General features: G+C 39.2%; 1 protein-coding gene and 2 long non-coding RNA genes across 3 annotated transcripts; all 3 read right to left on the bottom strand.

Moving 5' to 3' along the window:
- Positions 1–30,077: 30,077 nt before the first annotated feature.
- Positions 30,078–33,268, bottom strand: LOC107778782 (outer envelope pore protein 16-2, chloroplastic-like). Its single transcript, XM_075244913.1, has 7 exons — positions 33,047–33,268; positions 32,921–32,972; positions 32,720–32,794; positions 31,465–31,496; positions 31,150–31,183; positions 30,896–30,963; positions 30,078–30,330 (listed from the first exon to the last, which is right to left on the bottom strand). The coding sequence occupies exons 1-7, from the start codon at positions 33,161–33,163 to the stop codon at positions 30,187–30,189; spliced, it is 522 nt and encodes a 173-aa protein (XP_075101014.1). The 5' UTR covers positions 33,164–33,268; the 3' UTR covers positions 30,078–30,186.
- A 1,414-nt stretch (positions 33,269–34,682) lies between these two features.
- LOC107778780 (uncharacterized) lies at positions 34,683–40,856 on the bottom strand. Its single transcript, XR_001646481.2, has 2 exons — positions 36,948–40,856; positions 34,683–35,007 (listed from the first exon to the last, which is right to left on the bottom strand). It is a non-coding gene; the product is annotated as an uncharacterized LOC107778780 (long non-coding RNA).
- Positions 40,857–45,679: 4,823 nt separating this feature from the next.
- Positions 45,680–46,475, bottom strand: LOC142176585 (uncharacterized). The gene is made up of 2 exons (XR_012705268.1): positions 46,099–46,475; positions 45,680–45,888 (listed from the first exon to the last, which is right to left on the bottom strand). It is a non-coding gene; the product is annotated as an uncharacterized LOC142176585 (long non-coding RNA).
- Between the last annotated feature and the right edge of the window lie 25,614 nt (positions 46,476–72,089).

The raw sequence follows: 72,089 nt of genomic DNA, 5'->3' as shown, positions 1-72,089 counted from the left end.
CTTCGGAGCAAGGTAAGTCTCTTTTCCAATCTTGTAAGAGGGAATTAACCCCATAGGTGAATTGAATTCATGTGTGCTCTTATTTATGGGGGCTACTATGCAGAGGTGACGAGAGTCCGTACGTAGCTACTAATTATGCATATGTCTGGGTAGTTTTAGGTTTACACCATGCCTTGTTTATACCGTTATTTGATTATGTTTATTATTTGCCTTGAAAAGAGTTGAGATTGAGTATGCTTATTAATTGCCTTGAAAAGAGTTGAAATTTAGGATTTCGAGATTTAAAAGTTTTCGTTTGAATTTTGTATTTTTGAAAAGAATTGAGGAATATTATAATAACTTGAGAAATATAAGTTCAACCGCGTCGCAAATATATTCCATGAGCAGGATAAATTTCCACTTCTCTCATGGGAGTGGACCGTTTGCCTCGGCAGGTTAATAGATGCATCTATGGTTCGTGCTGTTTGACCCTCGGCAATGCACAATTTATATTTATATGTTGAATCGGGTCGTACGACCTCGGCATGATTTGCGGCTTGATAAATCTCTACAATTAATAATAATTCATATGGCTTCATTGGCTTGAAATATAAATTGTTAAATGATGAAAATAAAGTTGAAAATTTTTATGAGCAAAAGGATTGTTTATTTATTATCTTCTTTACGAGCTTTCAGCTGTTTCTACATAACTCATGCTTAATTATAATATAAATACTTTTTGGTTAGCCCATAGTAAGTGTCGGAGTTGACTCCTCGTCACTACTTCTTCGAGGTTAGACTAGATACTTACTGGGTACGCATTGATTTACGTACTCATACTACACTTGCTGCACATTTTTTTGCAGGTACATATATGTCTAGTGGCCTCGTGGGCGCAGAGGTGCGGTTATTGCGGGGACTTAGGTGAGCTTCATCCCATATTACTAGTCCGCACAACACAAAGTCTCCATCAGAGTTATTGCACTCTCTTGTCTAATTTGTATTCTAGACAGATATTGTATTTTACCATATTTCCTATTTGATGCTCATGCACTTGTGACACCGGATTTTGGGGGTATTTACGGGCTGTTCAGTATTGTAATCGTAAAAAAAATATTATCATTTACTCTGTAAACTTTATCTCTTATTATCTAACTGAAGGAAATTATGATTTCAAAAATACTAAAATGAGTAATTAAGTTAATTAATTATTGTTGGCTTGCCTGACAGCGGTGTTAGGCGCCATCACGATCTGTAATGGATTTTGGGTCGTGACGGTTATTGTTGTGTTCTTGTTGTTATTGGTATACGGTATTGGACGAGGGCCTTGTTACAGGGAGATGTTGCCCAAATTTACGTAAACGATCTACTAGTTTAAGTTGCGGACTTAGCCTTTACTCAGCACTGATTTTGAATCTCATTATGTTGTGGTAGATAGAGTTGAGTTGTTTGAAGAATTGCTTGGAATGCTTTTAAGGACTCAACGAAGTTAACGTATGTCAAGGCTAAACTGTTCCTTATTTTGGCATGATCTCGTAACTACATGCATTTGATACCGAGGCATAAAGAGAAGTTCTTATTCCTGACTTCATATTCAGTATAGTTTTGTCTTCTTTCATCCAAGAGAGTAGAGAGTCTATATATATATAGTATTATAGTATTTTCACCACATCGAGCTAAATTGATGGGCAGGACCCTATTGGGAAACCTCTGATTAGATGGTAAGTTATATACCCAGCCTATTGTGGCCGAGCACCTACGAGCGAGCCCAAAATAGCCGAGATACAAAGCCTAGTATGGCCGAGCGTCGATGAGCGAGCCTACCACGGCAGAAAAATTACACATGCCAAACCTTATAGGGTCGGACAGCTATTTTACTTACTATATTGAGAGAGATCAGTTAGTATCAGCAGGTAAGCATATTTACAAATTGTATTTGACTTCCAGGTACTTTCAGTTATTATGTTATCAGTTCAGTTTCAGCTTTTAGTTATTCTACAGCCTTACATACTCGGTACATTATTTTGTACTGACATCTCTTTTGCCTGGGGACGTTGGATATCATGCCTGCAGGTCTTGATAGACAGTTGGATAGACCTTCCCAGCAAATAGAGTCAACCATCAGCTTGGTTAGTAAGCTCCACTTTTCCGGAGTTACCAGGTCTAGACCTTGGAGTCCATTTTATATATACAGATTTGATGGGTAGGTCGACACCTTATCCCGATCATGGTACAATTTAGTTATTGTTAGAGGCTTGTAGACAAGTCCTGTATATTTTGTATATTAGTAGATCTTCATGGCGGCTTCGTCGGCCTGCACAGTTATAAATATCAACTTTTGGGTATGTTTACCCTACAGATGAGAGAGATGTTATTTTCAGACAATTCAAAATATGGTCTCATCGGGAAAAGTTGAGGGTTACCCCTCCAGAGTTTACAGTTACAGAGTGGTATGCTCGGGCTGAGTATGGCATCGGGTGCCGGCCACGCCTCTTTAGGTTTGGGGTGTGACAAAAGTGGTATCAGAGCAGTTCTATCCTAGGGAGTCTACAAGCCATGTCTAGTAGAGTCTTGTTTATGGGTGTGTTGTGCACCACACTTATAAGCAGAAGGCTACAGGGCATTTAGGACTGTTACTCTTTCTTCTTACTCTAGATTGTGTGGTAGAGCTCAGTTGTAAGATTCAAACTCCTAACTTTTATTTTATTTGTAATACAACGATACCTACATTCAGAAAGATAGTTGGTAAGAGATTAAATGTGTTTGTAGAAGATTTGAGTCAGAAGAACTCAATTTTGTATCATGCGGCTTATGATGAGTAAATCTGAGGTCTTCAACAGATCATGTGTGTACTAAAATGTGTAAACTTCTTGGTAAGGATCCCTAAGGCATGAATGTTTATCCACCCATATGGTAAAAAGAAACGAGATAATCAGAAGGTAGATACAAGTTTCAATAAGTAAAAGAAGCATGGTGAAGAAGGGTAGGAGGTACCTAGTTAGTGAAGATTATCAATATTTAAAATTCGGGCAAAGAAATATTAGTATTTGAGTAACCGTCAACAGTAACAGAAGTATGTACAATTGGCTACACCCATTTTAGTTATGCCGTGTGGGAGCCAACAGATATTGTTTAAGAGAAGGATGGAATATAATGATCCAGTTGGGCTTAGAGTAACCCAAAATGGTGGATGGATTGTTAGCATTAGCTGATATTTCTGAAGGATATTGCAAAAATAGAAATAGTTCTCCGTGTGAGATACCTCGATGGTGCACTCTAGAATAGTACATTTAGATATGAATACTAGAATGTCCAGAAAAATTTTAGAAGACGGGAAATGGAATCCTATAAGGGATAAATATTTACCTTTGTATGATTCCCATCCCTAGTAAATAGAGAATGAGGCAACCCAAAGAGCCAGTGGATAGAGCAAGGGGAGCTAAAAGCAAAAGTATGTTTTGTTGATGTTTTCAGAATAAGGTAATAGACGAAAATATTAGCAGGATAATAAGAAGAGAGTAAATAAAGTATTATGAGTAAAATGTGATAAATGGGTGATAACAGTAAATAAAAATATGATATGATGATAGGGTTTATAGTCAAGTGAAGGAAAAGACAAGAGGTGATAGGCCTTGAGACAATAAAAGAGTATAGGCCAAAAGTCATATCCTCATTTCGAGAAATGAGTTGGGGAATCCAACGCGATTACCAGTACAAATATTTAGACCCCCGAAGTAAGAGAAATCAGCATGGGCTAGTGAACAAGATTGTAACGACCCGGTCGGTCGTTTCATGAGTTACCGCTCAGTTTTCCGTATTTCTGCTTCTTATTGCTCTGTTTATCGGTTTTATGTGTGATCAGATTTATTGGCTCGGTTTCGGAAAGGTTTTGGTAAGGTTTGAGACACTTAGTCTCTTTTGAGGAAGCTTAAGCTGGAAAAGTTAACCGGATGTTGACTTATCTGTTAAAGGGCTTGGATGCAAGTTCTGATGGTTCGAATAGCTTTGGGAGGTAATTTGGGACTTAGGAGCGTGATCGGAATGTGTTTTGGAGGTCCAGAGTAGATTTAGGCTTGAATTAGCGAAATTGGAATTTTGGCATTTTTTGGTTGATACGTGAGATTTTAATATAGGGGTCGGAATAAAATTTTGGGAGTTGCAATAGTTCTGTTGTGTCATTTGGGGATGTGTGTGCAAAATTTCAGGTCATTCGGACGTGGTTTGGTAGACTTTTTTATCATAAGCGTAATTTAGAAGATTTTGGAATTCTTAGGCTTGTGATGCGAATTTGGTGTTTTGAAGTTGTTTTAAGCGTTCCGAAGGTTGGAACAAGTTTGAATCATGTTATGGGATATGTTGGCATGTTTGGTTGAGGTCCCGAGGGACTCGGGTGAGTTTCGGGTGGTCAATCGGACCATTTCAAGTTGTTGGAGATTGCAGAAAATTGTTGTTCAGTGTTGCAGACATTTGGCCTTCGCATTCGCGAGTGGGGCCTCGCGTTCACGAAGGGTTAGCAGGTAAGGCTGAGGATTTAGCCTTCGCATTCGTGAGAGAGGCTCCACATTCTTGAAGGGCGGGGATCTTGTGCTTCGCGTTCGCGAGGTATCAGATGCATTCGCGTAGAGGAAGTTGAGCAGCTGGGTTCAGGATTGATTTCTTCTTCGCGTTCGCGGAAGGGGAGTCGCGTTCGCGGTGAGTAAGGGAGCTAGGTCTTCGCGTTCGCGAGCTGGTAGTCGCAATCGCGATGAAGGAAATTTGGTCAAAGTTAGTTTGTGCTTCACGAATGCAAGGCTTTGATAGCATTCGCGGAGAAGGATTGGATGCCTGGGCAGAATGTTTAAATAGCCATTTGGTCCGCGATTTTGGGGTTAACTTCTACCATTTTTGAGCAATTTTGGAGCTTTTTGAAGAAGATTGAAGAGGGATTCAAGGGGAATCACTTGGAGGTAAGATTTATGGACTTAATACTCGATTCTTATGTGAATTCTACCTAATTAATCATGGAATTTAAGCCTGATATTGAAGAACTAGGGCTTGTAATTGGAGACCTAGAATTTGGGATTTGAGGGGTCGTTTGTTTTTGGATTTTGATGCTTTTGGTATGAATGAACTCGGGGATTGATAAGGAGTCTATTGATGTGATTTTTATCGAATTTTGAGACATGGGCCCGGGGGTCGGGTTTGGCCAATTTTGGAATTTGTGTTGTAATTTGATTTCTTTCGAGTGGGCTTTGTTTCCTTAGCATATTTTGATGGTTTTGCACTGATTTTGGTTAGACCAGAGGCCGATTCAAGGGGAAAAGGCATCGCAAGCTAGAGATTTGGACCGGGTAGAGGTGAGTAATGATTGTAAATGTTGTCCTAGGGTATGAAACCCCGGATTGCACGTCGTTGTGCTATATTGAGGTGACGCACACGCTAGATGACGAGCGTGGGGTCGTGCACCGTTGGGGATTATGACTTAGTCCATTCCGAATAACTATTTTACCGCGTATTTGATTGAAAACTGTTTATTATCATCATGTTTTGGGCTGAAAGCCATATTTGGGCCTCGTGCTAACTATTTGGACCCTTAGGGGATTTTTACTAATATTTTCTTACTATTTTGACTTTATACTTATACTCAGTCATGCTATATTCTACTATTTTCATAACTCAGACATGTTTACGTTGTTTCAACACTTAAACTGATATTTTAATAATATTTTGGGCTGAGCATCATGTTTTATTATGCCCGAGTGGCTTATGAGATTTTGATTGAGTAAGGCCGAGGGCCTGTGTTGTGAGGTATTTGAGCTGATTCATGATTATGAGGTCGAGGGCCTGAGATTGTATGCCATGAGGTGGCTTGTTGATATGAGGCCGAGAGCCTATTGATTATGCCACAAGATGGCTTGATATTGCATTTGGGCCGTAAGGGCGCCTCCCGGAGTCTGCACACCCCCAGTGAGCGCGGGTACCCATTGTCATATGAGATATAGCCCGAGAGGCTGGTGTTGTTCCATGTGTTTGCCCGAGGGGCTGATTCTGATGGTATTGTGCCCGAGGGGCGGTTCTTTATGTGTTTATCTTTTCTAGCTGCCTGTCAATTACTTGCTTAACTATTAAAAGGCATTTTTAAAGAAATTTAAACTGAACTAAGGTGACTTTACATGTTTTCACTGTTTCATTGTTTTCACTGGTTTTATACTGCTTCTTTATAGTTTGTTGATGTGCCTTTACGTGATTTCTTATCTCTCAGTCTTCATTTAATATTATTACTCACTGAGTTGGAGTAATCACTTTACTCCCTGCACCTCGTGTGCAGATTCAAGCCTTCAGGTCCTGTTTGTGAAGGTTGAGAGAGCTTCCAGCAGATTCCAAAGATCCACTAGGTAGCTACTCGGCGTTCGCAGCCCATTGCTTCTCCCTCTATCTTATTTTCTCCTGTTTTAGTTATGTAATAGTTGTGTAGACTCTTTCAGACTTGTAGTTTTATGATAGATGCTCATGACTGGTGACACCCCGATGTCAGGCTATGTCTATTCCGCAACTGTATTAATTACCTTATTTTGGGATTCTTATTATTATGTTAAAGACTTAGTTTATTACTTAATTGCTTAAAAATGAATCGGGAGTGTGTCGGCTGGCCTTGTCTTCACGAGAGGCGCCATCACGACTGGGTCCGAGTTTAGGGTTGTGACAAAGATAAACCGAACATCAATTGGGATCGAATGATATGATAATTGTCGACATCAAGAGAATTTCAAAGATCGCATTCCATCAATAATAAAATGGACAACAGAAGAATAACCTTTAAAGGTCATTCAGGAAGACGCTCCGCCAAAGCAAAAACTTTGAGCAAAGTTAATCTTAAGGGACTAAGTGTGCCAGTTACACTAGGTGTCACTCTTGTGTGCAAGGAATTCAGTTATCCCTGGTAGAGAAGGGTTACCGCAAGGCGAGTAAGAGTCATTGAAGACGTGAAACGACGCCAAAGATGAAGAGGTAAACCATATATAGGTAAATCTTCATAGCATTAAATTCTAGTACTCCCCTAAAGGGGGGAAGACGGTGTGATATGGTAGTAAGTCAAAGTTATGCAGTTCAAGTAACTATGGAACAGTAAAGAAAGAATGCGGTAAAAAGGCGAAAGGAATGAGATTGAATTTATTCAGATCCTATAGATATGCTACGACTCTAGAACATTATCCAAGCACGACATCGGGGAGAGGTAGTAAGGGTTCCCACACTAGATGTTATTGATAAATAAGTGCGAACGAACATTTGATACATTAGGAGCCAGTGCAAAAGGTAAGTTAAGACAAAAGACATAACCCAAGAGAGATTACACTGAATATAGAGGTGAGAATGAACCAATGAGTAGTTAGTAATTGATTCAGGGATAATCTAATTATGGCTAGACAAGAGGATACAGATAAATCAACAGATCGTTCAAGATAAACATAGTGAAACCCAGCATAGGGAATTCAATCTCGCAGATACGAGATCGTAATTGTTGAGAAATATTCACATAGAATTGGGTTAGTTAAAGGTATTGTATAAGTGTTATAGAAATAAAAGAGAGTGCCACTAACGAAACAATCAAAATTTCAGTTCAGAAGTAACCCTACGAGCATAAGGGCGTAGAGATAATTAACTAAGGATAATTATTAGCGAGTAAGTACATCAAAAATTTTGTTGGGTATACGACGTAAAAAACTCCCATCTTTACAAGAGTCAGAGGGTCTTCCCTAAGTGCTACAACGAATGACTAGCTGAGAAAATAAGGAAGAAGGTTTCAACATAAGCATAGTGACCTAAAGAAGAAATGATCTTGTAATAACAGTCTCACTACGACATTGAATGCACTCCATAACAAAGTGGCCCCTATCTTGACTAAGGAATGAGAAGTAAAATCAAAAGTAATATTCGAGATCATATGAGTTGGACGAAATTCCAATAGGTGTAGGCACTAAGATAAGCCAAATATTCATACAACAAGTGGGAGAATGACCAGGAGAAGTAATTGCTTACTTTTAAAGATAGCTGAGAAGACACAAACGAAATTATTCAATCAATGACCCAGAGTTAGTTACAATATAAACGCACTTAAGATTTTTGGGTATTATCCATGCAGCATATATGTTGACATTGCTACAACTAGAGGAGACTCTGGTATAAGTTAAAAGAAATAATTGAGTCCACCTCACAAACAAAGGCTTAAATTGTTAGAAGATTATATTATGTATGTTCCATAGCATCCACCAAAGGCGAAAGTAATAACTAATATGTTACACCCTATGTTTTCGTATGTTAGAGTATACGTAAGTCAATTGATGTAAGCTCAGAAATGAGATCAACTTTGAAAGTACGTAAAGTAAGTTAATCCTTTTATAATAGATGTTACAAATCTTTATGATCATGAATAAAGAGTACCAAAAGGGTTGGAAAGCTTAGGCGCTAAATGAATTAAAGAATATAAGTTTCGTCGAATGTCGACAAGTTTGGAATGTTATAACCTATACTTTTGGGGTGAGACAAGGGTGATTAACATGATGATGAGGTTATGTTATGAGTTAGTTTAGTCGTATGATAGTCGTGTGTTATGTTTTTAAGTCAAGCAAGTTGTGGAACAAAAGTTGGAAAAGGTCATCACAAGTTACATTCAAAAATGAGTTGAAACTTAGGTTAAATGTAGCTGAGCTTTTCTCACAACATGCCTTGAATCAAGGGATGATCTACATATGAAATTGAATATCTATGAGTCTAGTTTTAAACTCATTAAACCGTTTATCAATACGATCTCTGAGTATAGAGATATTCGTATTTTCGCTGGACCGCGCAGCTAGTAGGTGACAAGTAGGTGCATCACCTACTTGCCAAAAAGAGAGGCCTCAACTAAGTCGGTCAAGAGGGGACTTTTAAGGAATTATAAACTAAGTTATTTCACCTATCTTTCAGACCAAGAAAACCTAATTGAAACCCTACAATGCCTCCCCAAAAATCCCACACAAACCCTAGGGTATTCCGGGTGTTACGACGCGATTCTAGTGCTAAAAAGTCCGGACAGCTTGCTAGTTTCTCTTTCTCCTTCTTGTAGCCGTGTTGAGGAACTTATTTTTGATGAAAAAAGACCAGGTTTTGTGGGTTATACTCAGTACAAGGTAAGTTTATGCTTCTCCTTCCATTATCTATGCGTTTGCGAGTTGTAACTCGATCGTAAAGAATAGACCTAGCTAGTTTCGAAAGAATGGTATGTTGTTTGTTCATGTGTAATGGTTGGCTGGTTGTAAACTTATTTTTAAGTTGAATTCATGGTTGATTTATTGGATAAGAGGTATAATGATGTACTTTTGGTTGTATTTCCCAATTTGAAAGAAAAGACAAGTCGAAACGTGTTTAAGTAAACTGAAAAATTAATTTTGAGTTGATGAACTTGTGGGAATATTTTTGGGCTGTTTCGTGTTGGTATTGGGTTGTCTCTTTTACTACTATTTTTATGGAGTTGAGAGGAGGAAGGTTGTGGAGAAACACCACATAATGGCAAGGTTGTTTGTTGGTCGTTCATCGTAACATTTTCGGGTTGGTTGACACTATTATGGTTGTCGTGTTGTGTATGAAGTGATCGGGGTATGTTGGGCTGTTTGTGATTGTTTTGACTAGTGTGAAGTCATATATATAGGGGAGGTTCTGTCCGTTTCATTGTAAAATAGGTTGTGGTCGATACATAATAGTTACGACGCTTAAACGATAACGAGAGTGTCATTTCTCTTATTGTAGACTAAGGAGCCGTGAAATTGCATAGCTTGAGGTTGGGAAGAACATACAAGGTATGTTAAGGAACTTACTTCTTTCTTTTGGCATGATCTAAAGTGACATGAACATAAACGGTACGCTAATTCATAACGGATCTACTCCTAGAAACTAAGGTTGTCCATGTTGTTCTTTCCTTATAAAGTTATTCTAAACAAGTGTGTATAATCCTTAAATCCCACTAAGGTTCAAATTGATGGTAGGGATGTCCATAATGTTAATCGAAGGTGCAATGACCTTACATCACTCCGAAAGGGTTAGAACGTGATTCCATGAGTCGAGCATGCATTATATATATGTATCTATTTTACTCTACCGAGCCGCGCTATAGTCGGTGGGGTATGGCACCTATTGTGCAACCACTTATCAGTTGGGTTTACCGAGCTCCACGTGGTCGGGTACGATTCTACCGAGCCTTATTATGGCCGGGTACGTTTTTACCGAGTCTTCTTTGAGGCCGGGTACCATATGATGATGATGATGCCCACAGAGGCGAATGTTTTTAAAAAAAGTTCATGTATATATATGTATTATGCATTTCATGTCAGTAGCCCCCAGAGGCACTCAGATGTTATAGGTTGTATCTCCTCTATCTCTCTTTACATTACTGTTCTTGTTTATGCTTTCCTACCTTACATACTCGGTACTTTATTCGTACTGACATCCCTTTTGCCTGGGGATGCTGCGCGTCATGCCCGCAGGTCCCGATTGATAGGTTGACAGTCCTCCTAATAGGCTATCCGCTCAGCGAAGGTGTTGGTGCACTCCACTTGCTCCGGAGTTGCCTAGTTGGTCAGTATGCTTTGGATATGTATTGATTGGTATGGCGGGGCCCTGTCCCGATCTTTATGATTTTATGTACTCTTAGAGGCTTGTAGACAGATGTCAGGTGTAGGGACACTTGTATGGCCTTGTAGGCCTATGTTTTGAGTTTACAAATGGTCATGTCGGCCTTATAGGCCCGTATGTCACATATATAAGTTTGTATATCATTTTGGGTCTTCATATGTTGAGTATTCCCTTATGTTTTATTCTTGTTATCTCATGACCGGTTTTCAGGCTCATTTACTCATGATAGTATGATAAGAAAGATATATTACGTTGGTACTCGGTTGAGTAAAGCACCGGGTGCCCGTCGCGGTCCTCTGATTCGGGCCGTGACAAAAGTGGTATCAGAGTAGTTTTGTCCTAGGGATTCTACAAGCCGTGTCTAGTAGAATCTTGTTTATGGGTGTGTAGTGCACCACACTTATAAGCAGGAGGCTACAAGGCATTTAGGACTGTCACTCTTTCTTCTTATTCTAGATCGTGTGGTAGAGCTCTGTTGTAAGAATTCAAACTCCTAAATTCGACTTTAGTCGTAATACAACGATACCTACATTTAAAAAGATGGTTGGTAAAAGATTGTATGTGGCTGTGAAAGAGTTGAGTTAGAGGAGCTCGATTTTGCATGATGCATATGATGGGTAAATATAAGGTCTTCAGTAGATCATGTGTGTACTAAGAAGTGTAAGCTTCTCGATAAGGAGCCTTAAGGCAAAGAATATCTATCCACCCCTAAAGGCAATGAAAGATTCAAAAGATAGATACAAGCTTCAACAAGTAAAAGGAGCAAGATGGGAAGGGTACAAGGCACCTAGTTAATAAAGATTATCGGTATTTTCATCTCCGGCAGAAAAATATAAGCATTGTAAGTTACCCTCAACAGTAACAGAGGTATGTATAATTGACCATACCCATCTCAGTTATACCCTATTGGGGGCTAACATGTGTAGATTAAGAAAAGGACGAGATATCAGGATCCGGTTGGGGTTAGGATAACCCATAATGGTGAATTGATTGTTTGTGTTAGTTGACAATTTCTGAAGCATAATGCAAATGTGCTAATAAATCTCCTTGTGAGATACCCAGATGGCGCACTCTAAAATAATACAGCTAGATATGAGTACTATAAAGATAGCCACTGGAAGCCTTGAAGGGATAAATATTACCTTAGTATGGCTCATGTCCCTAGGAGAGAGAATTTTAGGCATCCCGAAGAGCCAGTGAGATGAAGCAAAGGGAGCTAAAAGCAAAAGAATGTCTTGTTGATGTTTTCAGAATAAAGTGATAGACATAAATGTTAGTAGGAAAATAAGAATAGAGTTAATGAAGAATTATGAGTAAGATGTCCACATGGATGACAACGGTGGAAAAAAAATGATGATGAAAATGACAGAATTATAGAGTCTATAGTTAAGTGAAGGAAAAAGATGAGAGGTGACAGGCCTTGAAACAACAAAGGAGTATAAGCCATAAAGTCATATCTTCTTTTTGAGAAATAAGTTCGCAAATCTAACGCGATTACCAGCAAGAAAAGATATACCCCCAGAGTAGTAGAAATCAGTATGGGCTGGTAAACAAGATAAACTAAACGTGAACTAGGGACTAAATGATATGATAATAGTCGGCATCATGAGAATTTCAGAGGTTGCGTTCCGGCAATAATAGAATGGATGACCAAAGAATGCCCTTTAATGGTCATTTAGGAAGTCGCTTCCCTAAAGCAAGCAATATGAGCAAAGTTAAGCTTAAGGGACTATGTGCGCCAGTTACACTAAGTGTCATCCTCGCGAGCAAGGAATTTTATTATCCTTGGTACAAAAAGCATTACCACAAGGCGAGTAAGGGTAATCGATGATGTGAAAAGACGTCAAATATATAGAGGTAAAATATCTATAGGTAGATCGTCGTAGCTCCAGCTCTTAGTACTCGTCTAAAGGGGGAATATGGAGTGATGTGGCATGAAGTCAGAATTTAGTGGTTCTACTAATCATGGAGTGGTAGAAGAATAATACGGTAATGTGAAAAAGGGATGATATTGTACTTATTCAAAGCCTACAGATATGCTACGATATCAGTGCATTATACAAACACGACGTCAAGGAAAGGAAGTAAGGGTTCCTGCCCGAAATGTCATTGATAGATCAGAGGCTACTGCATGAGGTAAGTTAAAACAAAGGAAATAACCCAAGAAAGATTATGCGGAAAATTGATGTGAGGATAGGCCAACGAGTATTTGGGATTTGATTAAGGAAGAGCCCAGTTATGGCTAAACAGGAGGTTATAGACGAGTCAACAGATCATGCAAGATAAACGTAGTGAATCCTAATATAGTGAATTCAGTCTCGCAAATATGACGTCATAAACCTTGAGAAATGCTCAGATAGGAGTTGGGGTATTTAAAGGTATTGTATAAGTATTACGGGAATAATGGAGGGTGCCACTAAGGAGATAATCAAAATCTGATTTTACAAGTAATCCTATGAGCACAACGGCACAGAGGTATGTAAGTAAGGATGTTTGTAGGCGAGTAAGAATATCAAAAATTCTTTCGAGTATACAGTATAACAAGATCACAACTTTACAAGATCCAAAAGGTCTCCTAAGTACTACCACGAAAGACTAGCTGAGGAAATAAGGAAGAAGGTTTCCACCTAAGCATAGTGACCTAAAAAGGAAATGATCTTTGATCTTGTAACAACAGTCTCGCTATAATATTGCATGCACTCCATAAGAAAGTGGCACCTATCATGGCTAATGAACAGAAAAAAAGGAAAAAAAACATCAAAGGTGATACTTGAGAGCATACGAGTTACAGGGAATTCCAGTGTTCGTGGGCACTATGATAAGCCAAGTATCCATGTAGCAAGTGGCAGAACGACCAGAAAAAGTAATTATTTACATTTAAAGAAAGCTGAGAATGCGCAAAAGGGAATCTAAGGTGCTAGCAAGTTAAAGGAAGGTTCTGAGTAGAATAAATAAATATGTGTAGGTCGCAAGCGAAAGTATAGTAGAGTGAAAAGATTTTGGGTAGATGTGAGTAAGGGTGAGAAAAGGTGAGTTAGAAGCTGATAAGAATAGGTAAGACCTCGGTATTAAGCCCATCAAACAAGAGAGCTGATGGTTTATATATGTTATAAAAGGCTCAGTATAGCTTGAATTAACACAGAGGATCTAAGACTAGGAGCATTTAGAAGAGATGGAATGCTCCTCTGGTCGTAATGTAAGGGTGTAATAGTGGTAAATTATAAAAGGATGATATATAGGCCTTCATTTGAGTAATGATTCAAAGAGAAGAGATTTCATGGATGGCACGAGACTAGGATACCCCCATAAGACGAATCACATTGGGATGCTATGAAATACGGTTATTGAAGTATAGTATTGTCCCTAGGTGGATTAGGAAAACCACTTCAAGTGTTCCCCGATGAGACGTGAGACTTGTGGCAATGTATTACGTAAGAGGTTTCAAGTTATCAGTGGTGGATTATAGATTAACATTAAGGTAAATCAATAATAGATGGATAAAGATTCCAAAGTATGAGAGGAGATTATGATGTCATTCTTTAGATGAACAGTAATAAGGATTATACATATAGGATAAGCGGTGAGAGAGTAACCTGGAGTTGGGTGGCAGACCTCGGTAATAGTAAACCGAAGTAAGAGTTATTGTATAATATGACCTACCTAGTTGTATTAAAGCCATAAGCATAGATAACTGAGGCTATGAAACAAGATATAGCAAAAGTCATAAGTTTAACAAAGTACCGAGTGAAGAACTTCAGTATACCCATAGATGCCCAGACGGACAACATATCCAGCTTTGTATATGTTTACAACGTGCTACCTAGAGATTGGATAAAAGCTGGAGAAAAAAAAGAGTCGCATAGGCGCACATACAAGGAAAAAGTCGTACAGGCTGCATGACAAAACGGAGCAACAGTTACGAGATTGGAAGGGGTCCGACCACAAGTCGTGGTATGAGAAGGAGGACTAAAGGGGGAATACCCTAGACTTTGGATTTATTCAAAGAATAGTTGCCTACATGGCTAGAAGAGTATTAAAGTGTTCACAAGGGCTATGGGTTATGAAAATGATAAGTGGATCAGTCAACATTCGAGGACGAATGTTCCAAAGGGGGAAATGATGTTACACCCTATGTTTTCGTATGTTAGAGTATCCGTAAGTCAATTGATGTAAGCTCAGAAATGAGATCAACTTTGAAAGTACGTAAAGTAATTTAATCCTTTTATAATGGATGTTACAAATCTTTATGATCATGAATAACGAGTACCAAAAGGGTTGGAAAGCTTAGGCGCTAAATGAATTAAAGAAAATAAGTTTCGTCGAATGTCGACAAGTTTGGAATGTTATAACCTATACTTTTAGGGTGAGACAAGGGTGATTAACATGATGATGAGGTTATGTTATGATGAGGTGCATCACCTACTTGCCAAAAAGAGAGGCCTCAACTAAGTCGGTCAAGAGGGGACTTTTAAGGGATTATAAACTCAGTTATTTCACCTATCTTTCAGACCAAGAAAACCTAATTGAAACCCATGCAACGCCTCCCCAAAAATCTCACACAAACCCTAGGGTATTCCGGGTGTTACGACGCGATTCTAGTGCTGAAAAGTCCGGACAGCTTGCTAGTTTCTCTTTCTCCTTCTTGTAGCCGTGTTGAGGAACTTATTTTTGATGAAAAAAGACCAGTTTTCGTGGGTTATATTCAGTACAAGGTAAGTTTATGCTTCTCCTTCCATTATCTATGCGTTTGCGAGTTGTAACTCGATCGTAAAGAATAGACCTAGCTAGTTTCGAAAGAATGGAATGTTGTTTGTTCTTGTGAAATGGTTGGCTGGTTGTAAACTTATTTTTAAGTTGAATTCATGGTTGGTTTATTGGATAAGAGTTATAATGACGTACTTTTGGTTGTATTTCCCAATTTGAAAGAAAAGACAAGTCGAAACGTGTTTAAGTAAACTAAAAATTTATTTTTAGTTGATGGGAATATTTTTGGGTTGTTTCATGTTGGTATTGGGTTGTCTCTTTTACTACTATTTTTATGGAGTTGAGAGGAGGAAGGTTGTGGAGAAACACCACATAATGGCAAGGTTGTTTGTTGGTCGTTCGTCGTAACATTTTCGGGTTGGTTGACACTATTATGGTTGTCGTGTTGTGTATGAAGTGATCGGGGTATGTTGGGCTGTTTGTGATTGTTTTGACTAGTGTGAAGTCATATATATAGGGGAGGTTCTGTCCGTTTCATTGTAAAATAGGTTGTGGTCGATACATAATAGTTACGACGCTTAAACGATAACGAGAGTGTCATTTCTCTTATTGTAGACTAAGGAGCCGTGAAAATGCATAGCTTGAGGTTGGGAAGAATATACAAGGTATGTTAAGGAACTTACTTCTTTCTTTTGGCATTATCTAAAGTGACATGAACATAAACGGTACGCTAATTCATAATGGATCTACTCCTAGAAACTAAAGTTGCCCATGTTGTTCTTTCCTTATAAAGTTATTCTAAACAAGTGTGTATGATACTTAAACTCCACTAAGGTTCAAATTGATGGTAGGGATGTCCATAATGTTAATCGAAGGTGCAATGACCTTACATCACTCCAAAAGGGTTAGAACGTGATTCCATGAGTCGAGCATGCATTATATATATGTATCTATATTACTCTACCGAGTCGCGCTATAGTCGGTCGGGTATGGCACCTATTGTGCAACCACTGATCAGTTGGGTTTACCGAGCTCCACGTGGCCGGGTACGATTCTACCGAGCCTTATGATGGTCGGGTATGTTTTTACCGAGTCCTCTTTGAGGCTGGGTACGATATGATGATGATGATGCCCACAGAGGCGAATGTTTTTAAAAAAGTTCATGTATATATATGTATTATGCATTTCATGTCAGTAGCCCCCAGAGGCACTCAGATGTTACAGGTTGTATCTCCTCTATCTCTCTTTACATTACTGTTCTTGTTTATGCTTTCCTACCTTACATACTTAGTACTTTATTCGTACTAACATCCCTTTTGCCTGGGGATGCTGTGCGTCATGCCCGCAAGTCCCGATTGATAGGTTGGCAGCCCTCCTAGTAAGCTATCCGCTCAGCGATGGTGTTGGTGCACTCCACTTGCTCCGGAGTTTCCTAGTTGGTCAGTATGCTTTGGATATGTATTGATTGGTATGGCGGGGCCCTGTCCCGATCTTTATGATTTTATGTACTCTTAGAGGCTTGTAGACAGATGTCAGGTGTAGGGACACTTGTATGGCCTTGTAGGCCTATGTTTTGAGTTTACAAATGGTCATGTCGGCCTTATAGGCCCGTATGTCACATATATAAGTTTGTATATCATTTTGGGTCTTCATATGTTGAGTATTCCCTTATGTTTTATTCTTGTTATCTCATGACCGGTTTTCTGGCTCATTTACTCATGATAGTATGATAAGAAAGATATGTTATGTTGGTACTCGGTTGAGTAAAGCACCGGGTGCCCGTCGCGGCCCTCTAATTGAGATTGTGACATAATACCCTGAGCCACAGGTCAGAAGATAGCTTAAGCTTACTTAAAGGCTGAGAGAGAAGAGGAAACTAAAGAGTTACATCAGCTAAGTGAATCAAGAATCTTATTATTAGACACAGATAAATATATAAATCGTGATTCAAAGCACTGTAAGATCACTCTTAATATCATAGGTACAAGAGAGATAGTACAACAGCCATATTCTATAATGTCTCTACAACAAAGCCAGTTAGAAAAGTGCCAGCCTCATAAGGAGTAAGTGTGAAGCTCCCACTGGATTGTATATGTACCAGAGGTGCAAGTATTATAGTAGAGCTTTAAGGTGTGGATGTTAATTCCACTAATGTGGAAGGGAGGTTATGAAAGCCACAAAAGATACGATGCGAGATTTAAAGGTAAGAAAGGTAAAGGTAAAGGAGGTACAAGATACTCAAGTACAAAAGGTTGTGAATAGTCAAGACTTCAGATAGCGGTCTAGAAGCACCGTGATTCAGTATCCAGAAATGATAGTGGTGTGGTCAGTATCATATCGTCCACCCAATGGTTTACAGGTACCAAGAGGTCTAGTTAAGAGAGTAAAGAAGAGTTAGAGACGACGTGATATCTCGCTTGAGGTTCCAGAATAACATAAGGAAATCTGTGGTGCTATCAAGTTAAAGGATGGTTGCGAGTTGTATAAATAGATATGTGTAGGTTGCATGCTAAAGTATGGTAGAGTGACAAGGTTTTAGGTAGACGGAAGTAAGGATAAGAAAAGGTAAGTGAGAAGATGAAGAGAATAGGTAAACCCTCGGGATTAAACACATCAAAACAACAGAGTTGATGGCTTCTATAAGTTATAAAAAAAAACACAGTACACCTTGAATAAACTCGGGGGAGTTTAAGACTGGGAGCATTTAGAAAAGAGGGAATGCTGCCCTAGCAGTAAAATAAGGGTGTAATTGTGATAAATGTTAAGAGGGTGACATTTAGGCTTTCGATTAAGTAATTATTCAAAGAGAAGGGATTTCATGAATTGTATGAGATTAGAATACCCGCTTAAGATGAATTAGGTTGGGATGCAATTAAATATAGTTATTGAAGTATAGTTTCGTCCATAGGTGGATTAGGCAAATAACTTCAGATTTTCCCCTATGAGACGTGAGCCCTAGTGATAATGTATTACGTAGGAGGTTTCAAGTTATCAATGGTAGATTATAGATCAACATTAAGGAGAATCAACAAAAGGAAAAAAATAGTTCCAAAGTATGAGATGAGATTAGGCTGTTATTCTTAAGATGAACAGTAACGAGGAAGAGCTAAAGGACTTAGATTTATACATATACGATAAGCAACGTGTAATGACCCGACCGGTCATTTTGATAAATTAAGCTCTGTTCGATGGTGTAACATCCAGAACATCTTCATAATATGAGTATCGACTTGCGTGCATGGTTGAATTCAATTAACGGATGATTCAGAGTCAAATTGGAAAAAATAATCTAGTTTTGGAAGTTTAAGCGATGAGAATTTGATCAGAATTGTCTTTTGTGTAAATAGTCCTGGAATGGGTTTTGGATGATCTCAACAGCTTCGTATGGTGATTTTGGACTTAGGCGCAGTTCCGAATTTCAGGTTCGAAGGTCCATAGAGTAATTTGAGGTATTTCGGCAAAAGTTTGGAAAATAGAGAAGTTTGACCCATAGTTGACTTTTGTGATACCGGGGTCGGAATGGAATTTTGAGAGTTGGAACAGCTCCGTTATGTCATTTTGTACATGTCTGCAAAATTTGGCGTCATTCCGGATTGGTTTCGGCACGAGTTTCTAAAGTTGGAAGATTTCGAAGTTCATAGTTCGATTCATGGTGCGATTTTCATTTCCGGCATTGTTTGATGTGATTTGAGACCTCGAGTGAGTCTGTGTTAGGTTATAGAACTTGTTGGTATGCTTGGATGGGGTATCGAGGGCCCCGGGTGTGTTTCGGACGAGTTGCAGTATGTTGGTCGCAGGTGCGAAGGAGGAAGCGCAGGTGCGAGAGGAGTTGGTCTGGGCAATCTCCGCATATGCAGAGAATTGGAACGCACGTGAAGTGCCGCAGGAGTGGATCCCTAGGTGCATAAGCGGAATGGAGCGCAGGTGCGGTTGGTCAGGCGCACTAGCAATTGTGCAGATGCAGTTAAGTTGGTCGCAAGTGCAGATGTTTTGGCAGAATCATATAAGTCGAGGGTTTGGCCATTTCTTCATATTTTGAGTTTTAAACTTCGGATTTGAGAGCTTCTTATGGGGTTTTTCAAGCAAATCGATTGGGTAAGTGTTCTTCACTTAGAATCTAACATATTCCATGATTTTATCTTCATTTTTATCATTTAAATTGTATTTTTAGTTGAGGGAAATGTTGGTTTTGAAATAAAATTTCTAAAAAGAAAAATAGTGATTTGAGGGACCAAATGGTATCGGAATTTGATAATTTTTGTATGGTTGAACTCGTATTAGAATGGGTATTTGGATTTTGTAAAATTTGTCGGGTTTCGAGGTACGGACTCGGGGGTCGACTTTTGGACGGATTTGTAGATTTTACTAAAGACTAAGACTCTATGATCCGGAATAGGTTCTTATGTATTTTATTTGTGCTTTGAAGTTAATCTGGTTAGATTTGAGCCGTTCGGAGGACTTTTCACCTGAGAAGTGCATTGTAGAGTATCGGTTTGTCGTCTTTGAGGTAAGTATCTTGCCTAACTTTGTGTGGGGGACTTCCCCTTAGGACTTGAGTCTTCTATATTGATTATAGTTCGTGTACGCGAGGTGACGAATGCATACTCGGACTTATTTGTGAGAATTGGCCTTTAGGATTATTAGGTCCTTATATTCACTATGTATGAAGTTATTCTTAATATGACTGAGTTTCTTATTTACTAGTTTCACCTCTACATGCTTAATTAGAATATATTGCTTCATGATTCATTCTTATTACCTAATTGACTCCTATTTGATTTAACTGGAGAATTTTGCCTCTCCTATTGTCATGCTATCCTTTCATGGTTGCTTGTCTTATTGAGAATATATCATTACCCCTCCTGAAATTGTTTAGTCTTAAGTGAAGCTAAGATCATCTTTCCTTAATTGAATTGTCGAATATCCTCGTAATTGTCCAACCTTAAAAGGAGTTAGATAACCTATATCTTTGTTGACTTGCCTTTATTTGGGACTACTTGACTCGTGTTGATTTTCCTTGTTATTGACTTGTATATTGTGGGATCATTGCTACATGTTAGTTTTTCCTTTGTTGAAATGCTCCCTTTATGTCAGCATTCTTTTCTGTGGTTATTCCTTGTGAGCTGGTTCTACCATTTCTTTGTGATTTACAGTTCTTGAATTGATTTACTCATCGTACCTTGTATTATTGTCATTTTTGTTGTTGTACGTGTTGTGGTGATGTACGAGTTTTCTTCTGTTCTGTAATTGTTATCTCTTTGGTTGCGTTGTTCTGCATATTTACTTTGGGACTACGGAAGGGTATTCCGAGAGATCCCCCTGCACATTTATGTTTGGGACTACAGGACGGTATTCCGGGAGATCCCCCTGCACATTTACGTTTGGGACTATGGGAAGGTATTCCGGGAGATCCCCATGTTCTGCATATTTACTTTGGGACTACATACCGGTATTCTGGGAGATCCCCCTGCACATTTACGTTAGGGACTACGGGATGGTATTCCAGGAGATCCCCTTGCACATTTATGTTTGGGACTATGGGATGCTATCCTGGGAGATCCCCTATTATTATCACTATGTTCTGAGATGGTGTTTTTGTTGATCTTATCCCTGTGTAAACATTATATGTGTTGTCCGTTCTCGTCCTTATGCTTACTAGTTAGTATGAACTATGTTAGGACACTTGCAGAAGCATACACGTGGCTAAGCACCCTTATCAGATAGGAAGCTCCTTGATATTGCTGAGTATAGACGCACACCCTGGTTTATTTGCCTTCCATGTGAGAATGACTCTTTTGGGCACGTGAGTTGTCAGTATGATTATGAGGTATGATGAGGGCATAGGATGCCAAGTGTTAGGGTTCATGTATTGAGACTTGTATTGTATGATTACGAGATGAGGTGTAACCGGGTGACTTATATTCGAAGGACATTTATTTGAAAGGGTTATATTCAGAAGGTATTCATTCTTAGAGAACTATTTTGGAAAAATATTTACTTAAAGGAAGTATATTTTCGAAATGTTTTTATCAACTGAAGGATTCGACTAATTGATTGAAGTTTGTTGGCTATGACCTAATATGAAAACTACCGTAGTTGTTGAGTTATGATTTGTCCTTACTGTATTTGTGATTTCGGATTTGGGTTATATTTCCGTTCACTTTTATGTGCTTTATTATGGTGTTCTGTTGTTACTTGTTGTTTTCTTTCCTTATGATAGTTACTATATTGTTAGCAATATCGCTTAGTCTTTATATAGATATCATGTTCGGTCGTTCTATACTTTTACTTGTTCTGCGTATTTGACTAGTAGGTGTCTTGATTGTTCCTCGTCACTACTCCACCGAGGTTATTCTTGATACTTACTGGGCATCGTTGTGGTGTTCTCATACTATACTTTTGCACATTTTTGTTGTGCAGATCCAGGTATTGTTTGATAGTAGCTGTGAGGATTCTTGCTGAGGAGACTCAAGGTAGCCCTGCTGCGGCATTCGCAGGCTTCAGAGTCACCTTCCTATTTTATATTCACACTGTTGTACTTATTTCCATATGGTTGTGTTTAGAAGTTGTAGCGAAACTTTGTAGAGCTTATGACTTGTACTACCGGGTTTTGGGAATTATAAATGTTATAGGGATTTCTACTTTGATTATTATTGTTGTATTTCAGTATGAGTTAGGCTTACCTAGTCCTTAAGACTAGGTGCCATCACGATACCCTAACGGAGGGAAAGTTGGGTCATGACACAGCGAGAGAGTAACCTGGAGTTGGGTAGCAAACCTCGGTAATAATAAACTGAAACAAGTGTTATGGTATAGTATAACCGACCTAAATGTAGTAAAGCCATAAGGATAGATATACAAGGCTATGAAATAAGATATACCGGGAGGAACAATTTGTCATAGTTTTATGTATGTTCACAAAATGAGGCTTAGAGATTGGATAATAGCTGGAGGAAAAAGGAGAGAAGAGTCGCATAGGCGCACATACATGGATAGAGTCATACAGGCTGCATAACAGAGGTAGAAACAGTAATGAGATTGGAAGAATTCAGACCAGAGGCCGCGGTGTGAGAAAGAGGCCTAAAGGGAGGAATGCCCTGGGTGTTGGACTTATTCATAGAATATTTGCCTAGATGTAAAGGACAATACTAAATTATTTGTAAGAGCTATAGGTTATGAGACTGATAAGCGCATCAGCCAACATTCAAGGACGAATGTACTAAAGGGGGAAATAATGTTACACCCCATGTTTTCGAACGTAAGAGTAGGTCTTAAGTCAATTGATGTAAGCTCAAAAATGAGTTCATCTTTGAAAGTACATAAAGTAAGTTAATCATGTTACCATGGAGATTACAAATATTTAAGATCATGAGTACCAACTATCAAGAGGGTTGGAAGGATTAGAAGCTAAACGAATTGAAGAAAATAAGTTTCGTCGAAAGTCGATAAGTTGGGAATGTTATAGCATGTACTTTTGGGGTGAGAGTAGGGTGATTAAAATAATAAGGAGATTATTTTATGAAATATTTTAGTCGTATGATAGACGTGTGTTATGTTTTTAAGTCAGACGAGTTGTGGAACAAAAGTTGGAAAAGGTCATCACAAGTTACATTCATAAATATGTTGAAACTTGGGTCAAATGTAGCTGAAATTTTCTCCCAATATACTTAGAATTAGGGTATGATCTACCTACCAAATTGAAGATATACGAATCTAGTTTCTAACGCATTAAACCGTTCATCGATATGACATAGGAATAGAGAGATATTTGCAGTTTTGCGAGACTACGCAGACTGCATAGGTGACAATAGGGTGTGCCACTAAAGCTTTTTGAGCAATACATTTTGTGTGTTATATGAGGTTTTTTGGTACATATTATTGATGGTAGGCTATACTAAGTATTTTGGCCACTATTTGCACTCTAATTTGCTGCACTTTACTGATGTTTGAGCGTTAAATGGTAGTAAATTGCTCTAACTGAGTACTTTATGATTTGCAGGATCAATTCCGGGCTACAACGAGGTTAGGGAGCGTTTTTGAGATAATATGGAGCATTGAAGGTCAAGTAAAAGCTTACGGAGTAACTTGGGAGTTCATTCGAGGATCAAAGGAGGTTAGCCCACTTAAAAAGAAGAACGAAAAAGAGTGCAAAAAATTGCCCAGGTGCGCGGCCGCGCATTGGGCCGCGCAAGTCAAGAAGAAACTGGCCAAAGTGCGCGGCCAGATGTGCGGTCACCTGCCCAGGTGCGTGGCCGCACACGTCCTTCCGAGGAAAATTATTTCCCGGGATAAAATTGTAATTTTGGAGGTGACTTCCCTTGACCTATATGAATCCCAGCTCGTCCAAAAAGAGGGTATCTTGGATTTTAGGAGAACTTTGAGGCAAGAACAAGCAAGGAGCAAGACGAAGGATTTGGAAACAAGTTTTCATCTTTCTTCTTCCCTTTTTCTATTTTTGGTGATGAATTCTTATATTGTAGTTGTGAAAACAATTATGAGTAGCTAAACTCTTTATTCTAGGGTTTGATGGAACCTCTTGGAGGAAGAATTTTTGTTGCTTTAATATAAATTTGCCATTGGATTTTCTCTACTTGTTCAACTACGTGAATATTTGGTTGATTGAAGGGCCCTCTATCGGCTTTGCCTACTTAGTGTGTATTACTTGCAAAAGGGTACATATTTAGGTGGTTGTTGAACAACATCACTCCTAACGTATATGAGGGATAAATACAGAGGGTTTAAAGGTGGGATTACAAATAACGAAACCTTGGTGTGATTTTAGTGAACAGTAAACTAGTGCTAGCTAGCGTAGTTTGGAAGAATACGTTAGTAAATTGTCGTATTTACTCGGAAAAGAATTACAACACCTAAAGTGCTCACGATTGGTAGAGAGTATCTAGGCGAATTTATAGGAGACGTAACAGAGAGGATTCCGATAAGAGGGAAAATTGTAACCCTAGACCTTTCCAATTTTGTCTACAATAATTGCTTTGTTAGTAATAAAATTATAGCTTTTTAATTATCTCATTGTTAGTTGGTAAGCACTCAACTCATTATTCAATATTTTTGGAAGTTGATTACTTGAATTCTTGTGAAACTAGCAGCTGTGATTAGTACGTTAATTTCTTGTGGGATTCGACTCTGGACTTGTAAACTGGATTATATTTGCAACAACCGCTTAGTCCTTTTTATAAGGCATAGTTGGCGTAATCAATTATATACCAAATTGAAGGTCTTGGAATTTAGTTTCTAAAACTCTTAATTATTTTTTCATATGACATACGGAATAAAAGATATAAGCATCGGAAGAAAGGTCAATGCTAGGATGTCAAGCTAGCACCTCTTTGACTTTTCAAAAGTTTATATATATAGGGTTTTAAATAGTCTTTCTCTTCATTTTTCATAGAAAATGACCATAGAACCCCCAAAAACTTACCCTTAATCTCTCTACAAGGATTCCAAAGAAGATTAACATTCCAGCTACGAAATCAACAAGAGATCACATTAGAACAATCCCTACGATGTAAGTATCGCTATATTGCCTCTCTTTTTCTTTGTAGTTTGAGTTTTGGAAGGTGATTCATAGTTAATAAAATTCCTACTTTTTGTATTTAAGATTCTAAATATCAAGGAAGGTTGATAAATTCGTTTCCTAATAGTTAGAATTCACGGGACGATGATCGAAAGCTGTGAGTTCGATTTATTTCACTTTTAGTGGACTGTTTTGTAGTCCACTTGTGTTGGCCTTTTGTGCTGATGTTTTATGAAGTTTTAGGGGAGAAAAAGTATGGAGAAACACCACATAATGACGGAATGTTGAGCTGGTCGTTCGTCTTTATATTTTAGGTTGTTTGGCACTGCTTTGGTTGTCATTTTATGTATGAAGTGATTAGGGTGTGTGGGCTATTTTGTGGTATATTGTGATGGAGATAAGGTTGGAAAATGATGCATACATATTGTTATTATTGTGTTCTTGTTGTTGTTGAAATATGATATTGGAGGAGGACCTTGTCATAAGGAGATGTTTCCCAAATTTATGTAAAAGAGCTACTAGTTTAAGTTGCGGACTTAGCCTTTACTCGGCACTTATTTTAAATCTCCTTATGTTGTGGTAGATTGAGTTGAGTTGTTTGAAGAATTGTTTGGAAGGTATTAAGGACTCAACGGAGTTAAGGTATGTTAACGCTAAACCTTTCCTTCATTTTGGCATGATCTCTTAACTACATGCGTTTGATACCGAGGCATAAGGAGAAGTTCTTATTCTTAAATTTATGTACAGTATCCTAGTCTCATAAACTACAGTATTCTCCCTTATCGGGACTTCATATTCAGTTTAGTTTTGTCTTTTTTCAGTCAAGAGAGTAGAGAGTCTATATATATACAGTATTATAGTATTTTCACCACCATCGAGCTAATCAATGGGCAGGCCCCTATTGGGCAACCTCTGATTAGATGGTAAGTTATATACCAAGCCTACTGTGGCCAAGCACCTATGAGCAAGCCCAGAATGGCCAAGATACAAAGCCTAGTATGGTCGAGCGCCTATGTGCGAGCCTACTACGGCAAATGAGTTACACATACCGAGCCTTATAAGGCGGACAACTATTTTACTTACTATATTGAGAGAGATGAATTAGTATCAGCAGGTAAGCATATTTTCATATTGTATTTGACTCCCAGGTACTTTCAGTTATTATATTATCAGTTCAGTTTCAGCTTTCAGTTATTCTGTAGCCTTACATACTCGGTACATTATTTTGTACTGACGTCCCGTTTGCCTGGGGGCTGCATTTCATGCCTGCAGGTCCTGATAGAGAGTTGGATAGACCTTCCCAACAGACAGAGCCAAACATCAGCTTGGTTGGTAAGCTTCATTTCCTCGGAGTTACCAGGTCTAGACCTTGGAGTCCATTTTATATATACAGGTTTGATGGGTAGGTCGACGCCCTGCCCCGATCATGGTACAGTTCAGTTATCTCTATAGGCTTGTAGACGAGTCCTGTATATCTTGTATATCAGTAGATGTTCATGGCGGCTTCGTCGGCCTGCACAGTTATATATACCAACTTTTGGATATGTTTACCCCACAAATGAGAGAGACATTATTTTCAGACGATTAAGAATATGGCATCATCGGCCTAAGTTGAGGGTTACCCCTCTAGAATTCATAGTTACAGAGTGGTATGCTCGGGTTGAGTATGACACCGAGTGTCGGCCACGCCTCTTCAGGTTTGGGGTGTAATACCACTAAACAATAGTGATTTTTAAAAATTCATCTTAAAAGTATAAACACAAACTAAAAAATTAAATGAGAAAGTGACCCTCTATAGCCCCTCAAAATTTTAATAGCTCATGGTTTCCCCATTGACACGAAATGTCCCTCCGGCCCAAACATATAATATCTAATAGCCCGAAATATCTATTTTGTATATTTTTTTGTATACTGATAGTATATTTTGTATATTTTTTGTATCGTGACAGTCTATTTAGTATATTTTTTAAGTAGTGACAACCTATTGTATATAAATTGTACAATGACAATCTATTTTATATATTTTTTATAAAGTGACAGTCTATTTTGTATAGTGATAATCTATTGTATATAAATTGTATAGTGACATTCTATTTTGTATAGTGACCGTCTATTTTGTATATATCTTGTATAGCGATAGTCTATTGTATATAAATTGTATAGTGACATTTTATTTAGTATATATTTTATATAATGACAGACTATTTTGTATATACTTCAACGTTATGCATAGTTATATGAGAAAGAACAATCACAAAATTTCCTGTTATTTCCCGTGACTTCAAACTCCCAACTCAAAACCCTATGACTCCATTAAAATACAACACTAAGGGTGTGTTTGGTATGAAGGAAAATATTTTTCGAAAAATATTTTCCAATTTTCCCATGTTTGGTTGGCTTAAATGTTTTGGAAAATATTTTCCTTATTAACTTATTTTCCTCAAATATGAGGGAAATGTTTTCCTTATCAAGAGAAGGGAAAATATTTTCCAAAACTGATTCTCAACCTTCCCTACCCTCACCAACCCACCCCACCCCCTCTCTCTAAAAAAAGGTTTTTTTTTTCAAATTTAAGTTTTTCCGTTACCACCCACCCTACTACCCTTCCACCCCACCCCACCGCAAAAAAATAATTGTACACCTCCCCCCCCCCCCCCGGCACAAAAAAAATTACTTTTTTTTTGTAATTTCAAATTCTGTGTTTTTTCATTTTTCTGCCCCCACCCCACCCCACCCCCCAGAAAAAATATTTTTTAATATATTTTTCAGTTTTAGTTTTTTTATTTATCGGTTTAAAGGTTCAAAATTTTATAAGTTCCAAAGTTATGAGTTCGGAGGTTTATGTGTTTGGAAGTTTATGGGTTCAGAAATTATAAAGTTTACGGGTTAAAAATCCCGCGGTTTCGAAAGTTTAGCGGTTCGAAAGTTTATGAAAAATATGGGTTCGGAAGGTTGTTGCTTTGAAAGTTTATGGTTTCATGTTTATTATATCTAAATTATTTATGAATACTCTTGAGAAGTCATTTTCCTTAATATGCGTACCAAACACCGGAAAATGAATAAGATTACTACTTGTTTTCCTAAGAAATATTTTCTTGGAAAATATTTTCCACGGAAAACATTTTCCATTATACCAAACACACCCTAAAACCTTCTTACTTTCCCATTTCTTCCTATTATTTATCAATGCATCGTTAATTTGCTAAAAGATAAAGAAAAAAGAAAAGAAAAAGATGATGATGAGTTTCTATTTTCTTTTCGGAAAAACCCCTTTAAATTTCAGTTCCCTTTTTTTTCTAATATTTGGAAATTTTTATTTGTTCAGAATTATGTGTAAAGTTTATATAGTAGGACGTGGCAAAGGGTGTTGTGTTGTCTAATTAGATTGAGATGCATATACTGGATTACAAGATGAAAACTTGAAAAAGTTTCAATTTTGTAAAGAAAATTAGAAAAGGGTGCAGTCTTTGGTATTAGATTCAGGAACTCTTTGTTCCTTTAGCTTTTTCTGTGGCCTGATCATCATTTTTCTGGAACAAAAAACTAATCCCAAAGGGAAACTAAAGAAAAAGATCCTCCTTTTGTTGTGTGCGTCTTTCTTGGAGTACTAGATAAGATCTTGTTGCCTGCATATATAACTATGAAGTCTCTCAATTTGTCATTGTTTCTTGAATATAGTGATACGCTGTCGCCGTCACACTCTCACTCACAGTGTCCATACACAAGCTCCGGCATTTCAACATTTTGATTATCGTCTTCCGATTTGCTTCCTTCTGCTTCTCTCCTGCCTCTGCTATCTTCTTGTTTACTAATTCTTGCTGCGGCGGCTCCGATTTCTCTCAGTGGCACCACGTTCAGGTTTTTCAGTTGCTAGCCGTCATTGTTATTTTTAGGCTATGACTTGTATGAGTCATTTGGGGCTACCGGATAATATAAATTTGGCCCAAATGCCTATAAATGTATTTTGTTCTTAGTACATCAGTATAAAATAAGTCCGTTCAATACAATCAAAATATACTAGCATAAGAAATTAAAATAAACCAATCTCATAAAATAAAGTTATTTAATCTTATGTTACAATCTTTCCAATGATTTTATCCAATTCCGTTTGTCTAACACAAATTTTATAACTTACAAGAATTTATGATAAACTAAACTCTATAAATATATAATCTATTTCACATAAATTTTATTAAATTAAATAAATAAATAAACAATTATCATAAAGAATACTATAACAAAAATGCATGTTTTATAAAATATTATCCTAACACAGAATAAAATCCGAAATCATTAGATAAGTATCCAAAGATACAAAAATGAAGAGAGAGAAAAGATATCACTCAGCATCATTACCGTAATGCCAAAATTGGCATAGCCAGTGTTTGACGTCTCACTTTAGGACCTTGACATTGAAAGCCAATACTGCTAGTTCTTTTTTCCTTCTTAATATAAAAGCGATACTGACTTCTTCGCCAAACATTTTTTTGGGCCAAAAGTAATTTTTTGACCAAAAATTAAAGTGTTTGGTCAAACTTTTTGAAGGAAAAACAGAAACAGTTTTAGAAAAACGAAAAAAAGTAACTTCTATCCAAAAGTAATTTTTTAAAAAGCACTTTTCAAAAAATACACTTAAAAACAATTTTCAAAAATTTGGCCAAACACTAATTACTGCTACTGCTCAGAGGTATTTGGCCAAACTTTTAGAAGGAAAAAAAATGCTTCTAAAAAAAACAGAAACAGTTTTGAAAAAGCAGAAAAAAATAACTTCTCTCCAAAAACAATTTCTTGAAAAACATTTTTGAAAAAAATACACTTAGAAACAATTTTTAAAAACTTAACCAATCACTAACTACTGCTCAAAAATACTTTTCAAATTAATTAATCAAACACAAACTACTTCTCCCCAAAAGTAGTTATCAAAATAAGCTAATTTTAGAAGTTTGGCCAAACAGATTACGAAGACTTTTTAACTTTCAACCAGCTTTGCTAAACACCAGGCCAAATAGACACCTCATCTCCAAAATTTCATGTCACCCAAGACGGTAGATTCCAAGTCCCAGTCCTATGCATTCATCTGTTCTGTAAACTTATTGAACAATAGCCTTGAAAGAACCTAACCCGTCCACAATTCTCTCAACGGGAGACATCAATACTATTATTTTGCCTCAAAACCTTATAATTAGCCCTAATAACAAGCACAAAAAATGCCACAAAATCAACCCGAAAGCAGCATTATCCATGCATATAAAAGTTAAAATGCCTAGTGCAGCGCCATTGAAACAAAGTAGTAACAAGTCTCCAGTTAAACAAATTCTACTATCAGCCTAGAATATTCCTGTAAGAAGATTCGCGGCACTGGAGATAGCTGCTCCTGTAATAGCACACTGCACCACCTGTTCATGAGAACGATCCTCCAGTGTCAAAGCCAAAGCCGCACCAGTTATTGCTCCCGCCAAAGCACTATTTTTCTGCGGAAGGAAAATCTTGCAATGTTTAGACAACTTCAAAATAGTCCACAAAAGATATACACAACTACTACTACTCCCCCGACTTGCAACGGATGGCAAGTGACTTAGCACTATTGACCACAACTGCCTGTATGAGCTCACACCCAAGATCATACATTGCTGGCCCTAGGCCTGGATAGCTCATACATTGCCGGCCCTAGGCCTGGATAAAGGAGGATGGTTTGACAGTCAATGCAAAACTATGATATTTTCTTACAATACAGACAGTCTAACAAAAACATATGTACTAGAACAAAGTTTTCACTGCCGAAACAGGACACCCAGTATATGAAGACAAAATTTATTCATTCGCAGTGTAGCCCCATGAATCAACTCTAGTCAAATAATCAAGAAGGTTTAAGTTGCCTTTGAAATGGACATGAACCAAGTGAGTTTGCTATCATGTGAACCAACTAATTCTAGGACAGACAGAAGAATGAACCAAAGAATTGATACATATTCACCGGTAAATGAGCAATAACTTGCCAACAGGGGAAACATAGGATCAATAGGAAGGAAAACGGACCCAATCATGGACTCCACGAGCCTCCTTCAATCCATAAGTAAGACCAGAGTACATCCCTGCAGCTAGTCCTGCAGAAGTGAATTAAAACTTTCATGTGCAACATTCAGAGGCAAAGTAGACACCTAATATATGAATGCAATGTATGACATTCTTTCACGACCAGAGGAACTCCCCTACCATCCAGGCGAACAATTAAAAAAATGATGGCATAAAATAATGTTTCTCCTAGTGAAAACTAAGATTAGCAGGCTCACCCCATTGAACGGACTCTTTTCCGGTGCTCTTTACCTGAAAAGATGGCAAAAGATAATCTTAGACTGTTCAGCAAAGCTTCAACATATCCACTTACAAATGAAAAGCAATCTTTTACAACCATCCATAATTTCTCCATCCCCACATCAAGGTTTCGTTCAATCAACAACAAACTAGGTAATCCACTACCTCACCTATCTTCAACTTTATACACATTTTTTATTTTCCTCTTCTTTCTGAGGTGGAGAGGGAGGGTTTATTGGTTGCATTAACATATCAGAAAAACCACAAGATGCAAAAAAGTTGAATCGTCTTACCAGGGCCTCAATTGACTTTCTGTTAGTCTCCCCTGCATCAAATATTACAAGAAAAGGAATCATCTGACAGCTTATGTATCCACAAAAAACAACTCCGATGATGTATTGAACTAGGTTTAAACAAAAAAGTTTGTATGTGAAAGTTTTATTTCAGTAACCTAGACTATTCAAGTAATCCCCGACACTAAAAAGGCAATGGCTTACATCTAATTCACGACAACAAGTAGACAAATGCATGTTCCACATTTTCATTACATCTAAGGGTGTATTCTGCCTTTATGCACAAAAAGACATTTAACCCCAATTTTTTCAGTATCATTCTTGCAGTCCAATTTGATTTGACATTTTTTTAACTTTAAATCAGGCCATGCCTTAAACAAGTAGAAGCAATGTCACATGAATGAACAAGTGAATTTGGTATTACTGTCTCTATATCACTATAACGAGGCAGGGTGGATCTATTAATTGTTTTCACCTTTTTAAGCTGAAGTCAGGTGACGACGTGCATTAGAAATTTAGGCCAAAAATAAAATTGTTATGTAATATCGATAGCTTAGTCACTACTCTGTTCTCAATAGATATTCCTCTAGAAGTTCTACGAAAGTAGTAATTATGATTTACAAAATCAAATGCAAAGATGATGATACTTTTCTAAATTTTGACCGTCAGACACCAAAAAACTTCTTTCCATTTTTCATTACCATATATAAGATGAGATCATATCTTAGCTATGGTCAAATTTGAATATGATCACCTTTGGTTTTGTATATAGAGTTTGAGTTCTATGCAGTTAGAGTTTAAGTTAGTTCGATACAGTAGAGTTTTTAACAACTCAATCCATGCAGCAAGAATTTAAGTTCTCTATGCACGCAGTGATGATGTAAAAAATATTTACACAATCAGATCACAATAATATTTACACAATCAGGCATTAAGAATTGCTTTCAAAACATTATTCAATTACCCAGGCAGTTTATACTCACTTTTATGTAAGCTCAAGAATCATGGATCTTAGCTAAACTTTTCACGTAAAGTTGAAACATTGACATATCTAGTTAAGACGAATGAATACATATATTTCACATCACTAATCCCAACTAATACAGAACTGAGGGGTAGTTAATTGACTGACAATCATGGCACAACTCTCTCTCTCTATATATATATATATATATATATATATATATATATATATATATATATATATATATATATATATATATTATTTATGAGTGAAATACACTAGGATATTTACCTCTAAGGTCTGGAAATCGATTCTTCTTGGGACCAGTGATCTCTGGTGGTATGCTGGTACTATCTCCACTTGCACCTAAAAGATCCATTCAACTTCAACTACTCTAGAAACTCTAAAAATCTGAACAACTTGCACACTAGTGAAAGAAATATAAAATAAATAAAAAAAAGGGAGCAAAACGGATAAAAAAAATAGGCTCACCTTCAGAAGCAGTGAAATAAGCCTCACGAGCAACCGCTTGAACAGCACCAATCTGATAATGTAAACAGCCATAATTAGAACTAAGAATTTAAAAAGGACACAAATGGCAGTTCATGTATATAGTACCCCGGCAGCTTTGACGAAGCTTTCAGCAATACGGTTGAGAAGAGGATGTCCCAAATCAAAGAAACCTCCCTTGTCAAAGCCATGGAGCAATGATCGAGTCTCCAAATTACTATTCATTTTTGAAAAAATCTAAAACAAAACCAAACTACACCAAAAGGCAAAACTTTGCAAAAGGAGAGCTGTGAACTGAGCTTTTGTGTTTGTAGAAGAGCTGGTTTATGAGGTAAACTTAAGAGAAAAACTGACGCGTGGAACTGAGAATAGGTACGTGTCCGTTATTAAAAATTCTGAAAACTGCATAGCGGTCATCGTGGCAAACTTTACGGTTTGAAAGAGCCCCCAACCTCAACTTTTTACATATACTAGTAGATTAGTACCGGCGCAGTATTAAAGTAAATTAAACTTGCAAATTAGGGCCAAGTGCACGGAAAGCCATTTTATCAGCTGTAATTAACTTTCAATTAGAGTTTGTTAATTATTTTATGTTTAGCTGCCACTTAAAAATGGGCAGCCTTCTCACTTCTTGTATCCGCTTTTCTTTTACTATTTCTTCTTTCGCATCTCCTAATTTTTTTTTTCATTATACAAAATATTTTCTGCCAAAAAGTTTATTTCCTTTCACTAGTAATTCACAAATGGACACAACTCCATGGATATACACCCTCGTCGATAAAAATTATACCACTTTCATCTTAAATAACATGTCCCGCTCCAAACATGGGAGGCAAGACCGACACCTCGTGTTTCATTTGACCGAGCGTACCAAACTAAAATCACATAATCAGGATATGCAAAACATTTGGGGTCGACAAGGCCACAACATACAGCAATCTGAAGACAGAAAAGGCATAACAACATCGACAGATGGACAACCCAAAACATATTTATATATATATAGGTCCACAAGGCCAAAGACATCAACATGACAACATCAAGGCCGGCAAGCCATACGGAATATATTAGACATACACCAATCAGTCTACAAGGCTTTAATAGTATAATATTTGTCAAATGATCGGGATAGGGCCCCGACCTACCCTTAATATATGTACACATAATCATACCAAAACCTCTAGACTCGGCTAACTTCGGAAGATATGGCACTACTAAAAAAGAGTCTTTTAGCGGCAATAAAATTTGCCACTAAAATATTTACCGTCAATTAATTTTTGGTCGGTGTAGCCAGCGTCGCTAAAGGCTTTAGCGGCCATTGCACGAAGTGCTGGTAAAGATCCCTTTTATTGTCGCTACAAGTACTTAAGTTTTAGCGGTAAATAATTACCGACAATTTAAATAGCCACTATATATCCCCTAAGATATCAAATATTATACATTTTATGACTTTTGTTATTGCCGATAAAGACTCATTCAATTATCGGTAAAAAGAACCCTTTTAGCGGTAAATGTTATGGGCACTAAAATTATATATGAGTTGGCCTTTGTTCATATATTTAAAGGATTTTGTTATGGCCGGTAAGAATCCATCTAATTGCCAGCAAAAGAGGCCTTCATAATGAATTTTTTTATTGCTAGTGAGCATTAAGAAAGGTTCTTTTCATAACATGTAATGCACATTATGCATATTGAAATTTAATTATAATAAGAATAAGATTCATTCTCAAAAAAAGTATTACGCTTAATTAAATACACATCAAAATCTACTCTTTCATAATTTTAAAGTATCAACAACATAACCAAAAAGGTAACATATTTGAATCTAATAACTAGCGTAATTTGGCATCTAATAACTGACATTATCAAATAGCTATAATACTATATATAAATGGTGCCATGAAAGTTTCTCCAACTCTTGATCATGATGAAATTTTCCACATGCCTGATATCTGAACAACTGCTTAATATCTCTAGTCAAGCGTTCAAAGAATAGTTGTTTGCCTTCTCATGCCATATACTACCTCGCCACTAGTCTCCTGGGTTATATGCCTTGTGTAGTGCACTACCTTTAATCAAAGCACAAAATTAGTATTTCTTTTGTTGTAGTGGTAAGCTATGACTAGTGTGATAATTGCAAAATTACTTTAAAACTGATAATCATAAAATAGACTTAAGCATTCCCAGTGAAAATTCTGAAATTTAGCAACGAAGTATGCACTGACGAATTTAGTAAGTGCTAACTATCAAAGCATTGTGTTCCTCATTCACTTATATGTTTTGCGTGCAAACTTTGAAACCAACACAACACACACACACAAACAAATAACCTCAAAACAAATTCCAATTACCAACAGAAGATCGATCTTTAAGGATCTCAACAATCTATACTATGTGACAACTAGCAATTTTAAGTTAATTTTTCACAAAACTACTTACTTTTGTGCTCTAAACTAACAAGACCACATGCTCAAGCTGCCAGCCTAAAAATATAATAAAATTGTTGTTTTTAGTTGTCCGAGATAGATGGCATTACTTGATTCTTTTTTATACAGTATAAATTTACTTATATTCGGTCACTAGAATGAATTGTTTGATGTCTGTTTGGTATATAAATGTTTCATGCCTGCTGGTAAACAAATACTGATAAATTTTTATACGAAAAAAGATAAATAAATATCGATAATTTATGTATAACTTTTCTTATTTGACTTTCTAAAAAATTTTCTTTTAGAAGACATTACCATATTAGACCAGTATAGATGCAAACCAGTTTTTTTTTTGTAGATAATTAAAGAGTAATCCTAGCAATTCCTACTTAAAAGTTGAGAAGGGAGTGCTGAGATGATACTTATTATATACAACTTGTTCAAGAATGCATAGAAATAAGAATCAAGTTAGATATTACAAACTAATTTTTCTCTATCGAACATCATCTTAATGATATAGACATAAGAATCTTGAAGAGAATAAGAAGACCAATTAACAATAAAACTAATCCCATTGAAGATGAACTAAGTAATTCTCAGCAGCAGAAACTTATCCAATAATTGTAGCAACAACAACATTATGGATCGAAAATAAATCTTTTAAGCTTTCATGTTTCATGAAAATTTAGTACATGAAGATTAGTATTTAGCTTTTGCACTACACTACAAATAGCTTCCCTAGTATCTTGTGATAGTTTCTGATCTATCTGTGCATGAAGGGAAACAAAACAGTATATCACCAATCACAACAATAAAATTCTTACTATCTTCCATCGTTAACTCTCATGAAAGCTACATTATTCTAGAAAACCAATTAGAACAAAGTACATTTTGTGCATATATAACTTCTAGAATATTGAAATATTGTAATAAAAGAAATTAAACATAATCTAATACATCTAACAAATAACCTCTTGATAAGATATAGGTAAAAACATGACACCTTTTTAATTTTTATCTGTTTTAACTCCTAATATGAAGAATTCATATGAAACTATCCAATAACCTCTTGTTTGAGGATAGTAATTTTAATAGATAATACATCAAAAGAACAAATTGAGACTCCCAATTCACATGGCTAGAGTAAACATTGCTCAAGATTTCAACATTGGCTTTCCGATTTGCATATTTGATTTGTTTGGTAATTATTAAATAAAATACGTTATTTGTCTTTCTCTTTTTGTTTTATCTGCATATTTAGTTGGCAACAATCAAACTTTTCAGACTATTTAGAGAAACTACATATCCAAAGTTCTTTGTATTCACTAACATTTTGAAGCTTTTTTTCTTACTACTTCTTTTAGCTAAATTTTCTCAATATATTTTTTTCAGATATGCAATATTTCGAGAGAAAATTTAATTCTCATGAGACAATGAATTTAACAACCAAAAGAATATGACTATAAAATCAAAGAAAAATAGATTCTGTAGAAAATCAATAATAATTCGCAAAGCACCTGATATAGAAAATTATTTTTCCATTTATCAGAATACATAAAACAAAAGAGATTAGAAGGGACCTTGAGCTCAGAGGCGCAACTTTTGGTTCCTTCAATTTCAGAAAAATAGCATACCCATCGATTCCTCGAGTGACGATGTAAAAGAAGAAGTGCAACAGCTATGCAACAACAGAGCCTCAAACTCTTTTGATTTTCTTCATTAATTTATTAAAAATATAATGAATCTTTCTCGAGTAGTAATCAAAAGAAAAATAAGATGAAGTTAATGATAAATACCAGAGTAACCGATCCAGCAGTAAATAGAGATGAATTTTAAGTGTTAGGGTTTCTGTTGATTTTCATTTGTCAGTCCTCTAGGATATTGATGAATAAAATATATTTAAAAAATAGTTAATTAATATTAAGGAGGGAAATGAAAATAATTTGGAGGGATTGTGAAAAAAGGTCCCCCCGCTCTTGGAATTGTTAGAGTTTTTGTAAAAGAAGTAAGTTTTAGTGGCAAGTTTTTTTAATTGCCGGTAAAAAGTACTTATTCTCGGCAATATTCAATTGCCACTAATATTGGCTTATATAGAATAAATTAGCGGCAATTAAGTTATTTTCACCAAATAATTGCCACTAAAAGCCTTATTTGTTTTAGTGTGGAGCTTACCAATCGACCGCTAAACACGAGCAACCGCTTACTGGAGAGGCCTGTCAGACTCTCTACTTGGACATGCAGTATGAAATGCAGCGCCTCAGTAAAAAGGGGCGTCGATACAAAAAGAATATACTATGTATGTAAGGCATGAATAACATACGAAAGCATCGGTAAGTACAGAAAAGTTCGAGGAACAACCTGGAAGTACATATGCCACATAGGGCCATCCCCCTCTGAATATAGCTCAGTCGGTATAGATATTGATTGGGTGCCTAGAAGCACATCAATACCAAAATCAATCTCTATCTCTGGAGGAATACCTAGGAGTTCTTCAGGAAACACATCTGGATATTCATTAACCACTGGAACAGACTGAAGAGTTGGTGGTTTTGCATCAACATCTCTGACTCGAACTAGATGATAGATGTAACCCTTAGAGATCATCTTCCTCGCCTTAAGGTAGGAAATAAACCTACTCTTAAAGGTTACGATGTTACCCTTCTATTCCAAGACTGACTCTGTAACGACTCGGCTAGTCGTTTCATGAGTTACCGCTCCATTTCTCCCATTTCTGCTTCTTTATGTGTTGTTCAGCCGTATTTTATCGCATCGTGTTGGTTAGTTTGGGTTCGGAATGGTTTTGTAGAGAAATGAGACACTTAGTCTCTTAAGTTGGCCTTTTAGTTGAAAAAGTCAATCGGAAGTTGACTTGTGAGTAAATGATCTCGGAACATGGTTTTTACGGTTCGAATAGCTTCGTGAGGTGATTTGGGACTTAAGAGCATGATCGGAATATATTTTGGAGGTCAGGGGTAGATTTAGGCTTGAATTGGCGAAATTGGAATTTTGGCGTTTTTCGGTTGGTAGTGGAAATTTTGATATCGGGGTCGGAATGGAATTTTGGAAATTGGAGTAGGTCTATTGTGTCATTTGAGACGTGTGTGCAAAATTTTAGGTCATTCGGATGAGGTTTGATAGACTTTTTGATCGATTGCGGAATTCGAAAGTTTTGGAATCCTTAGGCTTGAATCCGAGGGTGATTTGGTATTTCGGCAGTGTTTTGAGTGTTCCGAGGATTGGTACAAGTTTGAATAATGGTATATGACTTGTTCGTATTTTTAGTTGAGGTCCCGGGGGCCTCGGGATAGATTCGGAAGGTTGATGGGGAGTTTGGAAATTCAAGTTGAGCAGCTTCAGCTGCTGTTCCTGTCATAACCGCACATGCGGATTGGGGACCGCGTGCGGTGTCACAGATGCGTGGAGGAGGTCGCAGAAGCGGTTTTGGTCAGTTGGAGTTGCATCGCAGGTGTGGAGCTTCTAGCGCACCTGCGGGGCCGCAGGTGCGAGGCTCTTACCGCAGATGCGGAATGGGACCTTAAGTGAAAACTGCAGGTGCGGTTATTTTGATAGCAAAAGTGGTCCGCTGGTGCGGTAATTGGTCCAGAGGTGCGGGAACACCTAGGCAAAAACTATATAAGCTTTCCTTCGTGATTTTTAGCCTTGTTCCACCATTTTTTAGACGGCTTGAGAGCTTTTTGAGAGGATTTGAAGAGGGATTCAGGGGATAACACTTAGAGGTAAGATTTTTGAACCCAATACTCGATTTATGGCATTATTTTACTGATTAGGCTTGAAATTAATGGAAATTAAGGGTTAAAATTAGAGAATTAGGGCTTGATATTGGAGAGTTTCCATTGGGGATTTGAGGGGCCATTTGGGGTCCGATTTTGATGTTCTTGGTATGCATAGACTCGTGGGAGGATAAAGATTCTAGTGATGTGATTTTTATCGAAATCCGAGATGTGCGCCCGGGGGTCGGGCTTGGCCGATTTCGGGATTTTTGAGTTAACTTGATTATTTTTACTTGGGCTTTGTTCCTTTAGCACATATTAATGGTATGATACTGATTTTGGTTAGATTTGGAGCATTGGGAGGCCGAGTCGAGAGGCAAAGGCATCGCGGGCCAGAGTTTGGACCGGTTTGAGGTAAGTAATGATTGTAAAGGTTGTCATAAGGGTATGAAACCCCGGATTTCACATCGTTGTGCTACCTTGAGGTGACGCACATGCTAGATAACGAGCGTGGGGTCATGCACCGCTGGGGATTGTGACTTAGTCCGTCCCGTACGACTGTTAAGTCGCGTATTTGATTGAAAACTGTTTGATATCATTGTGTTTTGGAAAGTTATCATGTTTTGGGTTGAATGCCATATTTGGGCCTCGTGCCAACTGTTTTGGACCTTTAGGGGCTTCTTACTACTATTCCTTACTATTTTGACTCAATATCTGTACTTAGTCATGTTGTATTCTACTGTTTTCATAACTCAGACATATTTACTCCGTTTTGTTATTTTAAATAATATTTTGGGCTGAGCATCATATTTTAAATGATATTTTGGGTTGTGCATTAGAAGCAATGACCTCGCTCCTCCCTGGGAACGCATAGCATCTGGCTTGACCTCCACTAGACTAAGTTCCCCCTCTAGGAAGTCCTCATCTTGGATGACCTCCACCCCAAACTAGCTGAGTAGGTGGTGTAGCACCGTGCGAGAATCATAGTCTGACCTTCATGCTACACTGGACCTTTGCGAGAATCTTAGCTGAGAAGGTGGTGTAGCACCGTGCGAGAATCATAGTCTGACCTTCATGCTATACTTGTATAATCGAGCACATATACACAATAAATAATAAGCGTAGCCTCGAGCTGAAAGTAGAGACAAGCTTGGCAAGGTCCAATATTCACTTCCAATAGCAAATAACAACAACAACAGTATAAAAAGGACAAAAGAAAAAGTAGCTCAAGTAATACCAAGTTCAATCTTTTCACAATAAGAAAGGGAAATAAGCATGATTTTCAAGAATAACAGTTAATGAACAGATTCTTTCACAAAAATTACCTAAACATGGTTTCATCCATTTAACTGTGATTCCAAGTTCAACACATCAATTAGAGACATCAAGCATCAATAAGCATGAGGGAAGAAACACAGCCTTATACCTGCATGGCAGTTTACGTTCCAGAATCAACAATGTAGCAGTTAAATCATCAAGTATATCAAATCTCAGCACATGTATAGTGTCTGGCACAGTTTCCCTTCAATCATCACACACAATAACACTCAACACTATACGGGTTCCTGACACAAATCCCTCACTAAGCACATATATGACCCGTATTCTTGCACCCACAGGTTATTACCTAACTCAGGAGGGGCAGGTCCTAGCCCAAGTACTTATTGCATTTAAGCCAACGATCAATATCATCTAGCTCAATATGGGTCCTAGCGCACACGTCACCTCACTATCAATACCACTTAGTATGAGATTTGGCGCACGTTTTACCTCACTATCAATATCAAATCGGCTCAATGGCCCAAAATTAGTCATCAACCTCAAGTCTCAAATGCTCGCATCTCACAATACTTAGCTCAACTCATGTCACACATATAAGGGTACCAACAATGTATGATATAGCACATAAAGAATGCATATAGACATAGATATAATAGGCGAATGTAACACCATGACTAAGAATATGACTAAAATTAAGGCAAACAGCTCAATATAGCAAGAACAACCCTATCATGTCTCAAACCAAAAGGCACATAGTCTAGATATGATTTCTAACATAAATAATAGCTCATGTAGTCATACAAGTGACGAAAACACGGAAATAAATGAGCATGATAGCAAAACAAGACACATAATAGCCTAAGGTCTACCAGATCATGAATAACCCTTATGTATGCTTATACGCCCATCACCTAGCACGTGTGTCACCCCAAACATGTATTAAATACCATATCTAACAGGGAAATTACCCTCAAACTAAGTTTATACAAGTTACTTACCTCAAACGAGCCAAGTTAATACTCCAAAAATGCATTCCCTCGCAAATCGACCTTCGAACAACTCGAATCAAGTCTTGTAACACACAATGTGTCAAATAATGCTAGAGGAAATAATATCAGAGTATAAAGGCTCGATCTTTAATAAAAAAACAAAATCAACCCTGTATGCACCCCGAAACCCGATAAAAGTCACAAATCCTGATCACACATTCCAACACAAGTCCAAATATACAAGTTTCATCCATCTGACTATGCAACGGGGGAAATCCCAATTATTTATTCTCCAAAACTACTCACAAAACCCCCAATTTTTTCCTTTAGATTTCATCAACCAAAAGCAAAAATTAAGGGTAGAATCACGAAATCCGAGTTAAGAACACTTACCCAATCCAAGTGGGTGAAAATCGCCTAAAAAATTGCCCTAATCCGAGCTCCCAATCTCAAAATATAACAAAATGAAGCCAGACCCTCGATTAAAAATGTTCTGCACGGCGATTCTCGATTCTGCGACCAAATTTGTCGTTTCTGCGGTGTCACTTCAATGACAAAAGACCCGTTTCTAAGAGTCCCACTAAAATCCCGACCTTCCGCATCTGCAACCAAGTTTCCACTTCTGCAGAGCCGCATGTGCAACATTCCTTCGCAGGTGCAACCTCCGCAAGTGCGGTCAGCCTTGTGTATCTGCGCACTTCTACCCAAGCATGCCCTTCACATGTGCGACATCGCATATGTGAATCTTTCCTCCGCGGGTGCGGTGCACGAGAACCAGACCCGCCAACTAGCTGCAAAATGATTCGGAATCCATCTTAAACACACCTGATCCCCTCGGTACACCGACCGATACACCAACCAATCCCAAAATATAACACGGGTCTATTCGAAGAATAAGATCACACAATATAATATCAATACCACAAATCGCACCTCATTTCAAACTTAATGAACTAATCAAACTTCCAACTTCCAAACTCATGCCGAATCATGTCTAACCAACTCGGAATGACTTCAAATTTTGCACACAAGTCATACATTACCACACAAACCTATTTCAATACTCGGAATCCCAAATGGACATCAATAACCACAAAGTCAACTATGAGTTAAACTTATTAATTCTCCAAACCTTTAAATTTCTAACTTTCGATAATTAGAGCCAAATTAAATTAGGAATCTCCAAATCCAAATTCGGACATATGCCTAAGTCGAAAATCAACATCCGAACTAGTGGAACCATCAAAATATCATTTCGAGGTTGTTTTCTCAAAAGTCAAACCTCGGTCAGCTCTTATAACTTAGGCTTCCAATAATGAAACTAAGTGTTTCAATTCACTCCAACAGCTTCCCGAAACCAAACCAACCATCCCCACAAGTTACAAAGAAACAAACAAGCATATATAAAGCAACAAATAGGGCAACGGGGCTCAAATACACATAACGATGGTCGAGTCATTACATTGCTTCAATATGAAATGAGAAAGGATTTCATTTGGTTTTTATTCAAATGGTTGGATCGGTTATGAATGCCATGATTTGATAAAATAGATCTTTTGAGACTATTAAGCTATGAATCTATTTTTGAAATATCAAATATTTTGGGAATTACTACTGGAGACCACCGAAATTGGTTCGAATGTTGAGTTCGTTACTATGGAACTACATATACCCGTGTAGGGATACATACCAAACCTAAGCCGATGTTTGGGGGATGAAATTTTTCATTGTGAAAGCAATTAATTATTAATTAAAGAAACGAGGTTAAGTCGACTCGAATGACACTACGAAAAACTGCCCGGACAAATAGGGTAAAATACTTGTTGCTAGATTGATCACGTAGTGGTTATTTATGTCGGTGTCTGTATAGTGTTCTCTGTGAAAGATGAAAGATGACTTTCTTATATTTAGGCCTAAGGAGCCGAAAGTGATTTTAATAATTTAATGAAATTAAAATGGTTTTGTATGATTTTTGTTCGAATCGCGGGTTGATATAAATATTTAAAATTTTATATCATGGTTTGTATCTTACTAGCATGTTCACTTAAAATGATAAAGAGTATGACTTGATGTTATTGTTTACCGCTTTGTATAAAATATGAGTTGCATATATTTTTTAAAGCTTTGTCCCAGGAACTCTAGTTAGAGAGAGTATGAACCTTATTGAGTACCATGGTGGTGTACTCAGCCCTCAGAGATCCCTCTCCAAGCATCTTCTTACTTTACATGTTTCAGGTTGAGATGTGATATGTGATGAGCGAACACGACTAGAATGACTTTCTTTCCGAGGTATATGGTGAGGCACCACTTCATTTCTAAGGTAGCCATTATGTTGTTTCCTTGCTTTCTTTGTCAGGAATTGCCGAAGTTTTATTTTATCCTTGTGCCTTAGAGATTCTATAGACAGATGTCATTATTTTGGGTTGAAATGTAGAGCTATGCATATGGCATGCATGAAAGAGACATTGCTATCTTTATGTGTTTTTAATTATTAAAAATGGTGAATTTAAAGATTCTATTTTATTTATAATCTTAATCATTTAAAATAATTGTGTTTCCAGAAAAGCTTATGCATGCATTTAATAGGCATATAGATGAGTATTGGGTTGGTCTACTCGGATTGGATAGTATGCCGAATGCCGGTCATATACTTTTGGATTGTGACAAATAATACAAGCTCGCTCTAATCAAAACTTACATTAACATTCTAAATAATTTAACATCTTTATGTAACATGAACTTTTTGAGAAGACAAGTTTAGCACAATATTGTCTCAGCTTACCTAGATTTCTTCACTTTGAATATCTTCGTCGCTCCAATCCAAAAGATTCAACTTACCAAGTCAATCTCTAGAAGTTAATTTAAGAAGGCAGCTCGTACACAAACTCTAGAAACCCTAACTTGATTTTTCTCAATTCTAGGGTTCATAATTTGTATTGTTTTTTATAATAGTTTCTAGAGACCAATATCAAGTATAACCATCTTTAGCAATCGTAGTTGAAAGCGGTTTGCGAAGCTTACCTCGACTAGCAAAACTCTAGATTTGGAAGAAACCTTGTTCTTAAATTCTTGTTCTTAATCTCGTCATACCAGATAATATGTTCGTGAATAACTAATTGGCACATGTTCTCACTATAGATGCACGGTGATTATTCATGAAGTGTTAAATAAATTATGAATTTGGATGGAAGTAATGTGCATCTGACAAGTCCACTGAAATAAATTGCTATTTCATAGTATAGTATGTTTCTGCTATTATTATAATTATAAAGGCTCTCTCTCCCTCGTACCTTAATTTCAAAGTGGCATATCCTAATTTTTTTGCATCATCAAAGCTCATCATTCAATATGTCACACCTTATCGTCTTTCTTCTCTTATTTGTCCTTCAAAAGTTTCCCTTCACTAATCTAATTTATGCCTGAAATTAGTTTTTGTTTGATATCTGATTGTCTTCAAGAACAAACCGTGATTTCTTTCCAGATGCGCCTAGGATAGCACTTAACCTCACAACTTCAACATATGGCGATAAACTTACATATTAGCGAGTAATCTTTGTTGATCAAAAAAAGAAAACGATCAGATTCAGATATATGGACAATAAGAACACAAAGAACTACATCTAAATTTTTTTACCTTAGCAGCAGTGTCACAAACTCTAAATGCGTGCTTTTACCACAAGAATTTTAGTTTGCCAACATAATCCATCTAACACTTAAAAAAAAATTATTTGATAGCTTAGTGCAGCTACACAAGCACTTCTCAATGCTAACAACACAGCCTCCTATAGTAGAGGAAAGATTACAACTTTTCACAAAATTTCTCCTGAGTTTGGTTGGTGTATGATATTCGATTCCATCTTAATCTAAGTCTCTTGGGCTTGGGTGCGGGCATCGGATACAGGTGGGGGTCTAGAGGTTGGATCCTTCATAATCTAATAATTAAGATTCAGGGATACAGCGGATATTGGTGCGGAGATTCAGCTATATCTGAAAATAGAGCTATAAAATATGCCTATATTGTGAGATTTTTATGTGAAAATTACATGTAACTTGCAGAGTGCAGTAACTCAATCTTTTAATCTCAAGTTGTAGGTAGTCATATAGAAATCTAAAGTAGCTTTTGTCTTGAGAAATAAAAATACCAAATCTCATCTCTAATTTCGCAGCAGTTTGCAATATTTTCCCATCCAAGCAAAACACCCTGTCATCCCTTGTGTAATTTTGGATTGAAATTGCATCTAGAATGAAAAACTGAAGAGTGCACGGCAGCAATTGGAGAGTTATAAACTACTGATCTCAAGTCCAAGTGAATGAACATCGACAACAATTTCGTTGAGGGGATACTTGATTCTTAAATGATAACGAGGAAATCACAAGTCTAAAACTAAGTTGGTGTGGGTGATTGAGGAATCATTGATAGTTTGATACGATGATTTTGAGGTGACAATACAATGCCCCTACGCGGAACAGGAAACTGCTTTTCAGTCGCCAGCAGCCAACAAACCAATCTCTAGCATTCACTTTAATGCAACCAAAAATAACAGTTAAACACAGTTTCAGAAAAGAAAATCAATCCAAGGAGAAAATCAAGATGGTCGTTGTTTTTTTCTATACACCTTGATATCTGATTGACTATTATAACGGAAACAGTGCTTGTGTTGCAAGCAACTAAGTTTAGCATGGACTACAAGTCTAGAACCATCGAATAGTCAAGTGAGAAAGAAGCAAACCTGTAGGTATGGATCGACCATCATCAAACAGCTAAGCTTTGGGACATCATTCAGCAACTACACAGAAACAAAAATCTACATAGGCAAATCTTCTTAGAAATAAAGACATTTCAGACATCATACTAATCCAAAAAGAGGGAGGAATAATACTTATCAGCAGTGAATATTGGTGATTAAAAAGTAATCAGAATAAAACTGCAAAGACAATGTCATTGATTAAAAGAGACTAATAACTGGTTTAGATAACAGAATAACAAACTAAATTAGGTTCCATTCTAGTAAATAACCACTATAATTCCATACAAAAAACAAGATAAAAAAAAATCCCAAATTCAAAAAGCAGTGCTAGCCATGGTTACTTTAAGGGATTTGTTTACTCTTCATCGGCAGATCCAACACTCTTATTGTTGTTGTGCTTCCTGGCATACCTCTGGTTCCTCAAGAACTTAGGATCCATCTACATTTACCCCAAAATAAAAATAAATACCAGAATCAGATTAAAAGAAGAAAAGAGATGGGGTTTTTACATACTCCTTTGGTAGATGAATGGCGGTGCTTTCTTGGCTTCTTGATGCCATTCCTGTGGGCCTTGTACGACTGGTTGTGAGCTGTGTGATTTTTGGACTTGGCCATTTCACAAACCGACTGCAGAAAAATAAAACCTCAGCTCAAAGAGTTACAATATAAACAAATGAACGACAAAAGGAGAGATCGAAAGACCTACTGCTGAAGGCGCTAGGATTTTCGCACCAGCTGAGGAGAAAGTGGAAGAAGTAGCTAACGGCTTTTGGGTTCTTATCTGGGTTAAGTATAGAAACCCTAATTCTTGAAATTACGAAAATTGTCTTAATTAGGCTTTCTTTCTTGGGCCTTTATTGGTTTCTTGTGTTTTTCTATCTGGGCCTTTCGTTCAGCGAAGAGCCCAATCTTGGTACAGATGTATAAGAATAGTGCTGAATAAGGTGTATTAGTAATGCAAAGATTAGTAATGTATGGGTTATAATGCAAGCATTATTTATGCAGAGATTTATTTTTATTCACTGTTTGGTGTGGTATATTAAAAATTAAGATGCATTGTAGAATTTTTAAGAAAATTAGTTGTTTACAAAAAACGCCCTCCATATTCTTTAGCTTTAAGGGACTTTAAGGATAATTTTATCTTTTACCATGTTGATGCATGCATTAATAGCCTTGGTATTATTAATATCATAGTTTTCTATGTATTAGTTATACATAGGATAATACTCAATAAGTTGTATAACTAATACTTGCATTAGTAAATAGTAACAGATAGGTTAAAAAAGTATATCAAACAAGGGATTAGTAATATGAAAAGTTAATGCATACATTATTTTTCTCTAATGCGTCCTACCAAACAGCTCATTGCTATATGTTTACCTTAAAAATTGGATAACAATTAAACTTATAATGTGGTTTTAAGGATACGTGATTTCACCTAATACCAATTGATAAACGTAAAGATAAATGATGGAAATTAACAATAATATAAAGCAAACCAGTATTTGGATAGAGCCCTCGAGCTTGAATACCCTCGATCTAGTTATATAAGAACAGTTAAAAAGGCAATAGGCTGATAAACAAGAGAATGTAAATTAAAGAGAGAATATTGTATTTCTTTTATCTGTGTGAATGTAAAGTGTCTACAAATGATAGGGAATTCTCTTTATATAGTAGAGGAATCCTAATTATGGTATAACTCTAATTACAGAAGAAAATCACATGATTAGCTAATTAACCGCCTTTAATTTGATCCGTTCCGAGATTTCCGTTGTGATCTTCGACCAGTCACAGATATCTCGCTTTCCCGTTATTGTGCTTCGGTCGGAGTCTGCCCTGTTTGACCTCGATCACTGCCGGCTTCGATCTCGGCAGGCACTTCGACTCTCGAACACAATACCTTGCCTTCATCACTTTGATCCATTCCACATCGAGGCTAACCCTCGAAACAATTCCATGGTTTTGATTAAATAGCAAAATTAGGTAGGCCCGATTTTAACAGTATAGAGATAGTCCCCTCGTTTCTTGGAGTGTAATGAGAAGAAGCAAATTGAGCCTTCGATTTTGTGCCTCGACCGATTATGATGTCACCCTCGTGACGTAAGCGATGGAAGCGACCGAAGTGTCCCATCAATACAGTTCCCAAAATCATTAATGAGCGTCAGTTGGTGGTCGACCACTAGTGTATTTAAACCGTGGTAGCGATCATTATAAATAGATCTTCCTCATAATTTCTCAAATTTTACTTTCAAACTTCTCTTAATCTTCAAAGCGCAACTTCTTCCAAGTTTAACAGTTTAGCGAATTCTTCAAATCCCACTATCAAGCTTCTCTCAAAACAACAAATCTTATATTCTTCTTTCTCTAAACCCATATAAAAATGGCAAAATCGTCAAAAACTGTTCCTCAAAGGGAAAAAGCTTCTTCAACGCGACCGTCCGGCGATAAAATGCCCGTGGAGCCACGCCTTGAGGAGTGCATTTCTAGGGGGTGTGATTCCGACTTCAAAGTCGAGAAAACTTCGTCGGTCCCTGGCCAATGTGAGCCAATGTAGAGATATATATGCTCGATAATTGAGGGCGACCTCGAGCAGGTGAAGAAAGATTGCCATTGGGAAAATAAAGAGGTAGTGATTCCGACCCCCAAAGAAGACATCACTACTCATGTGAAAGGGTTCCTAAGTATTTACACTTACCCTTTCACGCTGGGCCCCGTCGATCCCGTCATCATCGACTTATGCTATCAATACCAAATAACCCTAGGTCATATCCATCCCTTTTTTTGGCGGATCGTCATTCTGCTCCGATTCTTTGTGATCAAGGTCGAAGGGATGCCTTTCACCCTTGACCATCTCATCAGAATGTACAGCCACCGTCTCTATTGAGGCGAGTTAATAAGGCTCCAACATCGGGCTACCAAGATGTTGTTCTCGAGAATATACAAGGACAAAGATCGAGGATGGATGGGCCGAATCATTCGAGTGAGGACTTCCGACATAATTCTGGCCAAGAAGATGTCATTCCCCGAGGAATGGAACATGAAGCGTAAGTACAAAACCCACTTATAGCTTCTGTTTATTGTTTTGTTTCTTTTGTCTTTTCTCATCGACATCTTTTCCTATGATATAGCGGCTTCTTGGGTTCCTGGTGAAATTCCAAACCTCGAGAGTTGGGTTCGGAAACTAGCCTCGACCTCTTCGTATGCTGAGCGCTCATGGCACGATTTGGCAAAGGGACGATGGGACGCCAAAAATCATGGTAAGCTTCTTTACACGTATTTGATGCTCTCCACTAAAATATTTCTTTTTGTATTTACTTGATTTCCTTTCATACAGGTCTCGGGGACATTACCGTCATGAGGCCCCCGTCTGGGGAGAAGGAGGCCTCGAAGCCAGGGAGGGATAAGAAGAGGAAAAGGGTCTCGCCCTCCGATACTCCAAAGCCCAAGAAGAGCAAGGCTCGCAGGTCGAAAAAGGACATCGCCACCCTGCTTGTTGATGTTGCTCAGCGTCTAAGGAAGGAAGAAGAGGAATATGAAGATGCTAACTTAGAGCTAGTAGCTCGAATGAAGAGGGGCGCCAAGGCCTCGAAGGCCATTGAGCTGGTGATGATCGAAGATGTTCAGCCTCGAACCGAAGATATCTCAGAGAGTGGCCCGAGCAAAGTCTCCGAGTCCTCGGAGGCTGAAGATGCCTCCTGCCGTGATGAGCAATCGGCGGATTTGCTTAAAGGGACCGGTTCTGAGGCCCTTCAAAATGAAAAGAACGCCCTAAGTGACTTTCTTGGGGCAATAGACGTTGATGATTCGTCGCCCCTCCCCACATTTTCTGAGGGGAAAATTCAAGAGGCCTAGGCCATGGATACCCCGATGTGGGAATGGCCCACAAAGGGGAGGACCTTTTTCACGGTTACTTCACGGGAGTCGAAGATGCTTCCAATCTGGGTGATGCATAGAGTATCTTCGATGAGGCTCATCAACTTCTGAGGTTAGTGATACCATAGCATGAGGTAAACCCGTACTCATAAGGATTTTCAAGGGTTAGTGATATCAAACCCTTTACTTTATTATTCCTTAGCATAAGCTTGTTCGAGAGCTCGAACAATTTGGTACCCCTTAAGGTTTTTTAGGGTTGATGTTATCGAACTCTTTGTGATTCAGCTGAGGGTAGCCTTTTTTAACAGGTTTTATGAAAATATTGGAAGGCCTATTTTATTACAAAATTTGGACGTCTCTGAACCGTGTTAGTTTGGCCATAGCCTTTAACTTGAGATTTGCCCTTTGGGCTTGTTTCTCAATTTCACTTTGAACTTGTTCGAAGCGTCAGTCCCCGAGTGGGATGGCCGTAGCCCGTAAAAATGAGGGTTGCCTTTATAAGGTTTTATAATCTTGAAGTTTAATAATTCAAGCATGTCGATGTTTGGATGGCAGTCCCCGAGTACGGGGTTGATTGTTCGAGCTTTAGTTGTGATCGGCGCTTGAGCCGATTTCCGCAATAGATCATAAGTATGAAATTGTAAAGTAGAAATTTCACTAAGGCATGGAACATCAGGTAAAGACAAAAAATACTTCTTTCAATAGATCATTCATGCGTACATGTTCATCTGGTCTCGATTAATCTACATGGATACACGAAATTTATCTATCGAGACCCTGGTGACACGAAGTATTTTCCTTAAAAACATAACATCCGAACCCAGTATTCGAGGTTGATTTGTAAAGAAGCCTCGGATACAGTTGAATTGCTTTAAGTTAGCACGAACAATGATTGCCTCGTTAAAAACCTTGTCAGAAAAACCCATTTGGGATAAAAACTGGTCGAAGGGAAAAAGAGTGCAACACGTGCTTTCAGACCTAAGGACTTCATTTTTGGAGAGAGCTTCGATGCCTTCGATCGAACACCTGCAACAAGTTAGTATAAAATACAAATGAAAAAGGAGAAAGTCATACCTTAGTAATAATATCGTTTGAGGAGTGATATGTTACAATTGTTTGGCAATTGTTCGCCGTTCATCGTGTCAAGTTTGTAAGATCCCTTTCCGATGATGTTGAGGACCTGATACGATCCCTCCCAATTTGGACCGATCTTTCCCTCGTTTGTGTGTCGAGTGTTGATGGTGATTTTGCTCAGGACTAAGTCCTCAATTTTGAAGTGTCGAAGATTGACTCTTCGATTGTAATATCTCTCAATTCGCTATTTCTGGGCGGCCATTCAAACAAGGGCGACTTCCCATTTTTCATCCAACAATTCGAGGTTTTGTATTCTTAGCCTCATGATTTGAGTCCTCCATTGTGTATCGAAACCTGACGCTAGGTTCCTCGACTTCGACCGGAATTAGTTCTTCGGTGCAACATACTAAGGAGAGCGGTGTTTCCCCCGTACTGGATTTTGACGTTGTTCGATACGCCCAAAAGACTTTGGGCAAAATTTCTCTCTATTTTCCCTTAGAGTCGTTCAATTTCTTCTTAGATTCTGAATGATGGTCTTGTTTGTCGATTCGGCCTGTCCGTTCCCACTAGGATGACATGGCATCGACAAGATCCTTTTATTTTGTGATCTTCGAGGAACTTTGTTATTTTGCTTTCGATGAATTATTTTCCATTATCGTATACGATTTCGGCGGGTATCCCGAATCGGCATGTGATGTGATCCCAAATAAAGTCTACTACTTTTTTTCTTTGTCTTTCTCAGAAGCATGTGCTTCAACCCACTTATAGAAATAGTCAGTCATAAATAAAATGAACTTAGCATTACCTGGGGCCGATGGCAAAGGACCGACGATATCCATTCCCCATTTGATGAACGACCATGGGGATAAGACTGAATAAAGGTGCTCTCCGGGCTAGTGGATCATAGGTGCATGTCTTTGGCATTTGTCATATTTTCGAACGAACTCCTTAGTATCTTTTTCCATATTGGCCCAATATTATCCCACCCTGATAACTTTGTGAACTAGTGATTCAGCACCAAAATAGTTCCCGCATGTACCCTCGTGAATTTCTTGAAAGACGTAGTCAGTGTCTCTCGGAGCCAAACATATTACCAATGGTCCATCGAACAGCCTTCTGTATAATGTTCTATCTTCGGCCAATGTGAATCGTGCAGCCTTTGTTCGCAGGGTTCTCGATTCCTTAGGGTCTAATGGGAGCCTCTCGTTTTTTAGATACTCGATATATTTGTTCCTCCAATCTCAAGTTAGGATCGTGGAGTTTATTTTGGCATGGCCTTCTTCAACTACTGACTTTGAAAGTTGTACGACAGTCCCCGAGCTGATTTCGTCGTCTTCGACTATTGACCCTAAATTTGCAAGGGCATCGGCTTCACAGTTCTATTCTCGAGGTACATATTGTAGGGTTCATTCTTTAAACCGGTATAGGGCTACCTACAGCTTGTCTAAGTACCTTTGCATTCAATCTTCTCGAACCTCGAAGGTCCTGTTGACTTGGTTAACCACAAGTAAGGAGTCACACTTGGACTCGGTGATTTTTTCTCCCAAGCTTTTAGCAAGCTCGATACCTGCAATCATGGCCTCATACTCGACCTCACTGTTATTCAACTTAGAGGTTTTGATATATTGTCTAATTATATTTCCTATGGCGGCTTCAAAACAATGCCTAGCTCGGACCCTTTCATATTTGAAGCACCATCTCTGAAAAGGGTCCACACCCCCGAAGATGTACCTATTTTTAACAAAAGTTCCTTTTCGACCTCGGGTACGAGGGTTGGCGTGAAGTCGGCCACGAAGTCTGCCAAGATTTGAGAGTTGATGGTCGTTCAGGGTTGATACTCGATATCATACCCACTGATTTCGACGACCCATTCAGCCAATCGGCCCGAGAGTTCGGGCTTGTGTAGAACATTATGAAGAGGGTAAGTGGTCACCAAGCAAATTGGGTGGTACTAAAAATATGGTTTTAATTTCCTAGAGGCGCTTATTAGAGCAAGCGCTAATTTTTCTAAGTGTGAGTACCGGGTCTCGGCTTCACCTAGAGTTCGACTAACATAGTAAATAGGAAATTGCATACCTTGCTCTTCTCGAACTAGGACACCACTTACCGCGACTTCTGAGACTGCCAAATAAGTAGAGCTGCTCGGCCACTTTCGGAGTATGAAGCAATGGTGGGCTCGAAAGATACTGCTTTAACTCTTCCAACGCATGTTGTCATTCTAGGGTCCAAGCAAAATTGTTCTTCTATTTGAGCAGTGAGAAGAACTTGTGACTTCGATCTGAAGACCTCGAGATGAACCGGCCTAAGACAGTTATCCGCCTTGTTAATCTTTGCACGGCCTTAACGTTGTCCACGATCGTGATGTCTTTGATTGCCTTTATTTTATCGAGGTTGATCTCAATTCCCCGATTTAATACCATAAAGCTGAGGAACTTGCCTGAACCGACGCCGAACGCACATTTCTCAGGATTAAGCTTCATGTTGTATTTTCTTAATATGTTGAAAGTTTCCTGCAAATGTGTCAAATGGTCCTCTGCACGCAGGGACTTAACTAGCATATCCTCAATATATACCTCCATTGATTTACCTATTTATTCTTCAAACATTCGATTCACTAGGCGTTGGTAAGTAACACTGGTATTTTTTAGCCCAAACGACATTACATTATAACAATATGTGACATACTTAGTGATAAAGGAAGTCTTTTCCTGATCCTCCAGGTTCATTTGAATTTGATTGTACCCAGAATAGGCATAGAGAAAACTAAGGATCTCGTGGCCGGTTGTGGCATCGATCATGTGATCGATATTTGGCAGAGGAATAGAGTCTTTGGGAAATGCTTTGTTTAAATCTTTATAATCTACGCATATTCTAAGTTTGTTTCCCTTCTTAGTGACTACAACTATGTTTTTTATCCATTCAGGATATTTTACTTCCTGGTCCCACCTTTCGATCGGGAAGATGCTCGATCAATATGACTTGTTCCAACTCTTTGACCGTTGACTTCATTGCGTCAGAATCATCGGGGGTCATGAAGGTTCGAGGTATCATAAAATCTTCATCCTCGAAGATCTCTTGCTCCTTCGACGGGGCCGAGGCTGGTACCTGTAGTTGCTATTTGACTTATTGTTTTCCCTTTGGCTCGATTCCTTTGCTGATGAAAGCACCGATACCGGTACTACTTCGTCGATTGCAAATATCTCTTTGGCGGTGGGTTGTTCGCCGTACACCATTTTGATTCTTTCCGACGTCAGGAATTTCAAGACCTAATGGAGTGTCGAAGGTACTGCCCTCATATAATGAATCCAAGGTTTTTCGAGCAACACGTTGTATCTCATATCACCTTCGATTACATGGAACTTTGTTTCTTGGATAGTCTCGGCCTCGTTTACTAGCAACATGATTTCCCTTTTGGTGGTTTCACTTGCCATGTTGAAACCTTTGAGTACTCGAGCTGCAGGCACGATTTGATCCTGGAGGCTGAGTTGTTCTATGACCCTCCATCGAATAATATTTGCCGAGCTAACTTGATCAACCAACACACGTTTAGCTTGAATTTTATTCATAAGGATAGATATTACCAGTGCGTCGTCGTGAGGCTGTTCGATCCCTTCTGCATCCTCATCGTGGAAAGATAAGGTATCTTCTGGTAAGTAATCCTTGGTATGCTTCTCCCTTGTGATTGTCACTTTGGTGCGTTTAAATATCGGGCCTTGAGGAATATCGACCCCACCAACGATCATATGAATCACGTGTTGCGGTTCCTCCTATTTGTTTTTTCTATTTGCATCCCTGTCTCTGAAGTGGTTTTTAGCTCGGTCACTCAAAAACTCTCGAAGGTGATCCTCATTGAATAAATGAGCTACCTCATCCCTTAACTGTCTGTAGTCTTTGGTTTTGTGACAATGAGTTCCATGGTATTTTCACATTTGATTAGGGCTCCTTTGAGTCGGGTCGGTCTGTGGAGGTCTGGGCCACCTAGTATCCTTGATTCGTCCAATGGCTGATACAATACCTGAGGCATCGATGCTGAAGTTGTATTCTGATAACTGCGGTGCTTCTTTGGGCTCGACATGTTTGTCGAAGCCACTCTTACTCATGAGCCCTCAGGAAGTTTTTCCTCGATCATTCCTTCGATCATTTCGAACGGGATTACGTCTCGGTCTTTTATTCCTACGATCTGTGTTGTATGGTTGGTATCGATCTCTGTTTGATCGAGGCTCTTTGTCGATGTCTCTTTGAATCTTGCCTTCGGATCTATTTTGGTAAACAGAACTAGAAGGGGCTCCTAACTGATATCCTTGACTCTGATCTTTGACTGGTATCGATTATGTACATCGGCCCAAGTCACAGTTGGATATTCAATCAAATTCTACTTTAGTTGTCGTGATGCTACCGAACTTTGCTCATTCAAACCTTGAGTGAAGGCTTGGACAACCCAATCGTCGGTGATCGCGGGTAGGTCCATGCGTTCCATCTGGAACCGAGATACGGATTCCCTTAGCATTTCATTGTCTTTTTGTCTCACTTTGAAGAGGCACGACTTCCTAGTCGCAACCTTTATTGCTTCGGTGTGTGTCTTTACGAACGAGTCAGCAAGCATGGCAAATGAATCTATGGAATTGGGTGGAAAATTGTGGTACCATATCACCGCCCCCTTCGATTAAGTTTCTCTAAATATTTTCAACAAAACAGATTCAATTTCATCATCTTCTAAGTCATTTCATTTTATTGCGCATGTATAAGAAGTGACATGTTCATTAGGATCAGTGGTTCCATTCTACTTGGGAATTTCTGGCATGTGGAACTTCTTTGGAATGGGATTCGGAGACGCATTTGGTAGGAAAGGATTTTGTACGAACTTCTTCGAATCTAAACCCTTTAGAATCGGGGGTACCCCTGGTATTTGATCAACCCGTGAGTTGTATGTTTCTACCTTTTTATCATTAGCCTCAATTTTTTTCTCTTGATTCGATCCGTTTAGTGAGCTCCTCTAGCATCTTCATGATGGTGGGATCAGTTCCCGATCCATTATTAATCGATTTCTCCGGTACAGGTTCGTACTTGTGAATAACTTCCTGTGATGCATTATCAACTCCCCCAAACTTAAACCTTTGCTTGTCCTCCAACAAACAAAATAAGACCCACCCCTCAAAGGCAACATCCAAGCAATTTCAGCTTATCCTAAAGTAACCTCAACAAGCATCAATTGGGACTAACAATTGCCCTCAATGTGAATGCATCATTAACACATTTAAACTTTGAAAACTTGTGGATCAAGTGTGACACAAGAGCATCAAGAGTTGACATATTTCATCAAAGAACTTTTCTCAATTACTTTGGTCATTGTGGAACCCAAACTCACACATCCTTAACTCTCCCTAAGTGAACCTCACCTTTTAGAGTATTGACACACAAACCGAGGTTGATGGATTTTCACTCATCTCTCTCAAGGAAGAGGCCACAAGTCCGGCTCTAAGTACCATATGCTTGCCCCTTATGTAAGTATCCACCAATGTAGGTTCCCTTCAACTCAAAATCATGTAGGGCTTTTGTGGAGTCATTGTGAAGGCTTTTGGGTAAGGGTAGGACATATTTTTGTTCAAGTGGATTCAATCTTCCCTTAAGCACTTCTTTTGATTCATTTTGGCACACTTTCTTGACTCATTTGAGTATTCACTTCTTTTTCAAGGGGTTAGAGAGACACATTGTCACCCTTTCTTATGCAATTCAACACATTTCTCTTTTTTCTACTTTTTCCACACCCTTTTTCACTTTTGGTTTCTTTGAATCCCCTTTCTAACCTTATTCAACTCGGTCTTTCTTTTTGTCTTATCTTTTCTTTCTTTTTCATTACCTTTCTTTTCTTTTGCTTTTGTACCTTTTACCACATTGTTTCCTTTCTTATCTCCCCCCCCAAACTTAAACATTTTCCATCTACTCAAGGGAAGATTTGGGTGCCAAGAGAGGGTATCATTAAGCACGGGTATAGGCTTGTAGCTTTGGTTCTTGAAAGAAAAAGGTTCAAGGCTCAAAAGGGTTAACTAGGGATCATTTCATTGGTAGGTCATGGAATTGTTCAATCTTAGCATTTTGGATCAAGGAGAGCCTACAATCACTTCTCAAGCCAAATTTCACCTAGGATTTCGCCTCAACAAACATTCGGAGCAAGTTCTAGACCATCGGCTCGGGACTTGGACTCGAAAATTGAATTCTCACCACACACACTCAAGGATTGCTAAAGATATCGAGTCAAGGGCCCACAACGACCTTAGTTACGATTCAAGCGCACAATGGTCCAGTACGACCACATGATGACTGTTTGGTCAACACAAGAGTCTCAAGGCCACGACTTTCACCATCCTGAGCACAACATTATGTCTTTGACCATGGGATCAAAGGCAAATGTGCTAGGCCCAAGTGAAGCTTTGCCTGAGGTACCCTTAACTACAAAAACTTGAAAATCAAAAAGAAAAATCACAAACGGACTCAAACCCTTAAGAAGGTTGTCACGCCATCTATCATTGGGAAGAGCCACCCGGTTCGCACAACACTCTACCCTTGGAAAGAACCGTGGCATTAAGAAAACCAAGGGCTTATTGCAAACGCCAAAACAAAACAAAAAGGCTACGAGCCTACTATGAAGCTAAAAACGAAAAATTTTAACGAAAATAGAAAAACCGAATGAATATGTACAATAGGGGAGTAAAATATACAGCGGGGGGAATGGATATGTACATAAAGTAGAAAAGTAACTAGAATGAAAAGTTATATACAGGCCAACTATCAACTAGCAACATAAGCTAAGAGTCAAATAAATATGTACAGTCATCCCAAATGTATCAACCATCAAAATAGTAGGGCGCACCCCCACGAATAAAAGCTGACATTGTCCCCAATGCCAACTACCAAAATAAGCATATAAACAGAGAAAGGATATAGAGTGGCTCCTCAAGCCTGATCCGTCGTCATGGGTTGATCAGTGGTCCCCTGGTCTTCTATACTGGCGGGAACCTCAAACTGGTTCCCGACCTGCTGATACTCTACTGCCGGGACAGGGGCCGGGTCATGGACCGGCTGAACATCTGGTGGAGCACTGGAAGTATCCTCCTGAACCTGTGCTACCTTTATCACAACACCCTCAGTGCTAGGAAGCTTCCTCTTCTTCCTTGGTGCCTAGGCTCCTCCTCCTGCTGTGGCTCCGGTACAACTACTGCTGGTGGAGGTGCTGACTGATCAAAAAACAAGTCTAAAGGCAGTTGGTCTACCTTTAGCTTGTCAATCTCAGCTCGGAGCACCTTCACCTCTTCCTTAGATGCCCGAGATTTTTTCATCTTTTTGTGTTCTCTGGCAAGATCCTTTAGATCTTTGTCCTGTGCATCAACTGACTTTGTCAAGGCAGCCTGGGTAGCCAAAATCTTCTCCTGGTTGGCTAGGAGTGTCTTCAATGTCTCCTCAATGGACTGAGGAATCTCAACAGTGGCTGGAACAGACTGGGCCGCAACTATGGTAGCCAAAATGGACAACTTGGATGTCGAGACTGACATCCAGTTGTTCAAACTAGCTAATGTCTTTGCTAACTGCTGGGCCGTGAAGGGGTTGGATTTGGAGGTGGGAACCACTGGGCCAGTTGAAGAACTAGGACCCGCAAAGGAGGATGGGATGTCCGGAACAGTAGTGGCAGTAGAAGTAGGTGGCTCAATAGAAGCCTCTACCGCAACTGGCTCCTCAGACTGGCCAGTCGGGGAAGAGGTGGATGCTTTTCCCTTCTTATCCCCCTTCGGGTTGTCTGGCCCCTGAATACTAAACCATGAAAACGGGGACACCGGCCGGACTCCAACATCGAAGGGGTATTTCTTCACCTTTGCATCTTCAAAGTACATTGTGAGGGTGTTCGGGTAGGGGTAGTTTCTGTCTGTATCAATGCCAATGGATGTGATCACACTGTACATAACATTCCCCACATTGATGGGGAAACCTGCCATAATGGATGCAATGAGAACCGCTCGGGCAATTGGAATGGTCTGGTCATGGGACGAAGGGTCCAACCTGTTGCATACAAAAATTAACCATCCTCTCGCCTCAAAATTGAGGTTCTTTCGCAGTATTTTCTTCCCCACCTGAATCCACTCCGGAACAGTACCCGACTGAGCTAAGAACTGTGCCACCCAAGGACGAGCTTCCTCTTTAAACTCTAACTTCTCTCTGTACAGAGAGTCATCCTCCTCATTGAAACCCAAATACTCGTTCAACGCCTCTCCCGAGAACACTATCTTCTTATCCCGCACTTTGGTTGCAATTGACCCTTCTTTGGTGTGGGCCACATTGCTGTAGAATTCCTTCACCATATGTTCATTTGCATCGACCAGCTCATCTTTGAAGAAATCCTACCTCACTCTAGTAATAAATTGTTTATGGACTCGGGGAAGGTAGGGTAACAAATCCCGGGTGACTACTCTTCTTTCTAGAATCACCTTCTTCTTGGGCCACACTTCCCGGAATTTATGAAAGGCCACCTCACTGACAAATCTGTCCTGCCATACAACTGGGTTTCTAGTTCTTTCAATTTCCCCAACTCCAAGTACCCCACTATTGGGGACCTCCTCATCACTCTTGTTTTTATCTTCTGCACCCTCCCCGGGTTCTGAAGCTGTGGGGGAGGTGGAGTATTTGGCACTGCCTCCTTCTGAGCCCTCAGACGACTTAGGTTGTATAACAGTTGGAGCTTTAGCTGGGCCTGCGAGGGCTTTCCCCGAATCAGTTGAGACATCTTGGGAGGGGAGGTACTCACGCCCCGACTGCTCCTCATCACTCACCACCTGCTTTCTTGTTTTTAGCTTTGGTTGGGGAGTGAGTTTCTTCAATTTTGCTTTACCTCCCAGGGAGGGGTCACCTCCTCGTCCGGGTTGTTTAGCTCCAGGCCCTCATTGTTTAACCATTTTCTGCACACAAATAATTCTAACATTGTTAGTTCAGGCAATTGCAGAGTTTAAGTACAGAACAGAAACACAAACAGAGAACAGATGATAGCAGTGTGAACCGCACAAACAAGGCATGCGGACCGCACTGACCAAGTTGGGAAATGAACACCTCTCTGATTAGGAACCATGTGGACTGCATGAACAAGGGGTGCGGCCGCGTGGGGGCCAACGCGGTCCACACAAACTGGTCATGCGGCCGCATTGGCCATACTATTAAAAATTGGTGCCCTCTGAACCTCACCCACGCGGACCGCGCAAACATGGGATGCGGCCGCGTGGGGCATGGAGCGGACCGCACAAACCAGGCATGCGGCCGCGCTGGGAAGTATCAACCTTTAGGCTCAAGGCTTACGCGTACCGTGTAACAGAATGATGCGGCCGCGTAAAAGGCATGCAGACCGCATAATCAGGGAGTGCAGCCGCGCTGGGCTTTCATTACAGGGGCAATTAGGGTTTTACAAAAAAAAAACTCAAGTCTTTCACATTTTAGCATCCTACTTTGTCCCTACTCATTTATAACATGCCCATCATTTCAAAGAACAACAAGAACAATATAAAACTATCCTAATCATGAAACGACGAAGAACAAAAAGAAAAACGAAGAAGTTATGACTAGGGAAACATGTATAAAGTTTAAATTAATACTAAGTAAAGACTAATGTGAGAGATATGTTACCAGGAAAGCGAAGAAATGCTCTTGATATTAACACTAAGAAGGGTCTCTGATGTGAACAGTAACTTTTAGGGCTCAGGGGTCAATTTTTGCGAAAAGTTCTAATGAAGACCCTAATGGCCTATTTATAGGAAACACAGCGGGGCCCAGCACTTACCGTCCAGTGCGTCCGCGTGAACACGACCGCGGGCCGTGCTGGGACTTTACCATTTACCTATTGCTGAAACGAAGGCACGCGGACCGTATGAGACGGGTTGCGGCCGCATGACAACCACGTGGGCCGCTCAAAGTGGGATTGCGGCTGCACGGTCACTATTCAGAGACTGTGCACTTTTTGCACAGTTGTTTTGCACTGGTTCAATTACAATTCCTGCAACATCTCACAAACCATTAGCTCAAAAATCCTAATCTATAACAGAAATCAAAAAGAATGAAAAAGACATGGGTTGCCTCCCAAGAAGCGCCTGATTTAATGTCGCGGCACGACGCATGTTACCATCAAAGTCTCTTCAAATGAATGAGTGCCACCACGTGGCTGTCATCAAGCTTTCCCAAGTAATGCTTGACACGATGCCATTGACCCGGAAAACTTCACCATTTTTTGTTCTCTAGATCAATAGCACCAAATGGGGTTACACCAACAACTTTAAATGGACCACTCCACTTAGACTTAAGCTTTCCCGGGAATAACCTCAACCGGGAGTTGAACAGAAGAACCATGTCACCAACTTTGAATTCCTTCCCTCGGGCATACTTATCGTGAAGGTACTTCATCTTGTCCTTGTACAAGGACGAGCTGGAGTAGGCATGAAATCTAAACTCGTCTAGCTCATTGAGTTGCTCAACCCGGAGATTCACAGCGACATCCCATTCTAAGTTCAATTTTCTCAAGGCCCACATAGCCTTATGCTCCAATTCCACCGAAAGGTGACAAGCTTTCCCAAACACCAACCGGTATGGAGACATACCAATCAGGGTCTTGTAACCTGTCCGATAGGCCCAAAGAGCATCATCTAATTTCTTCGACCAATCGGTCCTATTGGCATTGACAGTTTTGGACAAAATACTCTTGATCTCTCGGTTGGAAACCTCAACTTGGCCACTCGCTTGAGGATGATAAGGAGTGGTCACCTTGTGATTTACACCATACTTGTCAAGCAATGAATCAAAAGCCCGGTTGCAAAAATGAGAACCATTATCACTAATGATAGCACGTGGAGTGCCAAACCTTGTGAAGATACTCTTTTTCAAGAATGCCACCACACTTCGAGCTTCGTTGTTGGGCAAAGAGACGGCTTCGACCCATTTCGACACATAATCAACCACTACCAAGATATAGGTGTTCCCACAAGAACTCACGAACGGTCCCATAAAGTCGATACCCCACACATCAAACATGTCCACCTCTAGAATTGTGTTGAGAGGCATCTCATCCTTTTTTGAAATCCCACCGGCTCGTTGGCATTCATCACATCTCTTGACAAAATCACCGGCATCTTTAAATAAGGAGGGCCAATAAAACCGCAACTAAGCACCTTAGAAGCCGTCCTCACCCCGCCATGATGGCCACCATAGGGAGAGGAATGACAAGCCTCCAAAATACTCAATTGTTCTTCTTCTGGGACACATCAGCGAATCACATCATCGGTGCAAATCTTGAACAAATATGGCTCATCCTAATAATAATCCAAACTATCCCGATTGAGCTTCTTCCTTTCGTTAGAAGGGAGCTCATACGGGATTATACCGGTCACAAGATAATTTGCCACATCGGCAAACCACAACATATCATGCATAGATACCGCAAGGAGTTGTTCATCCGGGAACGCATCATTGATCTCAAGGCCGTCAAAAGGCCTCCCCTCTTCCTCTAAGCGGGACAAGTGGTCCGCCACTTGATTTTCACTTCCTTTCCGGTCCACAATTTCTAGATCAAACTCTTGAAGAAGTAGCACCCATCTCATCAACCTTGCTTTTGAATCTTTCTTGGTCATCAAATACCTAAGGGCGGCATGATCGGTATGGATAATCACTTTGGCCCCCATAAGGTATGGTCGGAACTTTTCCATGGCAAACACAATAGCTAGCAACTCCTTCTCGGTGACTCTATAGTTTCTTTGAGCTTCATTCATCGTCTTGCTTGAGTAGTACACCGGATGGAACATCTTGTTGATTCTTTGGCCCAAGACCGCCCCTACCGCAACATCACTAGCGTCGCACATGAGCTCAAATGGCAATCTCCAATTGGGTGAGGTAATGATAGGGGTAGTTGTCAACTTGTGTTTTAGAAGCTCGAAAGCCTCCATGCATTTCTCATCAAAGACAAACTTGGCCTCCTTCTCTAACAACTTGCACAACGGGTTAACTGCCTTAGAGAAATCTTTGATGAACCTTCGGTAGAAACTCGCGTGCCCCAAAAAGCTCCTCACCCCTTTGACAGAAGTAGGGGGAGGTAACCTTGAAATGACTTCAATCTTGGCTTTGTCAACTTCAATACCTCTCTTCAAAATCTTATGACCCAATACAATACCCTCTTCTACCATAAAATGACATTTTTCCCAATTGAGAACTAGGTTTGTATCTTCACATCGGGCCAACACACAGTCCAAATTTTCAAGCATTCTTCAAAGGAGTCCCCCACCACGCTAAAAACATCCATAAAGACCTCCAATATATCTTCCACCATGTCGGTGAAAATTGCCATCATACATCGTTGAAAGGTCGTTGGGGCATTACACAATCCAAACGACATCCTCGAAAATGTGAATGTGCCGTAAGGACAAGTAAAGGTCGTCTTTTCCTGATCTTCCGGGGCGATGAGAATCTGATTGTACCCCGAATACCCATCTAAAAATCAATAGAACGACCGACCCGCAAGACGATCAAGCATTTGGTTGAGGAACGGCAACGGGAAATGATCCTTTCGAGTCACCTTGTTAAGCTTTCTATAGTCCATACAAACTCTCCATCCCATCATCATCTGAGTAGGAATCAACTCATTGTTAGCATTGGTTACCACAGTCATCCCACCCTTCTTCGGTACGCATTGCACCGGAGAAGTCCATGAGCTGTCAGAAATAGGATACACCACACCGGCGTCAAGCCACATGATAACTTCCTTCTTGACCACTTCTTGCATAGCTTCGTTGAGTATCCTTTGGTGTTCAAGTGAGGGCCTCACATCCTCCTCCAATATGATCTTATGCATGCAAAAGGCGGGGCTTATACCCCGAATATACGCCAATGTCCATCCAATCGCCCTCTTGCGCTTTTGTAGAACCGCCAAAGTGGCGTCAACCTGCACGTTAGTCAAGCAAGACGAAAGAATAACATGCAAAGTGAAATTAGGGCCCAAGTATTCATACCTGATGTGAGGAGGAAGTGGTTTCAACTCTAACACCGGCGGCTCCTCAATAGATGGCTTGGTTGGGGGAGTTTTGCGATTCTCAAGACCCAAGGATAACTTCCTAGGATCATAAGAATACGAGCCCAACCATGCAAAGCATTTACACATTCAACTCTCCCGGCATCATCATCAACATCCATGTTCAAGAGCACGGCCTCAAGTGGGTCCTCAACATTCACCATTGCGCTTGTGTCATCCACTATCACCGCCGTGACAATGTCAATAAATGAGCACACCTCGGTGCTATTCGGTTGCCTCATAGATTTGCACACATGGAACACCACCTTTTCATCACCAACACGGAAGGTCAACTCTCCCGCTTCGACATCTACCAAAGCCTTTCCAATAGCTAGGAAAGGTCTTCCAAGGATAATTGGCACTCAAAATCCAACTCACAATCCAAGATAACGAAATCGGTCGGCAATATGAACTTATCAACATGAACAAGGACATCATCAATAATCACCAAAGGCCACTTCATTGACCGGTCCGCCATTTTAAGCCTCATAGAAGTTGGATGAGGTTGTCTGATTACCAAGGTCTTGAAGACCGAATATGACATTAAATTGATACTTTCCCCCAAGTCACAAAGGGCTTTTGCAAAGTCGGCACTTCTAATGGTACATGGGATAGTGAATGCACCGGGTTCCTCAAGTTTCGGAGCCATAGAATGCACAATTGCGCTCACTTGATGGGTCATCTTGATTGTCTCACACTCCATTGATCTCTTTTTTGTAACCAAATCTTTCATGAACTTTGCGTACCCCGGCATTTGCTCGAGTGCCTCCACCAAAGGCACATTGATAGTCAAACTCTTCATCATCTCAATGAATTTCTTAAATTGGTTGTCACCTTTTTGCTTGGCCAACCGTTGAGGATAGGGCGGAGGAGGCCGAGGTAAGGGTGCTTTGGCTTTGGGCACCACCGGCTCGGGCATATCAATCGCGTGTTCCCTAGACGGGTTCACGGCCTCTTGTGTCTCCTATTCAACCTCATGAATATCAATCCGCGCATCATCTCTCACACTTGGTTCAACTACATCTTCAACCACCAAAGGCATTTCATTATCTCATAACTCATCTTCATCCACCATAACTTGGTTTCCTCTTGAGGCATGCACATTACCGCCTCTTCCACTTCGTATTGTCACCTTCATCATATGATTATTGTGACCACCCTTGGGGTTTACTACCATATCACTTGGTAGAGCACCCTTTGGGTGAGTATTTAAAGACTGAGAAATTTGGCCAAGTTGTACTTCCAAGTTACGGATTGAAGTGTTGTGGGAGGCCAATTGAGTTTTGGAGTCTTGGTTCTTCTTAATCATTTGCTCAAACATAAATTCAATTCTACCAAATTCATTTCCCGAAGAACTAGACCCTTGAGATTGAAACGGCGGCGGGTTGTTCGGTTGTTGAAACATCGGAGGCCTTTGAAAGCCTTGCCCCCGATTTCCTTGACCACCATTGTTATTCCACCCACCTTGCCCATTGTTGTTGTTCCAATCCAATTCCCTTGATTAATCGAATTGTTGTTCCCCTAATTTCCTCCTTGGTTGTTGTTATTGTTCCAATTACCACTTTGTTGATTGCCCCAATTTCCTTGGGGTCTCCATTGTTGGTTCCCTTGATTACCTCTATTCCCTTGATAGTTGTTGACGTATTGGACTTCCTCACTTTGATCATCATAGCATTCATTCGAATAGCCACCACCATTATCATAGTTATCAAAATTTCCTTGAGGTTGTTGCCCTCTTTGCCTCCTTTTCATCATATTCACTCCTTCCATGGCGTTGACTTGGCGCGGGTTTTGAACTTGTTGTAACTGCGCCTTAACCAACTGATTCATTGTTGTTGTAAGTTCGGCAATGGCTTGGCCGTGATCATGTAACTCTTTATGCAAATGTATGACGTTAGGATCACGTTGAGGCACATTAGCCCGGCTTTGCCATGCCAACGATGTGTCGGCCATCTCATCTAACACGTCACAAGCTTCATTGTAAGGAAGCTTCATAAAATTTCCTCCCGCCAGTTGGTTCACAATACATTGGTTGGTTGTGTTGATGCCCCTATAGAATGTTTGTTGGATCATCACATCATCCATATCATTGTTAGGGCATTCTTTCACCATTGTTCTAAACCTCTCCCATATCTCATGTAACGGTTCAGTCGGCTCTTGCTTGAAGGCTAGAATCTCGTCCCGTAGAGCCGCCATGTGACTTGGAGAGAAAAACTTAGCGATGAACTTGTCCGCCAACTCATCCCATGTAGTGATGGAATGATTGGGGAGCCTCTCCAACCAATCTAACGCCTTCCCCCGAAGTGAAAACGGGAAAAGTCGAAGTCTCAATGCATCCTCCGAAACATTTGTCTGCTTGCTACCCCAACAAGTATCCACGAAGCCCTTCAAGTGTTTATAAGCATTCTGATCAGTGGCCCCCGTGAAATAACCTCGTTGTTCGAGCAAGGTAAGCATCACATTTGTAATTTGGAAGTTCCCCGCCCGGATTCGGGGAGGAACTATTGCACTTGCGTACCTTTGATTGGGTATAACTCTTGGTGCCACTCTTGGTGGAGGTGGAGGAGGGTCTGGTATATTCTCATTTGCATTGGCATTTCGACCTCTCCTAGGAGCTTGAGGTAATACGTCTTCTTGTTCTAGATCCTCAACCTCCTCCCCCACGACCACGTTGCCAAGAGGGTCATTTACGTTTAAAGCCATGTGTACCTGAGTGAATTGACATAAATAAAATTAGTAAAAAGAAGGAAAGAGAAGCAAAACACAAAACTAGCTACACAAATAGTCAACACCGTAAGCTCCCCGGCAATGGCGCCAAAAAGTGGTTGCAGCAAACTCAACCTCACACAACGGTAGGAAGAGCGGGCACTAAGACTTTTACCCGAATAGTGGTATCGGGGTCAATTTCCACAGGGAGCTTGGAATGGAGTTGCGTATTTGTTCAGACTAGGAATGCGTGTTTGCTCCTAATTGTACTTCTAACATTTTTTGGGGTTTTTGTTTAATAACTACTATTATCAACTACAAGTTTAAGCTAATTTATGCTGAAGGGATATGTTCTAAGTTGTGATTAATATAGAGAAAGGCACTAGGGTCGTGGCATCACCTAGGTGGTTAACTAACGGGTAGAGACTACTAATAATAGATTGACATATTTGGGATCAATGTTATAACCGTTGCACAATTGTACCCACTCTCACACCTCTCGGTAGGGAGAGCGAATTTGCCCAATTGACTCTCTCGAGACCAATTGGGTAGGCCAATTAGACCAAGCAACTTGGGTTCAAGTAGGGTGATTACTCTCTCGAGGTTTAACCCATTAATTGGGACTACCATTTCTTATGGGTCCACCCCAATTCCTTGTTGGGTCAATTTTGGGGTCATAAACTCTCTTTCTCAAGAAGAGTCAAGACCCACTAAGCTAGAATCAATGTTTGAAACCATCAATCCTTAATTAAACCATAAAATTAACCTAAATAACAAACACCCAATATCAATCTATTATTAAGAAGCAACACCCATTAATTACCCACACTAGGGTTGAGCCACAACCCTAGCTAATGGGTTTAGCTAGACATAATTAAAGAAGAAACTGAAGAAATAGAAGATGAAACAACCATATTAATTAATTACTAATGTTAAACTACAATAATCTATGATGAAACCCAGCTATAAATGCCCAAAATAGGCCAAAACATAAGTCTCACGAGTTTAGCAGCTATCAGATGTACCAAACTTAACCTAAAAATGGCAAAATGTTCTATTTATAGTGGGTTGGAAAAACTGGACAAAAATGCCTCTGCGGGGTTAGTGCGGACCGCACAAAGTTGGTACGCGGCCGCACTGGGTTGCTTGACCTCTGAATCTTTCTCTCTGAAGATGGTGATGCGGACCGCACAAAGTTGGAATGCGGCCGCATGAAGACTGGCGCGGACCGCACAAAGTTGTTGTGCGGCCGCATGAATGGTTTTGGCAGCTTCTCTGAACTTCACTGACGCAGACCGCGTGACCATAGAGTGCGACCGCATGGAAAGGGACGCGGGCCGCATGAAGTGGGACGCGGCCGCATGGTTTGCTTCTGGAATATGACACTCTCTGAACTTCTTGGACGCGACCGCATAGCAAGATTGTGCTGCCGCATGAGTGAGACGCGGGCCGCATGAAGTGGGACGCGGTCGCATGAGTTTGACTTGTAGTTTCATAGTCTCTGAACTCCTATGGTGCGGCCGCATGACATGATGGTGTGGTACGCACCAAGTTCTGAATGTCCTTACTTTAATGATCTTTGACACTTGAGCAGGTTTCACTCCGATTTGAGCAGATCTTTGATGATTTGTCACTTTATAGCTCAAACCTGCAATCAAGCGCAATCTGTAAGCATTTTGGGACTATTTTGTAGCAAATTACACTCAAAGCGCAGACAAGTATGGGTATAAAACATGTTAAAATCCTACTTATCATGCATCGAGCCCAATTCTGCTTGGTGCTCGATTCTGATTTTGGAGTTGCGCTATCGCAACTTGCTGAGTCTGCAACATTTCAAATATCATTCGAAGGCTAATCCCGCCTTCTTCACCGCTTTGTGCGTTTTGGTCGGCAGCCCGGGTGTCTATGCAGATGCTATTTTTAGGGTCGACGCCTAAATTTTCATGAATGGTTTCGCGCCTCATTTTTTCTTCGTGGAGTCCGGGTTTCGACATTCATGGGGGAACTACTCGTTTCCTTTTGGGAATTGGGTGTTTGAAGAGTCGCCACCTAATGGATTAAGATGCGTTAGGGCACCTAGAGCAATTAACTCATGTAACCAGTTTGCATTACCAGAGATTAGGGTAAGGGATCTAAATAACCTTGAGGGGAAGGTGTTAGGCACCCCTCGCAGTCCACAACGGTGGATCCCAGGCAAACTTAAACTATGTGAATTAGTCATTTAACAAGTAAGTGATCTCAGCACATATTTGCAAATAAAGGTAGTTTACATAGTCTAAACACATTTACAATCAAGAAAGTTTAGATGGTCTAAGCACACACATGTGAATTGGAGAAGGGAAGTCCTAAGTTGATTAGCCTATAGGATCAATCTGTGCAATGCCCGGTAATCCTCCTCAAATAGAGGGGCTAAACGTGACATTAGCGCGCAGGTCATCATATCCTTTTACTACGCATTACCCTCCCCTTAGTGGTTATATAAGCGAGTTTAATTAACGAACTCTAAGCGTACTTTTACCCGTCCCTTCCTTGTGGTCCTGGAGGCATTTAGGACCTCTATACTCATGCAGTTCTTGACACTACTAAGGTATTTAAAAGGTAAAATCTAGGCAAACAACAAAGAACACATAAGACTGTCAAATAGGGAAACAATTAGGGGCTCATGTTTGCCTCCACATATAAACAGATACATAGCACATCTCAAACAAATGATTTGAAGAAATTCAGAAAGTCTAGGAACATGATATCTAGATGAACATCACAGATACAGAATATGCAGCAATTAAATCGAAGTGGCAGAACCTTTAGTCAGCTTGCCTATTGATTTTATAGTCTGTTAAACTTGGACAATTTCACACATAAACAGAACCTAATTTCACAGTTATTTAATTGCCTAAGGCTTACCTAGGTGTGGGTCTGTATGCAGTCATAATCTGGGAATTAATTAAACAACTTAAAGTTATTTAGTCCTATAGGCATGTTGATCTAAGTGATTAATAAAACTGATTTTAGGCATGTTGACAGTAGGACCTGATATATATGGGTTGGGACTGTTTTAAACCCTCTATAGACAGTTGTTTATTCAACACGATGTAGACAGGGTTTAGAGCCAATGCAAACAAAGTCCTAAATCAGGATTCCTAATGCACATAGAGATGATCATTTTTTATTAAGCAGTTTAATGACATGATTTCCAGGTGATAGTAACTTATGTAGAGTCGAAGAAAGAAATGATGAACTCATAACATGTTTCTAATATGCAAAATATGAACGTGAGTGTCCTAAGGCAGGTTTTCTAATGCAAATATTATGGACTTATGACATGCTTTGATGCAAGTAACATAGCATATGGGCCTAAAACATGATTTCTATCATAACATAAACTCAAAACAGGGTTGCTGTTGAAATATACATATAAACTAAGAGTATAATTTCTACTGTGCATCAACTTAAAGCATGGTATCTACCCAGTTTTCCCGCAAACATCATATAGGAACCCTCCCTTTTTACTAATTGCCCCAATATCTATTTACAAATAAAAAATAGTACAGACCAGGATCAAATGAATTACATAAGTAAATGAAACTATATTATAGGGAGCCTAAATCAGGCCCAAGGTAAACCTAGGAATGCCAGGCCTTCAACAGAGTATCAGAAACCAAAGATCTCACAGCCAGTAATGCTTGCCTTGGTGTGTTAGAGTTCCCTAAGGACCTCAAGGGTCCGGGGCAATGCTCACATCAAGACCATTTCTCAAATGGGGATTGATTATGTGCAGTGTGGAAGGGCCAGCCCTGGTATACCAGAGTTCAGAGAGATCTCAAGGATCTCTAAGCAGTACACATACCAGAGGGGCAAAACTTAATAATCTAGGAGTAGGGTGTGAGTGCTTGACATAGTGTTGAAAGACTTAGTAAAATAGATTAGAGGTGAAAAGATTCAGAAACAATTTTAAAGGTACTGGGAGTGATCAGTTTCTTTGAGAAGAATACCAGGAGTACGTAACAGTTTTGAAATCATTTTGAAGAAAGCATACTCAACAAACAATCTAATTGATCATAGAATACCCAGATTCACTCAACTAGTAGACTTACAAACATGGGTAAAGGGGATTGGGAAACATATAGGATTGAAACCACATAAACAGGGAAAACATTTGATACAACAGAGGTACAAAACCATTAGGAGTCTACTGAATCAAGCTAATCATAGAGAAGGAATGTAACAAGATCATGTTAAAGGCAGAGATGTGTTGAACAGAATTGGACATACAAGCAGGACCAATTGAATGCATTAGAAAACTAAGTAACTACATAGTCATACCAATTAAAGAGAGGGGGTAAGGGACTAGGTAAACATGCTAGGCAGGTATCAAAGAACTAAGTGGAGTCACACATGCTGATTACACATAAGGCATAATTTAGACATGCTTAATAACAACAAACAGAGAAACAAGTTGAGTAACTAATACAGGAATAAACATGGATGTATAGACATGGAGCACATAAGGTTGAGTTTCAAAACTTAACTAGAGACATACCGGTTAGAGAAGAGAATGCAGAATGTAAAAAATAGGGCAGTTCCATTATCTAGCCTTGGCTTTCAGCCGGCTAGACCAACAATCAGCACAAGTAGCAAAGAAAGAAGAGAGAGTTTGAATGTATGTGTGTATTCTGAATAGTGTTCGTGTCCTTGAGAGGTAGAATAAGAGTGTATATATAGCACTAAAGGAGTGAATCAAAATAAGGTAAAATAATCACAGTTCAATCAATTAGGAGCAATTAATCAGTCACAGAATCAATTCCCATTAAGGAGTCTTGAATAGACCCCTTAATTGGGGGATAATCAATTAACGACCACATCAGGGGGTCCAATTAAGGTAAGGATTCAAAAATATTCCATGTAAGGAGTTAGTAGAAGTCCCAAAACCATACTGATAACCAATTAAGGCAAGTATGATCAATTAAGGTCACAAATAAAGAAACATATAAAATTTCAGCATACACTGATTTTAACAAGATATTTAATAGGAATTAATCAGTAAAATCTTCAAAGAATACTGATTTTATAGGAAAGAATTATTCAGTTCCCTAAAATAGAAATCAATTAAGCAAACGAAAATCCCAAAGAATGCTGGAATTAACAGGAAAATCACTCAAATCCCTAAATAGAATTAGTGAGTGCAACTGATTCACAACAATCAACATAATATAAGAAATCAATGTAGCCATTAGAAACATCT

Source organism: Nicotiana tabacum, chromosome 22 (assembly GCF_000715075.1).
Source record: "Nicotiana tabacum cultivar K326 chromosome 22, ASM71507v2, whole genome shotgun sequence".
In the NCBI taxonomy this organism is placed as follows: Eukaryota; Viridiplantae; Streptophyta; class Magnoliopsida; order Solanales; family Solanaceae; genus Nicotiana; species Nicotiana tabacum.
The sequence above is the reverse complement of the archived record's forward strand: the minus strand, read 5'-3'. Positions and strand labels throughout refer to the sequence as shown.

Excerpts from the sequence above, each read along its gene's own strand:
- LOC107778782 (XM_075244913.1), bottom strand. The coding sequence starts at position 33,163 with ATGAATAGTAATTTGGAGACTCGATCATTGCTCCATGGCTTTGACAAG. Across the intron at positions 32,973-33,046 it reads GCTTCGTCAAAGCTGCCGGG|ATTGGTGCTGTTCAAGCGGT; the intron begins GTACTATATACA and ends TTACATTATCAG. Across the intron at positions 30,331-30,895 it reads CTCGTGGAGTCCATGATTGG|AAAAATAGTGCTTTGGCGGG; the intron begins GTCCGTTTTCCT and ends TTCCTTCCGCAG.